At 36.9% G+C, this 70,943-nt stretch overlaps 7 protein-coding genes and 1 pseudogene across 10 annotated transcripts in view; 5 read left to right on the forward strand and 3 right to left on the reverse strand.

The window, feature by feature from the left end:
• LOC116114409 (proteasome subunit beta type-4) overlaps positions 1-2,480 on the forward strand; it is a 3,271-nt gene extending 791 nt beyond the window's left edge. The window contains exons 4-7 of the mRNA XM_031400550.1: positions 1,192-1,321; positions 1,433-1,592; positions 1,694-1,879; positions 2,130-2,480. Of these exons, the coding sequence (XP_031256410.1) occupies positions 1,192-1,321; positions 1,433-1,592; positions 1,694-1,879; positions 2,130-2,243 (590 nt within the window). The 3' untranslated portion in view covers positions 2,244-2,480. The remainder of the gene's footprint in view (positions 1-1,191; positions 1,322-1,432; positions 1,593-1,693; positions 1,880-2,129) is intronic.
• Positions 2,481-28,313: 25,833 nt separating this feature from the next.
• Positions 28,314-31,291, reverse strand: LOC116114392 (elongation factor 1-alpha). Its single transcript, XM_031400533.1, has 3 exons — positions 31,193-31,291; positions 29,886-30,356; positions 28,314-29,536 (listed from the first exon to the last, which is right to left on the reverse strand). Exons 2-3 carry the CDS (start codon positions 30,345-30,347, stop codon positions 28,655-28,657), a joined length of 1,344 nt encoding a protein of 447 aa, XP_031256393.1. The 5' UTR covers positions 30,348-30,356; positions 31,193-31,291; the 3' UTR covers positions 28,314-28,654.
• Positions 31,292-31,430: 139 nt separating this feature from the next.
• On the forward strand, positions 31,431-35,386 carry LOC116114391 (pentatricopeptide repeat-containing protein At2g27800, mitochondrial-like). Of its 4 annotated transcripts, none has more exons than XM_031400531.1 (3): positions 31,431-33,028; positions 33,219-33,394; positions 34,912-35,386. In XM_031400531.1, exons 1-2 carry the CDS (start codon positions 31,677-31,679, stop codon positions 33,220-33,222), a joined length of 1,356 nt encoding a protein of 451 aa, XP_031256391.1. In that variant the 5' UTR covers positions 31,431-31,676; the 3' UTR covers positions 33,223-33,394; positions 34,912-35,386. The 4 variants fall into 4 exon arrangements, with proteins under 4 accessions (XP_031256391.1, XP_031256389.1, XP_031256392.1 ...); XM_031400529.1 differs by having other exon boundaries at positions 33,219-33,382; XM_031400532.1 differs by lacking the exon at positions 33,219-33,394 and having other exon boundaries at positions 31,431-33,042.
• A 6,075-nt stretch (positions 35,387-41,461) lies between these two features.
• LOC116114400 lies at positions 41,462-42,595 on the forward strand (annotated as a pseudogene).
• A 7,127-nt stretch (positions 42,596-49,722) lies between these two features.
• On the forward strand, positions 49,723-52,085 carry LOC116114399 (elongation factor 1-alpha-like). Its single transcript, XM_031400539.1, has 3 exons — positions 49,723-49,844; positions 50,319-50,801; positions 50,919-52,085. Exons 2-3 carry the CDS (start codon positions 50,340-50,342, stop codon positions 51,798-51,800), a joined length of 1,344 nt encoding a protein of 447 aa, XP_031256399.1. The 5' UTR covers positions 49,723-49,844; positions 50,319-50,339; the 3' UTR covers positions 51,801-52,085.
• Positions 52,086-52,623: 538 nt separating this feature from the next.
• On the reverse strand, positions 52,624-56,199 carry LOC116114360 (protein disulfide-isomerase 5-1). Its single transcript, XM_031400499.1, has 5 exons — positions 56,074-56,199; positions 55,553-55,611; positions 55,269-55,444; positions 53,119-53,224; positions 52,624-52,938 (listed from the first exon to the last, which is right to left on the reverse strand). The coding sequence occupies exons 1-4, from the start codon at positions 56,197-56,199 to the stop codon at positions 53,130-53,132; spliced, it is 456 nt and encodes a 151-aa protein (XP_031256359.1). The 3' UTR covers positions 52,624-52,938; positions 53,119-53,129.
• A 4,831-nt stretch (positions 56,200-61,030) lies between these two features.
• On the forward strand, positions 61,031-63,495 carry LOC116114398 (elongation factor 1-alpha-like). Its single transcript, XM_031400538.1, has 3 exons — positions 61,031-61,155; positions 61,719-62,201; positions 62,321-63,495. The coding sequence occupies exons 2-3, from the start codon at positions 61,740-61,742 to the stop codon at positions 63,200-63,202; spliced, it is 1,344 nt and encodes a 447-aa protein (XP_031256398.1). The 5' UTR covers positions 61,031-61,155; positions 61,719-61,739; the 3' UTR covers positions 63,203-63,495.
• Positions 63,496-65,046: 1,551 nt separating this feature from the next.
• Positions 65,047-66,979, reverse strand: LOC116114455 (vicilin-like seed storage protein At2g28490). The gene is made up of 5 exons (XM_031400602.1): positions 66,587-66,979; positions 66,302-66,483; positions 66,114-66,194; positions 65,623-66,018; positions 65,047-65,540 (listed from the first exon to the last, which is right to left on the reverse strand). Exons 1-5 carry the CDS (start codon positions 66,957-66,959, stop codon positions 65,055-65,057), a joined length of 1,518 nt encoding a protein of 505 aa, XP_031256462.1. The 5' UTR covers positions 66,960-66,979; the 3' UTR covers positions 65,047-65,054.
• Positions 66,980-70,943: the final 3,964 nt, after the last annotated feature.

Below are 70,943 nucleotides of genomic sequence, written 5' to 3' on the forward strand. Positions count from 1 at the left end.
TGTCTTTTGCTTTTCGTTTATAATACTGACTCGTAAGCTAGTTAATGCTGCTTTCATTAGTATCAGGTAGCTTTCATTAGTTGCAAAGTTTTTGGTGGAATTTTTTTGCATCGAATATGTTTCTCAAAGAAAGAGTGAATTTATTGAAGATACAAGTTGCTTCGAGTTTTTTTTTTTCTTTTGTTTGATCTCATCTTTTATAGAGCTTAAGATTTGGGATTACGTTGTCACTCCTTTTCAAAATGCTTGAGCAAATTTCTTAAAATTGTGAATATGAAATGTTCTGCTTTGTTGCCTAGGCTTGTGAAGTTTATCATGCTATTGAGTTTTGACCAAAAAAATAAAAGGATTATTCCATAACTTTGTATTATTGGTTAAATAATTTTCATATGATCAATGGTTAGGATGCTTCTTTTATCCATCTATCAAATTTTAATTTCCGTATTATCATTAGAAATGATTCTTGTTATGGGTGGAGCCAAAGAGGGAAACCTTAAAAAAAATGCAGGAAGTAATGTCTAAAATGTTCATGTTATGTTTGAAAGATTTTAAAGTTACCAGGATATCTCAACATTTATCACTTTTCTTCCTTTTATTCCTTTTCCAACAAAAAATTCAAATTCAAGTTTCATTTTTTTGGTCCTTGACTTAGTGCAAACTAGTATACACATTCTTGTTCTCAATCCCTTGGTTTAGTACACAAGCATATTCTATATGCTCTTTGTCATGTCAACGTTTTTTCCACCTCTTCTTCTAGTTTGTGAGACACTATTCCTACTATCATCTTTTCTTTGGTTGCTTGTGTTGTTTCTTTATATTCTTCATTGTTTAGCTTATCTCTGAGCTGTGCCCATATTTTCCTTCTGTGTTTTTTCCACATGCCTTCGGAACTTTTGAATTCCCTTTTTGATATACATCAGTGGTAGCATGTCTGTTTTGTATTGTGCGGAAAGGTTACTGTCTACCCGGATCTCACTTTTGTTCTAATGACAAAGTTGTTGTGATATATATTTTCTTTATTATTTTCTGTTAACTTCCTCAGCATTGTTTCAAATTCAGAGTATTTAGGATTCTTTGTCATATATCATCTGTGTCATTGCTCATTGTGTTGTCATATGTCATCTGTATCATTTCTCATTGCTTTGAGTAGAAAGAATGACTTATGTGCTTGTATAATAATGTAAAATGCAGGTTCCTATGGGTCCACATTGCGATACAAGACTGTGGATCGGTTGAAGCCAGTTGGGAAGCATTCTCTTCTTGGTGCAAGTGGAGAAATAAGTGATTTCCAGGAGATTTTGCGTTATCTTGATGAGCTTATGTAAGTAGTGTTGGCTCATTTAGAGAAATGAAAAACTGGGTGTTATTCTTACTTGTTCTGTTTGAAACTCATAACTATCTGATTTTTGGTTTTTGATGTTTGATTTTGCAGCCTGTATGACAATATGTGGGATGATGGGAACTCTTTGGGGCCTAAAGAAGTGCACAACTATTTAACCAGGGTAATGTATAACAGGCGTAACAAGTTTGACCCTCTGTGGAATTCGCTCGTGCTTGGTGGAGTGAAAAAAGGACAGAAGTATCTTGGGATGGTAACTCATTGTTATATTTGAATGCTAATGATCAACAATAATATTGTGTATTTTTTAATGGTTTGACAATGACACCTTTCTTTATTACCGTGACTTTCTAGGTCTCAATGATTGGGGTCAACTTCGAGGATAACCATGTAGCAACTGGGTTTGGGAATCACCTTGCTAGACCAATTCTTCGCGATGAGTGGCACGAGAACTTGAGCTTTGAAGATGGTGTCAAGTTACTTGAAAAGTGCATGCGTGTGCTCCTCTATCGTGATAGATCTGCTGTCAATAAGTTGCAGGTTTGTTTATTTATTCCCTTCCATTCTCATGTTATAACTAATGGTTTATGCAATGATATTCTTGTAAATCAATCAAGTACTGCTTTTAATGTTTTAATTGAATCATTTTGCAAGATCTCTGGGTGCACTGATAATATGTTTGAAACCACCTCCCTCAACCTTTAGATTTGTTGTTTTACCTTGTAAATTAATTTGGTTAACTGAGCAAAATGTTTCTAGAAATTGACTTGATTTGTTTGAACAATTTCAGATTGCTAAGATCACTGAAGAAGGTGTGACAATATCCCAGCCCTACTCACTGAAGACCTTCTGGGGATTTTCTGCTTTTGAAAATCCAACAGTGGGTGCTGAGGGATCATGGTAACTGACGTGGGATAAGTTTCTTTGAAATTTCTTTCCCTGTATCGCTTATGGAGTTGAACAAAACATTATTAGGAATTATGCATGTTTACTTTTGTTTAAAGTGGTCTTTCTAAGCTGTGATATGTCCTATGACAGACCAAAGCCTCTGATTGTGAAATCCTGGCTTTTCCTGAGAACAAGGGATATTATGATATCTTTTAAAACATTAATGCACACCTCCTCTTTCTTGGCTTTGGCCCCTTTCTGCATACGACAGGCATTGACTATCAATAGGAAGGAAATTGATTTGCTTGGTATTTATTTTGTATGTTTGAATCAATCATGAAATTAGCCACTGCTTTATGAGAAATGGAACTAAGTCATCAAACTCAATGGGTGAAGTGAGTTTTTAGGTTGAGGCAAGAGCCGGGTTCATGAAGTAGAATTGCCTGGCAATCTTCAAAGTACAGTATTTCTTTGGGCAAAAAAAGACGTGTGCATATATTCCCCAAATGACACTTAGTATAGAAAAGGGTTTTTTGTCATTCCCGCTCCATTTAGAAAATGGAGTAGGGCAAATTCTCAAGCCTTCGAGCTAAGCTTCTTTTCCTAAGCATTACTTTGTGGTTATAAATGACTTTTTAACCTTCGTGAAATAGCATCCCAGTATTTTGATCTGTATTAAAATCCTTGTAAGAGTAAGAAGAAAAGCATCAAGTTACAAGTTGCCTCATGCTTCTAATGATGAATAGAAAAGGGTTCTTCGTAAATAACTTTTTAACCTTCTTGAAATAGCACCCCAGTATTTTGATCTGTATTAAAATCCTTGTTAAGAGTAAAGAAGAAAAGCTTCAAGTTGCCTCATGCTTCTAATTATGACTTTAATGATTTGTTTTCCGCCTGTACTAACGGAAATTTAGCAGTGCTAACAGCAAACCCTCCATAGTGTTAGATACTTTTTCTTTACACGAGTTTATGAAAACCTTCGTTTTAAAACCTGACTGTTAAGGGACCCGGTAAGGCCATCGGGTTCCGGATTGACTGGTTTGATTGGTTAAACCGGTGGTTTGATCGGTGATAAAAAAGTTTAAAATATTGCAAACATACCCCTAAAAAATAAAATCAATCCTTACAGGTTTAAAATCTAGTAAATACACCCCTATGATCTGTTTGGGTTTTGACTTTTCTGGTCAAATTCCAGATGATTTCGATGGCCAAAATTCAATTCGACACCACCACCTAAACCAGCGTCCTCCACTTTGCAAAACCCCTTTAACCCTGAAACTTGGTAGCCTTTTGTTTGCAGACTGTGACTCGTGTATATTGCCGTGATTGGGTTGATTTTTCTGATCAAATTCCAGCTGATTTTGACATCCAAAATTCAATCAAACATCACCACCTAAACCACCGGCCTCCATTCTACAAAGCCTCTATAACCTTGGCACTCGGTAGCCTCCTGTTCGTCGGTCGTGACTCGCATATTGGGTTGAATTTTTCAGCCAATTTTCGACTTATCTCGGCATCTAAAATTCATTCTGACACCATCCCTTGAACCACTGGCCTCCACTCTATAAAAGCCCTCTAACCTCAGCACTTGGTAGCCCCTCGTTCGTTGGTCTCAAATTAGGGATTATGTGAATAGTGAAACATGGTAACTCAAACCGAAGAGGCTGTCGGGTCCCGGATGGACATGTCCGACTGGTCAGTCCGATTAGGGTTTTAAAACATTGATGAAAACTTTTAGTAGTAAAGGTTTTCCTCCTTTGATTCAACGGAGACACATATATCTGTCATGTTAAATATTCTCTTCTCAATTTGATGATTTTGAAAAATGGATAGATGGGATGTTTGATCCAAAGAAGATAAAACCCAAATGTTATTTTGCAAATAGTTGGTCAAGAAAATGGGATTCTAGTGGCAAGTTGGTTCCTTTTTCCATCTTCTTAATGCTCTTAGGATATGAGTTTTTATTTAACAAACACAAGACTACACCTGGTAGTTAATAACAAGAGAAACAACAAAGAGTGAAAAAACAATGTCCAGATGTCACCAATTTCAAATGGAGAGGGGATCTAACTTTGTCCAAGAAACTAATAAGAATGGATTTTATATCCAATTACATAATACCTTGAAAATGATATGTGAATATCATTTCTCCTTTTTGTAGAATGAGATTGTTGGAATACATTAGGAGATAGGATAGTTTNTAGCATCCCAGTATTTTGACATGTATTAAAATCCTTGTAAGAGTACGAAGAAAAGCATCAAGTTACAAGTTGCCTCATGCTTCTAATGATGAATAGAAAAGGGTTCTTCGTTAATAACTTTTTAACCTTCTTGAAATAGCATCCCAGTATTTTGATCTGTATTAAAATCCTTGTTAAGAGTAAGAAGAAAAGCATCAAGTTGCCTCATGCTTCTAATTATGACTTTCATGATTTGTTATCCCCCTGTACTAATGGAAATTTAGCAGTGCTAACTGCAAACCCTCCATAGTGTTAGATACTTTTTCTTTACACGAGTTTATGAAAACCTTCGTTTTAAAACCTGACCGTTAAGGGACCCAGTAAGGCCATCGGGTTCCGGATTGATTGGTCTGACCGGTTAAACCGGTGGTTTGATCGGTGATAAAAAATAGTTTAAAAGATTGCAAACATACCCCTAAAAAGTAAAATCAATCCTTACAGGTTTAAAATCTACCAAATACATCCCTATAAGTTTGAAATCTAAATACACCCCTATAGGTTTGAAATCTAGCAAATACACCCCTATTATCTGTTTGGGTTTTGACTTTTCTGGCCAAATTCCATCTGATTACGATGGCCAAAATTCAAATTGACACCACCACCTGAACCACCGTCCTTCACTCTGCAAAACCCTTCTAACCCTGAAACTTGGTGGCCTCTTGTTTGTCGACTGTGACTTGTGTATACTGCCGCGATTTGGTTGATTTTTCTGATCAAATTCCAGCTGATTTCGACATCCAAAATTCAGTCAAACACCACCACCTAAACCACTAGCCTCCATTCTACAAAGCCTTTATAACCTTGGCACTTGGTAGCCTCCCGTTCGCCGGCCGTGACTCGCATATTAGGTTGAATTTTTCGGCCAAATTCTGACTTATCTCGGTGTCTAAAATTCAATCTGACACCACCCCTTGAACCATTGGCCTCCACTCTATAAAAGCACTCTAACCTCAGTACTTGGTAGCGCCTCGTTCGTCGGTATCAAATTAGGGAGTATGTGAATAGTGAAAAATGGTAACTTGAGCCAGAGAGGTTGCTAGGTCTCGGTTGGACCAATCTGGTTAGGATTTTAAAACATTGATGAAAACTTTTAGTATTAGAGGTTTTCCTCCTTTGATTCAACGGACACGCATATACCTGTCATGTTAAATATTCTCTTGTCAATTTGATGATTTTGAAAAATGGATAGATGGGATGTTTGATCCAAAGAAGATAAAACCCACATGTTATTTTGCAAATAGTCAGTCAGGAAAATGGGATTCTAGTGGCAAGTTGGTTCCTTTTTCCATCTTCTTAATACTCTTAGGATATGAGTTTTTATTTTACAAACACAAGACTACACCTGGTAGTTAATAACAAGAGAAACAACAAAGAGTGAACAAAAAATGTCCAGATATCACCAATTTCAAATAGAGAGGGGATCCAACTTTGTCTAAGAAACTAATAAGAATGGATTTTATATCCAATTACATAATACCTTGAAAATGATATGTGAATATCATTTCTCCTTTTTGTAGAATGAGATTGTTGGAATACATTAGGAGATAGGATAGTTTATCTCTTGTAATTTAACCATGTGCTAAACAGCAAACAATATGATGGGTTAGGTCCACAACTTAGGATTAGAACCAGAGAAAACAATGTTTGCAGCTAAAGTATAAATAGAGTTAACCATCTTGAAGATTCGTTCCTTTTCCCATGTTGCCTACAAACTGAAACAAAAGAAGAACAATTTGTTTACAAAACAAGAAACAATAGAAGAATACTCTAACCAAGCTCACCTCAAAAAACTTGGTCTTCTCTGAGAAGCTTGTTTTGGCATGCAGAGCACAAGGTTTTCTATGCTGGAGAAATGGTTCCGTCAGCCAAGCTCCGGTCAAAAAATGAACATGGCTGCATGGGTGACGGTGCCATCTCTCCTGCATAGCAAACATTTTGGTGCTAAGTATCATCATCATCTCTTTCTCTTAAAGCAGATGCTTTATATGCATGCACATGGAATTTGGAAGTAAAATGTTTTCCTTTTGCGCTCAGACTATTAACTTTAATTCACACTGGCTCCACCTTATTAGGCTAAAAAATCATGAAACAATGAAACTCCCCTACAGGCTTGGAATAAAGCAATCAATTAGGCGGTAACTTTTTGTTGCTTTGCATTTTCACATATGTGGCTAGGATTCCCGATTAGGTTGATATATAACAATGTGGAGACATATGTGAGGTCAGCTTTTGTACGTCAGCTAAGCTGGCTATTGTATCATTTACATTTCAATTGTCATGCGACAGTAACTCCACTCCCAAATTAACAAGAATTGAACTGGGCAGTGGTCATTTTGTGAATTTAGATAGAACTTTCTTTGAAAAAAAGGTTTGTCAAGGGAGGGTATGTAACGTCATGGACGGAGAGTTTTACACCCAAAAGATTAATCTATTAGTTGGAGGGACTCTCCTCATTTATAAGCCTAGAACCTCTTCAATACGTTTCCAATGTTAAATTCGTTACACTAAGCCCTTTTATAAATCACATGCCCACCTTTTTTCCATCCAATGTTCACCCACCTTTTTTCCTCCTCAATGTGGGATCTTAACATTCCCACGTCACCCCTTCCCAAGTAGCCATTTCCCAAGTACCCCACATACTCCGAGATCCAATGACCACCTTGGCTTCACTCAGTTCGGCCTACTTTCCCAGGCCGCCCCTTCCCAAGTAGCCAACCTTTTTCCTTCTCAAAGTGGGATCTTTAACTTAATGTCATTTAGATATATTTTGGTCACCTGATGGATCTTCAGTGCATAAATTATGTTTACTGGGGTAGAAGAAAAGCCTTCTGTTTGCTCTGATCTCGCAATTATTTGTCCCCGGCGTCATCAGAATTTGCTCTAATTATACGGTGATGCCATCGGCTTATCTCTTGTTCCGTATATGATTCTGAGAGAAATAGATGCCATCGGCTTATCGTTGTCTCAACACACTTTTCAAAGTTGTACATGTTTTGCTGCATGCGTCAATATATTAGCGCATTATCTCGAATAAAAAACATTGCTTTTTCATCAGTGGCCGGCCCAGCTTTTTTCCTTTTTCTGAAAGTGAAATGGCAACCAAATGAGAAAAAAAAGCAAAAATATTATCAAGATAAACTGTCCTCAAAACTCTCTGTCTTGACATGTCTGATTATTGTACTTATATTATAAACAGAGGTGCCATTTGGATCATGTCTGTGTCTAAATTACATAACAATGCTTAGGATTGTAAACTCAACAAGATTTAAGTCCAGTTTAGTTCATGTTGTAACCATAATTTTCAGATTCTGAAGAGATAATATCTGCAACTATTTAGCACTGTGCCGTAACTAGGGAAACCAAGATAAGATTTCTGGACTTCAGAATTCAGATTTCCTTAGCTAAAACATGGTGGGTTTGACCACTAATTATTACTGAATTTTCTGTCTTGACATAGCCAATTAATTATCAAAACAATGATAATACACCTCTCATTTCTATTACTTTTGCAATATGAAAAAAAAAAGAAAAAAAAAAGAAAAATGAAAAGGTTGTATTATTCAAAACCCCAATTATGAAATCTCTTCTCTCCCTTCACACCTCATAACACATTGTGTTCTTATTCTTATAGAAAGAGGTGCTACACATCTTCTTGATCCGAAATGACTGAAGAGAGGAAATGTTCCTTTTTTAAGGTACTTCTGGGAATAGATCTAATGTAGACGAGCGGAGCTTGTAGCTTATAAGATTAGAGCACTTGGCTACGAACCACCAGAGGTTCAAACCCCTCCTCGGCCACAACCGGCCATAAAGGGTGTACATAAACTTCTACTTCCTTGGAAAAGTATCAAGACCAAGTTCACTTTAATAATAACAATGGTATCACTTTCAAACTGTTAATCAAATCATACTTGAAAGAATTGACATTCTTTACTAAAGTAAAACTCTGCAGCCCAGTATCCAAGCAAGGTTCCAAAAGTGTCCCGGAAGCAATGGTCGATTCTCTTTGTTGGGGAAATGAATGTTCAATAACTTGGATGATTTTGACTTAACTGGCTATATGGGTTCTGTATCACAAGCTTATCCTATGGTCTTGTTCACCGCACATCATCATAACTGGCTCAGAATTCTCATTAGCTATTAATGGGCTGCTTTATGTCTGGTGGATGATTAAGAGAGGTGGGCCTGTTCATAAATGCCGAGGTAAACACCGTGACATGTATTTGCTATGCTCAACTTGATTGCCATAACTAAATATAAGTGAGTTAAAGGACTTTTTCCCACCCAAATAATGATTTGATGACAATTTTTTAACTACAGACTTTTAAAATATCATTTTATTATCTAAATTTATATTCTAGAGACGAACAGAGAGTAAACTCGATCTAAACTGTTGGGATTTTTTAAAAGGGGAGGCCGATAAGTCTTTTAGTGGTGTAAGGTTGAATTTTAGTGGTTGGGATTGATCAGAATTTAACTAGAGATGGACAATTACGTAAACTCTAATAGCTTAATTGTTGACGATTGATGGGATCAACGGGAGTAGTGTTTGAAGGGTTTTGGTGAGTGGTGATTGGGGAAGAGGATGGTGGTGGTGTGAGGTCACAACGATGTTGAAATAAAAAAAAAATATAAATTTAGGTAATAAAATAGTATTTTAAAAGTCTATAAGCATAAATATATTATTAAACTATTATTGGGGCTGTGAAAAAGTCGTTTACTCAATATAAACTTATAAATTTTAATGATTACAAATGAAATATGGAGTTTGAAAACAAAACGGAACAAACTCTTGAAAATGATTGCTGTTGGTGTTTGGACCAATTTACTAATCTATTTACAATACATGTTGTGGGCTCTTTCTTCTATCTATTTTGGTTGAACCCTTCTGTTTCATGGGGAGTCTACTATTTTGGTGGCCTACTGTTGAGCATTGGATTTTGAATTTAAGGATTCACAGTCATTTATAAAAATAACATTTTCCTTTTTTTTTTATAGTAAAAACACTTCCAAAATCAACAAGACTTTTGTCTATAACAACCTCAACTAGTCATAAAAATAGAATCCATATGTATTGATGAAAGTTAGAAGATTTATAGAAAAGAGTTGGAGATTGTGAACTATCTCTTGGTGTTCGACTGTTTCGATAATGACTCTTTGTTGTATTACTCAAGAGGTCTTAAGTTTTAGTTTTTCCTTGATTGCTAATATGGTTATCTATTTGAACTCTTACTTATTCGATAGTTCCATTGTTTTATTAAATTAGTTGATGTTTATGTAATTTGTCCTGGACAGCTTTTTCATTAAAATACAAAAAAATTGGAGAATGTTAGAATTAAAAATAAGTAATTGTAAATAATTGAATAAGGATGTAGACTGCTACCTAAATGATAGGCATATATTGATGGGCAAGGCAACTAGGCAAGCTTGATGATACCAAGAAGGTAAGGCTGAGGCTGAGGTAGCAAAACATCTACATGTGGAGACTATCACACCTCAAAAATATCACACTACTATGTTTCTATATAATTAATTTAAAAAATATATAATACCCTAAAATATTACCATTATAAAACGACAATTATTCATGCCGCTTCAGGGGAAAAATAAAATAAAATAAAATTGGATATCTTACCAAAAAGATTGAGACAACTGTAAGGGAAACATTGTGAAGGTGACCTAACATAATAATTTTCCAGGGTCTTAACCAATCGTCAATTTTTTATTCTCTCAAGGAATTAATGGTAGATTATATCGTTTGATGATAGTGGAAAATACTATTACAGAGGTCAGAGAAGTTATCCTATGGGACGGTTTGGATCAAGGATAAATAAGATAACGGAGGTAATATTTATTTATTTTATAAGATTCTTATGTTTAGTTTATAGGTAATAAAATATTATGATAATCTTTTATTGTAAATAGTAGTTACTATTGATAATGTGGGGGGTAATCTTATTATCTTACTAGAGACTGTTATTAAAATATTATTGAAGTAATATGATTTTTCTTTCCATTTTGTACTTAATTAAAAAACATTTCGAACACAATTGTCCTCAAATGTCTACTAAATAACAATTACGCAGCCCCTCTATATTTGAGAAATTAGCTAAAACACCCTAGCCACAAAAAAGTTTAAAAGTTAACAAAATACCCCCAACCATCCAAGACCATTGTCAGCCATGACTCACCACTATCGGTCGCCGACGTCAGTTGTCGTAATGGTGTAGGACTGGCAGGATTTGGCCGATCATGCCTCGATAAGGCCTTTTCCGACCATGGATTTGGCCAGATCTGGCATTTCTATGGCCATTTCACGGCCAAAGATGTGGTCGTGAAACAACCATAGATTTGGCCGTGAAAATGCAAGATCTTTGGCTGTGACATTTCAAGGCCAAAGATCTGGCATTTTCATTTGCTAGATTTGTGGCCGTTTCACAGCCACATCTTTGGTCGTGAAATGGCTATAGATCTGGCTATGAAAAGGCCATGAATTTGTGATCCATGGCCATTTTCGAATTTGTCGACACACGGCGTGCCATATACGACCAATTGTGCACGATTTTATCGACTGTCAGTGGTGGTGGCTAGCTACCGGTAGTGGCTTGGGGTGGGTGGGGGTGATTTTGTTATAAATTAAAGTTTTATATGATTGGGTGATTTAGCAAAATTTCAAATGTAGAGAGTTAAAAGAAATGATTCAAATAATAATAATAATAAAAAATAGTATTATATTAATATTTAAAAAGGAGGGCAATTTAGTAATCTATATAATATACACATTCATTTATCCTCCTAGCCAAACATATTATTTACCAATTTATTCGAACTAACCAAACACATTTTCTAAACATTTTCAATAATTTTCAAGGTAATCTTTCTTTCCTTTAAGATACTAAACCCCTATAATAAAACATTATAGATCCAAACGCCCCTATATAAAACTGTTGAAATTACCCCATATAAAACTGTTTGGCAGGCAATTAAAGGAATTATCAAAATATCAAAATTGTTGTTTGTATTAAGAATTGGATTTTAGTTTTCAGAAAGCGTTTGTGATATTTTTTGCAATGTTTTAATAACCAACCCAGGGTGAAACACGGCAAACTTGCTGGGTCCCAGGTTGACCGGTTCAACCGGTTTGACTATCCAGTCAAACTGGATGTCAAAAAGTTTAAAATTTAGCAAATACACCCCTAAAAATCTTAAGTCCCTACATGTTTGAAATTTAGCAAACACACCCTAAATACATATTGACGGTCAACTAGTTGGCAGTGGCAATACACCAAATGCAAACCCAATCATCCCTTGAGCCCATTTCCTAGAAAATCTACTCAAGATCTAGCTGAAATCGATCAGATCTCACCAACGCCGATGTCGACATTCCAGGCCAGATCCACCGCTGGCGTCAACAACCCTTCCTATCACCATGAAAATATTCTCCTCAACCTCCTGACCAAAACCCATCACCCCCCCTCGTTTGCCTCGCCAATCATCGACAAAAGCCAGTTGTTGCCATCGCCCTTTTTTTGGATTTCTGGTCGATTCACTCACCAAAAATCACATCTGTTGCCACCATTGCACTCACCAGCCCTTCCTCTTTAAAAACCCCAACATCCTGTCTTTCAATTGTTCGTCGATCATCATCCCAATTTCTAGGGTTTTTGGTAAATAGGAAATTAGTAACCCGACTAGGTGAAAGCCTCGGGTCCCGATTCTACCGGTCCGACTGACTAGGCCGGGTTTTAAAACACTGATTTTATGTTTAATATACAGAGCCAATTTTAGAGTTATATTTTGCTTAGTCTTATGAATAACGATGATCAAGTCATGAGATTTGAACCACCAATGGGTGGTCTGATGGTAAAATAGTAAATAGAGGTTTCATAAACTCCTGATTCAAGTTCCCTCAAGCACTAATAAAGATGGCCATTGGGACTATTACCCGACCAACAGTTCCAAAGCCTTAGGGAATTAGTGCACGCAAGCTGACTCGGACACCCTTGATGATTAAAAAAAAAAAAATTCATGGGATCCGTACAATTTTGATGAGAAGAGCAAAACAATTTTGCATCATATCACATGTGAAACAGAAGCGGCATCACTGAAATTCTGATATATCTTCTCTATACTAACAAACGAAATAAAATTCTTTTCCTTCCACATCCATCAAACTGTAAATTTCACTTATGCCTTGTGTAAAATCAGTTTTTCAGTAATTACAACATAATTGATTGACCAAATTAAATTCATCCATTGATAATCCCAAAGGGAAAGAACAAAAGAAGTGTTCAATTTCTTCCTTTTGTAGCCATACATGAATATGATACAACCTCTGTAAAAAAAAAATAAACAAGTAGAATCTAATTACTGCATTTTTACAGGGGCGTTGTGCACAGAGAAAGGCAAAACGAGGCATCTCTATCGGCTATCATTACTTTTCTACAGTTACAATAAACACAAAACTCTTTCGCTTTAAATGCATTGAGAGTGAAGGAGAAAAGTGTAGACGACAAAACTCTCTATCCAAATTCCAACCTAAAATCATAAACAATATTACAAGTATAACAATACCCATTACTTTAATTTTTCTTCTATTCTTCTTTGATCTTTCTTTTCTCAATCCGAAAAAAATGCAGTCCATGCTGAACCTTCATGGCTCCTATGGCCTTCCACTATGTGTATCTGGGATAACTCAATCTCATCATCGAACTCTCTCCAAAGAGTCTCTCTCTCTCTCTCTCTCTCTCTCTCTCTCTATTTTCCTCTTGCTTTGTGTTGACTGTTGAATATATGCTATGAACTTTAATTTTAAGTTATGATTTATGTGTATCTGGGATCACTCAATCTCATCATCTAATTCTCTCCAAAGAGTCCCTCTCTCTATTTTCCTCTTGCTTTGTGTTGACTGTTGAATATGCTATGAACTTTAATTTTAAGTTATGATTTATGGTGCAGGATGGCTGATCATGATCGCAGAAGGGAGGCTATGAAGAAGCAAAGATCACGAGGTAGACACGCAAATCAAGAGATGGGTATGGAGAGAAACCATGCGAGAGAAGTTGTAGAGATCACAGAAGGTGAGGTTGATGAAGATCTAGCTTGTGTTTTGCAGGATCTGTCCAACATTTGTTCGTCTTGTACAGCAAAAGCTGCATAGATTGTTAAAATCATTAGACATGCTAGCTGCCTTTACCCTTCAAATTTCTTTGATTCTCTTTACCTTTCTTTCAAATGTTTTCTTTTTGATCTTTGGCACTTCTCCCTAATATGGTTTATGTGATATATTGGTTTGATCTTTGGCTTGAGTGTTGGTTTTCTTTTGAGCCATGCATTTACTGTAGTAAGAGTGGTCCACAGAAAGCAAGAAACTGTGTAAGTTTTCGCAGTTTTCAAGAAATTATTGTTCTTTTTATAGACAAAACTAAAGTCCATATGAAGTTAGTCCAATTATTCTTTTTTTCACATTAGAAACTAAACTTTACAGAAGTTAAATGAATTTTTGATTCATTATTGTCACTGAAATTGACAATATCATTCGCCACTAATTCATGAAAATAAACACATATCAGAACCTAATGAAAAGTCTCTACCATTCTGCCTGTATTATTTTGAAAAACGTCTTGGATTAGAGTTGGAAAGCTAGTAAGCCACTTGCAAACGCTATTGAAGTTAACGAGCGCAATAATCTATATGTCCTGCTATAAAACTTTCAGTTTATTTCTTTTATGTTCTTCACACCTTGGAAATGCATTATCTGTCAATTGAGGGAGGAAAGTAATCTCATGACTTCCAACTCATTTGGTAGTTTGTTTCCTATAAATTGATAGAAGCCAAATAGTTTTTTTTTCTTTGATAACCAGGGGTGTCTAGTCAGCTTACGCGCACCTCAACTGATCTCTCGAGACCCTGAAACTACCGACCAGGTAAGAACTCCTGTGACTATCCGCCTACCTTTATTAGCAATCGAGGAAGGATTCAAACTCAAGACCTCTTGAGTAATATATCCAAAAGTCCTTATCAAACTATTTGGCCACCTAGAGATAGTTAGGAAGCCAAATAGTTAATTTTAATAAAGCTCTTTATAGTCATAATTATGGTACCAAATTAATTTTACTATTATGAGGATATTATAACTTAATAGAGGTATAGTTACAAAAATTATTATTTTGATTTAGTTATTCTTAATACAAGTGGTATAGAGGTAAAATATGCTATTGGTACAGAATTTTGCACCAACCAGCGAGATTTGATCAACCTTGCCGGGATCAGAACCGATGTGTGCGTGATTATTGATAATCAGCGATGAATATGAATGAAATGAACTAAAAACAAAGAGATTTTTAAAGTGGTTCGGCCAGGTTAACAGCCTACGTCCACTGTGTGTTTGTATTTGCTGTGAGAGCTTACAATGCAATTCTTATCTGAAATTCGTGACCCCCTCTTTATAGTCTTAAGGGGGTTTATATACAAGATTTGTACAAATGAAGCAAGGGAATTCAATGGATTAGAATTGATTTGAATCATAATTCCAATATCCTCACGATTGAACATTGTAATTGCGCAATGATCACCTTTGATCCAGTCATTCTCGCAATATTTGGGATCTGAAGTAATCTGGGATTGATTGAATGATTCCTTGAATTGTTCGCTACTAGTTTATGTTGGGTCAAGCTATAGCTCGACGAGCTTATGCTGGGTCAAGCAATCGTAGTTGTCGAGCTCATTCTGAATCGAGCTATATCCTCGAGTTGGCCCAAGCTTGGTGGAAAAACCACACACAACATTTGCCCCCTAGTGTTCGATGCTCGTTTTGGGCTTCAAAGACTATTACTCAATTTGATGCCAAGCTCGGTTTCAACAGTGAGTCTCTGAGTGCGTGTCCAAGCGGGCCCCCATGATCGACCTTGTGCGTGGTTGACGTACCTCACACTTGGATCTTTATTCCTCATGATACCTGTTAAAACTCAGAATATGAACAGTCAGGGCATAAAGGTAATTTTTGTGTGGTCGTGCCACATCAAATGCAGCAACCTTTGTTAGTTAAGTTTTGTCGTGCATGGGCGACGACGGCTATTCATGCTAGAAGTCAAGGCAACGTGCGACGACGGTTATCATTATAGCAATTTGACAGTTCATCATTCCTTACGAATAGTCAACACATGGCCACGTCTACGAGCTAAGATTGCTCGATGAATGAACGGTCAGGATTGACTGTAAGTCGATGACCATGATTAAACCCCGCCTCTTCGTCTCTCATGCAAACCACCATAAAAGGTGGTGAAAAGCCTCATAATAGTTACTCTGAAAGTCATTCTGACTCTGGTTCTTCTTTGTCGTTGTTCTTACGTCGTCGTAATGGTCTTTCTCACGAGTTCCCAGCACTTTCCTTATTTCGGTAAGGCTCTTTTCCCTATTTTTTTTTTTCGTCAAAGGGTGGCTACTGCAGTGGCCACATTGGATGTTTTAAGGTTTTAGTAGGGTTTTTGGTTGCGTCTTTGACGGTCTCAGGTTTTAGAGAGGTTTAACGCAGTGATTGTCCGTATCGTGGGTAGGTCGCATATCTTCGTTGTATTGTGCGAGCTATCTCGGGTGCTTGAAATAGAAGTGAGTGTGGAATGGTCGTCGATTTGTTCGAGCTCTAACACATGTTCACTTCTTTTTTCAAGTACCCAGAAGCGAGCTACAGCCATGTCTTCCTTCAGTAGTCATACCATAGACCGAATGTTCGATTCGCCTGTAGCTCGGCAACACTTGGGGATGTGTCTCCCGAGGTCTCTGAAGAATTCGTCGCCGACGCTGCGGGTTTGTCCGATCGTGCTTCGATTCAGTTGGCTCACTCTCTGCCGTCTCCAGCCTATAGGCTACGAAAAGAACCACAATCTCGATCACCCTCGAGGATCTTGAACACATAAGAGCGGTCTATGCACTACAACTTAACTTGATGGTTCCGAGGGGATATTCTCAGAAGAACCCCCCACATGGATAGGTAGCAACCTCTGAGACTCTCCCTAGGTGCAGGGCATCCATTCCTCTGCACTACTTCATCGATAACGTGTTGAGAGTCAATTCAACATTGTTCCTCTTCAACTGACGACCAATTCTTACGTGATCATTATTGTGATGTACATCCCGTGCATGATCGCTGACTTGGGCAAGTCGTCCGTTGAATAGCTTGTTCACTTGTACAAGCTCAAAAAGAGGCAAGACCAAACATACTACCTTTCCAAAGCGAGGAAAGTACATTTCAATGGGTTAGTCGACATCCCGAAGAAAGTTCCACACTAGGATTCACAGTTCTTTTTCTACGAAGCCCAAGAGATCGTTGTCTTCGTTGCAGAAGCGAGTAAGACTTGGGCTTCCCGTGTGCGTGCGAGGATTATTCTCAAGCTGCACGTCCTAACTGGTCATCCTGTTTTGTTTTTGCAGTTAACGTCAAGCAGAATTATCTTCCAGCTGCGAGCTTACAAAGGCTACAACGTTTTAGTGATCTTCTGGACAATCAACGCAAAGCTTCTCACGCTTCCTCACCTGAAAGCGTACGGCTTTTGTCAGGACGAGGCTAGTTTTCTAGCACTTTTGGAGAAAGGTTAAGTTGTTACTTGCTCGCATTTGTTTTCCCGCGCAAATAGATTGCTAATTCGTTTGCCTTTTTCCTTACAGAAATGTGGGCCAAAAAACCAAAAAAAAAAGAAAACGATTGCCTCTACGGTCGCGCACGAAGGCTCTGACTACTTCGGGGACAAAGCAGCCCGCGGACATCGCTAGCGACTAGTTTGGGAGAGGTCCAAGTGCGAAGAAGCCCGCGACTGCCACTAAGGCAATTGGCCGGAAAAGCATTACGGAGCCCCAAAAGGGGCCAACGAAGAAGACATCCAAGCCAACTGGAGGCTCAAAAAAAAAATAAAGCACAAGAGGTCGCCAAGCAAGCCGGCGGCCTTAAAAAATAAGCGGCTAAAAGCTTAGCCAAGAAGAAACCCGCTCATACTAGCGAGGCAAGTGCTGCTAAGACGAGTAAACCTAGCTTGTCCTAGTCAAAAAAATAAGAAAACAGACGAAGCGGCCCAAGCTACGGTTGACAGACTGATCAACCAACTCTCCGACTATATCAGTGTTGGGGCCACAGTGGCTAGGGATTGCATCACCTCGCAAACATTCGCAGCCATTTGGGACTCGACTCACTCCCATATGTTGGCTTTAACTTACAACTACGCGGCAAAGGTACTGGTAGTTCACACCCTCTTTTCTTTTGCATGTTATTCTGGCTTCTTGTTGACTCCTCATCTTCACTTTTTTGGTTGCCATAGCAAGCAGGCTTATGTACGAGGAATGCAATGACACTTTAGAGGCAAACTATCAAAAATGGTAGGTTGTGGAGATAGTGAAAGAAGATGCTCTAGCTAGGGTCGAGCTTGCAAAGAAGGAGAAAAAGGCCAAGCGTGCTAAGCTCAGCAGCTTAGGGGGGAAGTCGCAACCCTTCATGTCAAGGAAAGGGAATTCCTTGACAAGCTAAAAGCGAGCGAGGGTGCTCGAGCTAGGGCGGAAGCTAAGGCAATAGAGGTCGCGGAGACTTTGGCACAACAATGGCGTGCCAACAACAAACTGAACTCTGAGCCATCCTTAGCTCAGAAGGCTACCACGAGCTGGGAGGCCAAGTCCAAACAGTCTTCGCTCGACCTTGGCCAAGAGGTGGCGGGTCAGCAAGAGGCCGAAGTTGAGGCTAGACAGCTCAGGCTTCAGATTGACGAGCTAAACGAGGCCATTACTACTGGGGCCTGGGAAACATCTGTCTTCCTCGTCCGAAAATTGTGGGAAACCCATCCTTCAATCGACTTCTCTTTCCTTCCCCAAGCTTATCAGAAAGAAGTTGAAAGGATGAGGGTTGAAGCTCGGGGGCAGACCTATGTTTACTTGGACAAGTTTGAGGAAGAGGGCGAGGACCAAGGAAAGGTCGAAGGAGGCGAGAAGGAGACCGAGCCCCAGCTCCAAGTCGAGGATCCAACTCCCCTAACCATAATTCCATCAACTGAGGTTCCCGACCTTGGAGAGGAAGTCACTGTTCCTCCTATTGATGAGCCATCTCTTCCTCTCGGTGACGACCTTCCTGGATAGGTCGAGTATGAGGTTCCTGCTCCCCCACCCACCTGAAGAGTTTTTTTTTTTTTTAGTTGCCTTTGTAATTAAACTCAATCAATGAAATAAACTTTTATCGTTTCCATGTCAAGCAATATTTATTATACTTCTACGGAGTCGATTTGTCGTCCTAGTAGGACTTGTAACACTAAAATCTGAATTTGCTTAAAGTTACGTGTAGCTCGCTTCTTAATAAGCTTTTTCGGATTTGTATGAGAAAATCTTAATAGCCGTTCAACTTCGATTTCAGACTTTATCGCCCTTTTCAAGTTTTTTGGGCGCCAACTTAAGGTCAATTTCCTTGAAAAATTAATTTCAAGTTTAACTTCGTTGATTTGGAGATGTTTTACCTTCAAAGAGTTGGATTTTGGCGTGGCTTGTTCGGGATAAGCTGCCTTTCCTGGACTCTTGACTTTGAGTTTTTTTTTTTTTTTTTTAAGAATTTCATCGCTTAGGTCGCGATTTAGTAAAATGCTAACAATCTTAAGATGTTAACAATGAATCATAGAAAATAATGAATAATACGTCGTTTATTGATCAAGTATTTTGGCCGTGAATGACCTTAGAACGAACGTGAATGCAGAACATAAGAATAAGTGAAACCCTAGCTGCTTATTAGTAATACCTTCGCAAGTGCTTGGTGTTCCAAGCTCGCATTATCGCTTAGCCATTGAGGCGTTCTAGGTGAAAAGATCCTGGTGCGAGCTTTTCGGATATCCTAAAGGGACCCTCCCATTTAGGCCCAAGTGCCCCCAAATTCGGGTTTTAAGTACCCTGGACGACCTTTTTAAGGACTAGATCGCCCATTTCAAAGTCTTTGTTTTTTACCTTGGTATTGAAGTATCGCTTAGCTCACTATTGATACGAGGCGAGCCTTAGCTGAGATTTGGCCTGATGTTCTTCGATCAGGTCTAGCCTCAGGCGAAGAAGGTCTTAGTTTGCTTCTTTGTGAAAGACTTCTCTTCGGAACAAACTGAATCCTACTTCAACCGGGACCATCACCTCACATTTATAAGATAAAGAAAATGGGTTTCGCCCATCCAGCTCCTGGCAGTCGTTCTGTAGGACCATAAAGCTTCTAACAGCTTCTTTATGGTGTGCTTGATTACTTTGTTCATAGCCTCTATTTGTCCATTGGCATGAGGCTGATATACGACAGTGAAACTCTTCTTGATGTTGAGCCACTCGCAAAAGGTCTTGAAATCTTCGCTGTAGAATTTCTTCCCATTGTCGGTTATTATTGTGTGGGGAATCCCAAACCTACAAATTATGTTTCTATAGACAAAATCCTTCAGCCTGCTTGATGTTATCGTTGTCAATGGTTCGGCTTCCGCCCATTTGGTGAAATAATCCATGGCAACTACTGCAAATTTAATGCCTCCTTTTCCCTGAGGCAAGGGATCGATAAGGTCGATGCCTTAGATCGTGAATGGCCATGGGTTTGTCAGAGTGGTCAATTCTTGCGATGGAGCTTGCGGAATATTTGCAAATCTCTTGCATCTGTCACATCTGCGGACATAGTCTGTTGCATTATCATAAACCATTGGCCAATAATATCCCTGGTGGAGCACCTTGTAAGCTAGAGATCTGCCCCTGTGTGATTTTCGCAAATTCCCTCGTGTATTTCTCTCAGAACATAATTTGCATTCTCGTGGTCAATACATCGTAGTAGCGGTACATTGAACCCACGCTTGTACAGTTTATCATTGATAAGCATGTATCGAGCTGCCTTTGTGCAGAGTGTTCTGGCTTTGGTTCTATCCTCTGGCAATGTGTCATCCTTCAAGTAGGTGGTGATTGCATCTGTCCAGTTGTACCTTTGACTTGTGGTTAACACTGGTTCTCGCAGAGTGGAGATGCTTGGTTTTAGGAGGAATTTAACTGGGATCGAGTCGGCCTTTTCATTGTTCATTGCAGAGGCCAGGCAAGCCAATGCATCTACCTACGAGTTTTTCTCCCTTGGGATCTGGTGAATGGTAAAGGATCTAAACTGTCCGAGCTTGGTCTCTACTTGCTGGAGGTAGGATGTCATCCTATCTTCCTTTGTCTGGTATTCCCTGGTAATTTGATGGACCACGAGCTATGAGTCATTATAGATCTTAATGGACTCTGCCCCCATTTCCTTGGTGAGACGGATACCTGCGAGTAATGTCTCATATTCAGCTTCGTTATTGGAGGCGTTGAACCCGAATCTTACTACGGCTCTGATTAGGTCTCTTTCTGGACTTTCAAGCAAGAGGTCCGCTCCTGCTCCCTTTTCATTCGAAGAGCCATCTACATACAAAGCCCATAGCCATAAGTCGTCACCCTTTGGTTTCTGTTGCTCGATCTCTCCCAAGGTACCTGCCTCTGGCAGGCTTGATTCGGCCTTTGGTTAATAGGAGAACTCAAATATAAAATCCGCTATGGCCTGGCCTTTGATCGATGTCCTCGGGATATACTTAATGTCGTGCTGACTCATCTCTATCGTCTACTGGATCAGTCTACCCGATGCCTCGTGTGTAATAACTTCTTTCTTAACTAGTATACTCGGAAATTATACTATGAAAAACATACGTACATATAATATGAAAGATAATTGGCCCAAAATTTTTCTTCATTTAACATATAATTATTTACTTATAAAATATTATTTTGTACACAGCAAAATAACATATACAAGAACTTTGATAACGATGGATAGTAATGCCTAGGGGTGCAAAAATTCGGTTAACCGGATCGAAATACTGATATTTTGAACCGAACCAATTTTTCGGTTCAGGAGATAATTCAAACCGAAACCGAACTGAATTATCTCTTAAACCGATTATTAACCGAACCAATAATTTGGTTTGGTTACCGGTTAACCGGTTTATAAACTGGTTTTATAAAACAATCCCCATTCTCCCACTATTTTGAGGGTTCACGATGTCGAACTACCGTCACCAACTTTCTCGCAACGTCAAACCATCCACACTCCACCTTCCACCCATCAACTCATATACAATCATGATATTTGAACTTTGTTGGATAGAGTGACCTTTCTAAAGAGAGAAAAATAAGAAGATTGGTGAATGAAAAAGCTTGCAAAACTTAGAAAGTTAAAAGAGATAAATCAAAGAATTTAACCGTATCAAACGAATGCTATTGAGTGTGGAGGTTGTTGTCGATTGAGATAGGAGAGAAGACTTGGAAAAAGAATAAAGTCGATTGTGATTGGGAAAAAAAATTGTTCGAGCAGCTACGACTAGGGTGGAAAGTTAGATTTAGGAAAAAAATGGATGTTTGTAGTTGTAAGAGAAGAAGCAGTAAAGGGAGGAGAGAAAGTGAGAGATGGTGGGGTATTGAAAACGTAAGGAGCAAGGAGTTATTGTATTTGACTTAAAGATGGTGAGAGCTCCAAGGAATTCAATGCACAGCAGGTGGCGTGCAGCTGCTCTTTGTCAGTTTTTTTAATTTCTTATTTTTGAACTCTCTCTCTCTCGGTGGTTTCAAAATTATGGAGAAACCGATTTTCGATTAACCGGTTCAAAATCACAATTGAACCATTAACTGAACCGGTTTTTCGGTTTTCTTTATTTTAAAAACCGAACCGGTTATTTTGAAAAACCGATTTTTTGGACCGGTTTCTCGGTTCGGTTTGGTTTTTGGTTTTTTTTTTTTTTTGCAGCACTAGTAATGCCATATCTCCCCGCTTCTCGACATCCATCCGACCGCTTCTCACCTATTTCCTGCAAAACAAGAAGAAACAACAGGGTGAGCACTAATTGCTCAGTAAGTAAATCCTCTACTCTTACATCCCCACAACTTACTTGTGAGTTCTTTCCTTACTCTATTTTTTTTCTTCTTCATTCTCACTTGTTCTTTCTCTTTTCTTTCATTGTTTCTACTTCTCACAGTTCTTCCATTCTAACTTTCTTTGTTCTTTCTTTCTAATTCTCTCTATTCTTTTTTATTCTCATTATTCTTTCTTTTTTTCTTATTCTCACTAACCAAGATGGAAATCATGGTAACATGCATGGATAAGATTCACATGCAGTAATGCAAAGAAATGCATTTTCTTTTATTCTTTTCTTTTTCTTATTCTGTTTCTTTTCTTTCTCTATGTTTCTTTCTTTCTGTTTCTTTCTTGCTCTCTCTTTTCTTTTCTTTTCTTTCTTTTCTTTTCTTGCTTGCTCATGCTTTCTCATTCTTATTCTTATTCTTATTCTTTCTTATTCTTAGCCGATCGGACTTAGTTGATGCATGGATTCGGAACCCTGGTCGTGTGAGTGAGTACAGTCCTCATCTACATGCACTCTTGCGGACTGTACAAATTCTTTCTTCTTCTTAGGCCACTCAATTAAGGTGGAGTGCATGTATGAACTTCTTCTTGGTACAACCCTCATCCACATACACTCTTATGGGCCATACAAATTCTTCTTCTTCTTCTTAGGCCGCTAACTTTAAGGCGGCATGTATGTGGGAATTTCTTCTTGTTGTCACCCACGGGTTCCCCATCGCAACAACATATTATTTTCTCTTCTTTAGCACTTTTCTTTCTTTTATTTCCTTAGTGCTTTTCTTTCTTTCTCTTTATTCTTAAAATTCTTTATTCTTTCTTTAAGTCTTTAAAGTCTTATACATGTGCAAAATCCTTTAGAAACTTCCCAAGAAATTTGGCCAGCTCTTCGCCCCGGCGAAGATTTTTCTTTGCCTCGGCGAAAAATTACAGAGTGTACGTCACCACGGCGAGGCTTATTCTTCACCCCGGCGAAGTCTGTAATTCTCTAATTTTGCCACTCCTTCACCAAATTCAGGGCAATCAAGCATTATTTACAATATACAAACTTAACCAAGGACAAACGAACAACATTAAGGGTCAATAAGCATATATAAATGACATACCTCAAAGTGGGCGTTACATCGTGCTTTTGCATTATCTTCTTCAAGGAGTAGTTTGTGAGCACATAGATGAAGTGTGCCTGAAAATAGGGTCGCAGCTTCCTAGCGGCGACAACAAGGGCATAGGCGAGCTTTTCCATCTCTGACTAATGTGACTGCGAAGCACCGACATTTCGCTAAGTCATTGACCTGGTGTAGCTCCATCAAGTCATTGAAGTTGTCGAGGTGGTCTCTAGGGTCCCCTTTCCTATCGAACTTGCTTTCCGACACCCTGAACCCTTATGGGAGCGGGGCCTAACAAACTTCCTCCGTAAGGGAGGAACTTATTACTTCCTCCGCCAGGTTGTTCTGGCAAGCTCTTAGATTGTCAAGCATCCTCTACATGCGATCCAAGTCTTCATTTTGGTTGCCTTGGCTGGCTATGTTAAGTCTTACCTCGAGCAAATGAGTCTGCAAGTCTATTGCTTGCGAAGCTCCTCCGGCGTGCGCATTGATGTGCGAGGTCAAGTCATGATGGTTGGGTTGATATGTGCTATCATGCTCGTCAATGTGTTGCTGGCAACGTCGGTCATTGTAGATTGACACACATGACTCGCTTCACGAGCTTGTGAAGATCGATCTTGCCTTGGGCGTGGGTTAAAACTGGCATACTGACGCTGGGGGTACTGCCGAGCTTCTCGGTGGTGCCCGTCGCCTTCGCTTTCCCTCAGCGGATACTTCCCCAACCGCCTCCCGGGGTTTGTTTGCCCGCGAGACTCACGCTCTTGTGTGGAGTGTTGTTGCGAGATTGGAGGTGTTGATCGCCCCTTGGGGGTGACAAAACAGACTGTCCACCAGCAAGAATTCATACCTGTTGGGATTGCATTGGCGAAACGTAACTGGTCATGGTTCTAGGCAATTGGTTGTTTGTTCCTCAGCTCAGCCACGTTATGTTGCACCGCCTGTGCAACCATTGTCCTGATCATCTCCATCAGCTGGCCGTTCTCGGGGGCTGATGTCCATGCCTCTTGGTTGTTCGCGGTATGCTGAGTTGGCGACACAGGTGGTCGGCGTCCAGTGTTCTCCTATTGCACCTCCTCGTGGGTGGTTTCCACATTCTCGTGATTTCTGGAGGGTAGTTTTCGATCTAGTGTACACCATTTTGGCCCTAGAACAGGTGAATTGCAGTGAACATTTACCGGAATCTTTGAAATTTTGGTGGGCGCTCCTTCTATTGCTAAAATGTTGGTACATAATTTTGTACCAACCAACGAGATCTGATCGACCTTGCTGAGATCAGAACCTATGTGTGCGTGATTAGTGATAATTAGCAATGAATATGAATGAAATGAACTAAAAACAAAGAGATTTTTAAAGTGGTTCGGCTAGGTTAACAGCCTACATCCATTGTATTTTTGTATTTGTTGTGAGAGCTTACAATGCAATTCTTATCTGAAATTCATGACCCCCTCCTCAATGTCTAAGGGGGGTTTATATACAAGATTTGTGCAAAGGAAGCAATGAAATTCAAGGGATTAGAACTGATTTGAATCATAATTCCAATATCCTCGCGACTTGGCGCTGTAATTACGCAATGATTACCGTTGATCCAATCATTCTCGCAATATCTGAGATCTGAAGTAATCTGGAGATTGATTGAATGATTCCTTGAATTGTTCGCGACTAACTTATGCTGGGTTGAACTATAGCTCGACGAGCTTATGCTGGATCGATCAATTGTAGTTGTCAAGCTCATTCTAGATCGAGCTATATCCTCGAGTTGGCGCGAGCTTAGAGGAAAAACCACACACAACAAAATTACTATGAATTTTTTATGTTGATTATATATATCTTCAAATACTAACAGTTATATCTTAGTATGATTTTTTTAATAAGTTTTAAATTTTAAATTTTATTGAGTTTTTATTTTTTAGAACCCATAAATTTCAGAAAAGATCATAGTTAAAATTTGTTTTAGTTATATAAAAACATAATCCAATTAAGTTTCCGCACGAAAGTAAATAATCTTTTAATTAAAAAAAAAAATACTCCATTGAGTTGATATGTTTTTGTCGTGAAACAAATATGGATATAGTGAATTCATTTCAAACTGCAGATGTCTTTGGTCTTTTTTTCCTTTGAAATGGATTAACATCACCCTCTTCATTATGCTTGCTGGTACCATCAGTTGCATTTGCAATTGCATCACCAGAAGTTGTGGCCTCAGTGCTTTTTTTAGTTCCATGAGGTGAACTTCTATGATCCAAGTCATCCAACATTGTTCGGCTTGCAACTGAGCCTTCCATACGTTGATTTTGTGAAGACGTAACCTCTGGTGGAGTGGGAGTGGATGACATCTCTATTGGAAAATTAAAAAATTCCTTTGCATGAAAAAGATGAATATTGGTCAGAAGTCAGAACAGTGGAAACAGCATTCAAAATGCAGCTGCACATTGTATCATAATGAGCAGAATACAACATCATTCAAAACAGCATTCAGCACATTCCAACAGCATTCAAAAGAGTGGAAACAAACAGAAACAGTGGAAACAGCATTCAAAATGCAGCTGTACATTGTATCATAATGTGCGGAATACAACATCATTCAGCACATTCAAAAAACATTCAAAACAGTGGAAACAGCATTCAGTATGACTAAATCACTAGTAATTTATGAGTAGTAAATCATTTTCCTTGGTAAGGCAAACACTATAGGTCAATAATGTCTAGTCCTTAGAAACAATGAAGAAGAGACTCATACTTTTTATGGGAGCTAGCCAGCCTACCATACTCAGTTTCTTTACAGTTTACATCATCTTTCTGGATGAGGCAACTGGCAAGAATTTCCTCAGATTCCTATAGTAGAAATTAATAGAAATCACAAAATCTAAGCATCAAACAAGCTTAAAATCTGCTTCCTATCTGAATAAGAATAATAGAGACCAATCAAGCAATAGCATATTACTAACAGGAAGCCTAACATAACAGAGGCAATCCAGAGGAGAGACTTTTTGCATGGCATTCTTTCTTATTTGTAGAAAGGATACATTAAAGTACAGTACAGAAAATCATTAATCAATTTGGGACCAAACAACCAGCAATTTGTACTGACTGGCGCAACCGATAACAAGAGCTCAAGATTTAATCATTTTTAGTACCTTGGTATGTTGCACACAAGTTCTTTAAAATATATTCCTTATTATCTTAAAACTGGAAGAATCATCCTTTAGTTAATCCAGTGACAACAGAATCTTTAGCTTGCAACAAGTTCCTTAATCAGTAAATCATGTGCATTGTCAGCAATTCAGCATATAATCACATTAGATTAATGACCAGTACCGAGACTTTACCAGTAGGTTCTACAACATCTCTAAGATAACAAAAACGATGCATAATGGCAAGCGCAATAATTCACATAATTTTAATCCAGACTAAACAAAAATATAGATGACAAAAAAGAAATTTACCTTCAGGAAAGAGCCAAGTTAGAGGCCAGCGGCGGAGATTGAAGACTGAAGTTGTTTTGAAGCGTCTTGAACAGCCCAGGTATTGAAGACTGAAGGTGGGGGAGGCGGAGGCAGAGGCGGAGCGGCGGAGAATGGAGATTGAAGTTGTCTTGGACTATTGAAGATTGAAGATGGGGTGGCCGGGTGGCGGGAGCTCGCGAGAAAACAGTGTTTTGTGTATGACGTTGAACCACGTCGTCAGGTCCTAGTTTCCAACTTTGACGTCGCTTTGCACAAATGGAGTGTTTGGCTCAGCTTCTTAACTGATTTATGTTAGAATTTAATGAATCTAGTTGGGATGCAAGTGGCAATTAAACAATAAATCAACATGTGGCATAAAATTTTTTTTTTTTTGGTGTTATTTTTAAAAATAAATTTAAATTACTTTCCCTTATTATTGTTCTCTAAGAAAAATATTTGCAATGAAAATGTAGAAAACACATTCACTCATAATAATAATGAATCAATTTTTTGATAAATGATAAATTTTATATTTAACTTATTAAAAAAATAAAATAGTTTAATTTTTTAATTAGTGCCAAAAATATATTAAAAATCAAATAATAGGAATAAAATATTCACTTTTAAGTTTGAGACATTAATTAATAATGATAAAAGAGGATAATTTAGGGGGGGAAAATCAATTAAGTACATTTTAAACTCATGCAATAATATAAAAGTCAAGAATTCTGAAATTTTCAAATTTTGAGTATGGCAGAATATGTGCAGGACTGGAGTGATAAAAAAGATGGCAAAAAGGCTTTCGAATGTATTAGTCAAAAGGTCATGAGTTTAAGTCTTTTTTCGAGTATTAATAAGGATAGTTATTGAAATTCATATCCGACCGATAGTTTTAGAGTTCCAAAGAATGAATTGAGGTATGCTTAAACTGGTTCGGACACCCCTATTATCCCAAAAAAAAAAAAAAAATGACAATATATTTGTACTAAATAGTAAATACTGGAAATTATGACATAAAGCTGATAAATGGTAAAGGCAAAACAAGCATAAAGTGTTCTTATTCCTACTCTCTGAAGTTTGGCTTAGAAATGAATCAGGTGTCACTCAGTTTTAATCTTTCAATAACATCTGTTTGAGACCGAACGAGTTCGTTGAAAAAGATACTCACGAAAGGGTTACATTCTTTGATATGAATAGAACTTGAAAAAAATAAAAAATAAAAAGCCCAGTAACCAGGACATGTTAAAAATTTATTGATGGAGCTCTAGAAAAGATTTAAGATTAACCTGTGTCTGTGTATTGTTCCCCTATGCTTGGCATATAAAAACACATTCCTCCCCATCAATAACAAAACTAGCTTATAGAAGCACCAAACAAAACTAGATTATAAAGAAACACCAAACAAAACCATAAATAGTCGAAGTATTTGAAAATAAGAACAAGATATTAATTCCGCAGAAACACAAAACTTCTGAGCTGATTCAGTGAACCAAACCACCTCAATCCATGACAATACAAGAATAACATACAAAGTATAAAAACGGAGACTCTGTAGTGTAGATGTGCCACCGCCTGTCAAGCACCCAATTCTGGCAGAGGCTACTCAAAATTGAAGGCAACACACTATAAAGTACAAAACCAACCAAACAACGAATTAAGAAAGTACCAAAAAAAACCAAGTTTTTGTAATTTCTATAATTAAAATTGACTCTATCTGCGGAAGGAGTAACATGGGCCAACCCAGTTCACTTCTTCTTGGCTGCAGACTTGGTGACCTTAGCACCTGATGGGTCCTTCTTCTCAACATTCTTGATGACACCAACAGCCACAGTCTGCCTCATGTCCCTAACAGCAAAACGACCAAGTGGTGGATACTCTGAGAAAGTCTCAACAACCATAGGCTTGGTGGGAATCATCTTAATCATACCAGCATCACCATTCTTCAAGAACTTGGGCTCCTTCTCAAGCTCCTTACCAGATCGTCTGTCAATCTTGGTCAAGATCTCAGAGAACTTGACAGCAATGTGGGAGGTGTGGCAGTCGAGCACTGGAGCATATCCGTTACCAATCTGGCCAGGGTGGTTCATGATGATGACCTGAGAGGTGAAGTTAGCAGCCTCCTTGGCAGGATCATCCTTGGAGTTAGATGCAACAAAACCACGCTTCAGATCCTTCACAGCAACGTTCTTAACGTTGAAACCCACATTGTCACCAGGAAGAGCCTCCTGGAGAGCTTCATGGTGCATCTCAACGGACTTAACTTCAGTGGTCAGTCCAGTGGGGCCAAATGTAACAACCATACCAGGCTTGAGGACACCGGTTTCCACACGACCCACTGGGACAGTTCCAATACCACCAATCTTGTACACATCCTGAAGTGGAAGACGCAGGGGCTTGTCTGAGGGCCTCTTGGGCTCGTTGATTTGATCAAGAGCCTCGAGGAGGGTTGGACCCTTGTACCAGTCGAGGTTGGTAGACCTCTCAATCATGTTATCACCCTCAAAACCAGAGATGGGGACAAAGGGGATCTTGTCAGGGTTGTACCCGACCTTCTTCAGGTAGGAAGAGACTTCCTTCACGATTTCATCGTACCTGGCCTTGGAGTACTTGGGGGTAGTGGCATCCATCTAAAATGAATTGCACAAAATCAACATAAGTTCCAATCCCAGACTAAGATTTAAAAAGCAAAATCAATTAAGCACCATACAGCTTACAACCACAGTAATTAAACTTATGTAAAGCTGACNACGAAGGGGATCTTGTCAGGGTTGTACCCGACCTTCTTCAGGTAGGAAGAGACTTCCTTCACGATTTCATCGTACCTGGCCTTGGAGTACTTGGGGGTAGTGGCATCCATCTAAAATGAATTGCACAAAATCCACATAAGTTCCGATCCCAGACTAAGATTTAAAAAGCAAAATCAATTAAGCACCATACAGCTTACAACCACAGTAATTAAACTTATGTAAACCTAACCTTGTTACAACAGCAAATCATCTGCTTGACACCAAGGGTAAAAGCAAGCAAGGCATGCTCACGAGTCTGTCCGTCCTTGGAAATACCAGCTTCGAAACCACCAGTGGTGGAGTCGATGATAAGAACTGCGCAGTCAGCCTGTGAGGTACCAGTGATCATGTTCTTGATAAAGTCACGATGTCCGGGAGCATCAATGACAGTGCAGTAGTACCTGGTCGTCTCAAACTTCCACAAGGCAATATCAATGGTGATACCACGCTCACGCTCGGCCTTGAGTTTGTCAAGCACCCAGGCATACTTGAATGACCTCTTGTTCATTTCAGCAGCCTCCTTCTCGAACCTCTCAATCACACGCTTGTCAATACCTCCAAGCTTGTAGATCAAGTGACCAGTGGTGGTTGACTTTCCGGAGTCAACATGGCCAATGACCACAATGTTGATGTGAACCTTCTCCTTACCCATGGCAGATTACTAAATTGGAACTGCAGAGTTTTAAGACAGGAAAATACTCATGAGAACCTTCACCAAGGGAAAAATAGAAAAGCAAAAGCATATGCAGGAATATGTGCAACAGTATAATATAAAAAATGAAGAATATTTTTTATTTAAAAATGGAGATGACATTAAAACATAAAACAAATATATATTTTCAAAATGATACCAGTCTAGTGTAAGCTTTTGCACTGTCTCAGATTGATTGAGCTTTAAGACAATTTCTTGCTTTCCTTTATTTAGAAGAAACTTTAAACATAATAAAAAGACGAATTACTAGAATACTAGGCACAACCACAAACACAATGCAGCCCACAACAACTGACTCTAGTTGCATGATTGCATCAACTGAGTAGCATAGACCATAACAGGGGAAAAGATTTACTAAACTAAATTATTTTGAATACATATTTTCAGCAAAATAAGATCGAAACGTCTGCTGAAAACTAAAAACGTATGGATCTAGCATCTAAAATAAGAAAGAATAGAAAAATCTATTATCAGGTCATTTTTCTGTTATAACAGAGCCGCTGAGCTGAACACACGAAGAACATCCCCAGTTTTACAATTTTAGATCAATTTATTTCCTATTTATATAAATCTCCAAACTGGATAACCGAATCTGAAACCAAATTTCAATCCAATACAAAGATAAAATTAATCATGTAACTGCCGATTTTCCAGGTAACCAAACAGATACGAAGTTTCAACATACAAACTCAAGAACAGAAATTACTAATCAACTAGATGCAGAAACTAAAACAAACAAACAATCAAACATATAAGGAAAAGAAGCTCAAAAATAGATCGCTTACCTTCTGAAGGCTAGAGATGGAATGGTAGCTTAACCTAGCCGCAGCAAAATGAGCAGAGAGTGAAGAGACAAAGAGGGTTTGCTGGGGTTTTATAGAAGAGTGTCACGTGAGCAAACTAGGGCTACGTTTGATTCTTCGATCTTTACAATGCCTAATTACATTAATGCCCTTGCTCCTCATTTTGACGATTTCTGAAGTTTCACATTTGGTTTAACTTTCACCCTGGCAAATCCACAATGTCCAGGCAGCTGCCTCTTCATTTCGCGCCATTCATCGTGAAACTACACCGATAAAGGTTTGATTTTTAACTTGCGAGTTCATATCAGTTCCTTAACAAACAGTTTCTTATTCCCTTTTTGATATCTTTCGAGCCCTAGGGCACTGTATAATCAGCAATTTAGATGGACAATTGATGCTAAGTTTTCAAATCTGTGAGTGACCAGCTACAGATTGTGTGTTGTATTAATTGGTTGACAATTTGAAGATGATTGTTGTTGGCAGAGATCGGTTGAGACATATTTGCTTTAATAGGAATTTTAACAAACAGTTATGTTCTATCAATCAATGTCATCAACAATATTTTCATTATTCTAAAATTTTGTCCGGTTATAATGCATTTCCAGCTTTTACCTCACGGATACAATATCATGTTATATCTTGTTTTTGGAATCCCGCGAGCGAAACACTGAAGCCTGTACAACGTTTATGCCGAACCCAGTTTAACCCACATTCTAAAATGTCTTCAAATGCTAGTTTATGTTGTTTTTACTCAACTAAAGGGCCGACCAGGTCCTTGAGAAGAAGGATTAGTAAGAGATCAAAAGCTAACAACAAGCGTACCCTTGATGAAGCTCAATTTCAATCGGCAGTCTCTCAACTCCCTCCGAGGTTTAGTAATGAAGATCTGTGCAACGTTATAACTCTTCAAGAGGATCCTTTAGTGTGTTTGGAGCTATTCAATTGGGCATCGCAGCAGCCCAGGTTTAGGCATGATGTGTTCACTTATCACATCACGATAAAGAAGCTTGGTGCAGCAAAAATGTACCAAGAAATGGATGATGTAGTTAATCAGGTGCTTGCGGTTCCTTATGTTGGTTCTGAAGCTCTTTACAATACAATAGTTTATTTTTTCACAGAAGCTAGGAAGTTGACTAGAGCTGTAAATATATTTAAGCATATGAGGAATAGCAGGAACTTGGAATGCAGGCCTTCAATAAGGACCTACAATAGTCTATTCACAGCATTTTTGAGTAGTGGAAAAAATTCCTATATAAATCATATGTATATGGAGACGATTAGGTGTTTGTTCAAGCAAATGGTCAACGATGGGATTGAACCTGATATTTTTTCATTGAATTCTATGATAAAAGGGTATGTGCTTTCAAATCATGTTAATGATGCTCTTAGGATATTTCATCAGATCAATGTGGTTTATAACTGTGAGCCCAACTCATTTTCCTATGATTATTTGATCTATGGGCTATGTGCCCAAAGTCGAACAAAGAATGCTAAGGAGTTGTGTGATGAGATGAAGAAAAAGGGGTTTGTTCCAAGCGGTAGATCATATAACTCACTTGTGAATGCATTGGCTCTTAACGGGGAGGTTGAGGAGGCAGTGAATTATCTGTGGGAGATGATTGAGAAGCAGAGGTCTGTTGATTTCATTACATATAGGACAGTCTTAGATGAGATCTGCAGAAGAGGAAGGGATGGAGAAGCCATAAAACTGCTGAAGGAGTTGCAAGACAAAGACCTTGTGGATGGGCATACTTACACAAAGCTTCAATGTGTGCTTGGAGATGACTTCGCAGATTCAAACAGCAGAAACCACTTCAAGTAATGTGTATACAGTACTTGTATTTCTAAATATTATACGGTTTTATATTACTGAGACTAGAAGTTTCCATCTCTTTGATGGTATTTTGAAAAAGTACAATCATATGCATGCCCAAATTGATAGTATAATTATATTGGAATATCTTATCAAAAAATAAATTATAACATTATACTTTGATTCTTCTTGCAGATAAGCATAGTTCTGAAGTTTTTTATTTTTTGAATGGCTGTGGTTAAGTCAAAGCAATCAGTTTACTTCTTTTGAGTTTTATGATCATGAAATCTGTGGATAGTGAAGGAAATCTTTCAGTAAATGTGAAGAGGACTGAGACTACCCAGTTCTTTATTATAAAGGTACAAGATGTGGTACTTAATATATATGAATCACAATGCTTTATTCGTTCATGATAATATATTTGGATTTTCTTGACTGTATATGCACTTTCAGTATCAGGAGAACTCAAGAATTATTAGGGATTCGTGGAGTTTTTTTACTTTTTATTTTTTTTATTTTTCAGAATTTTTAATGCAATTTATTGTTAGTTAAAAGAAATTGGATGAAATTTATTACCATGTAAATGTCTTTGTTCATCCAAAAGACTCAAAACTCTTTCAAGAACTCTCTCTTGTCTGTTGAAAAACAACATCCAGCAAAGCAGATGACTAGAGTAGAGCAGATACAGTCTAAGATGAACTGAAAGGGAAAATAGTCATTTATAACTCAGAGTGACATTTTCACTGAGGGTGGAAAAGAGCCAATGAAAAAATAGATTGAGAATTATAATCCTTAGATAAATTGCAATATGACCCTTTGATCTTCCATTATGTTTCAGATAATGTGTTGCTCAAATGATAACTGATCTCAAAAAAGTAGCATTAATGTCAATACCCAATCATGTTAGAAGGACTTCAGTGGTGGAAGGCTGTAGGAAGGAATCACTAATGCTTCATAACAATTTTATATTGGCTAGTTGGACATTTTTTTCTATGTAAAGGTGGCGACCATGTTATATACTTTTAATTATTAGCCTTCATCTGACATAATGGCAACTTAAAAGATTCAACTAGTGTTCATACATTATCAACTAAACATATATGCTACTAGATTATCTATTGTGCACACTGGTTTCTCTTTGTTCCGATCAAGTTCTAAGATGGCTTCATAAATGCTTCATCATGTAATAGATTTGTTTGCTTTGTTTGTGATGAAACCCTTAGTGACTGGTCTACAATAAGAAAAGTAGGAAGGGGCAGTAGTGGATTATCTGTGATAAAAAGGCAACTAAAGTGTGAAGAGAAGAAAAAGTGAACTGGACAGGTGGCGAAAGGAGAAGGGTGGATGGTTGAATTCTGTTAGGAGAAGGGAGTGAATAAAAGGAGCAGCAGAAGATTGAGAGAGGGGTATCTGAAAAGTGAATATAGTGAAGGGGAGGTAGCTGGCCCTCGAAGTCCAGCATGGAGGTAGCTGACCCTCGAAGTCCAGCATATTAGTATTCCGTTGCTATTTTGATTAATTTCTTGTTATTCTTGTGTTGTGATATAATTGGCTTGAATGAATGTAATGTTCAACATCTCAATACAGTTATGTAGACTTGTGAACCTTGATGTTTCCTTGAATTGTTTGAATATACTCGTGTTTATCATTTTTGGTGTGGTTGGGTAAAAGAATGTAGGTGGGTTCGCATCAGTTTGAAAGTGAAATTAATGTTTACGGATTTCTTTTGATTGGATGCCACATAAAGAATAGACCTCTTCAATTTCGTTGGGGTTGGTATTGAGCTAATATAATTTGTTCTTTCTATGATGCTGCATTGCAGTTTATTTTACTATCTTGTTTTCTCCTCGAATTGCTGTTACCTAATTGTGAGATTTGCTCCATACAGATGACACAACAGCCAGTTTCAAGGGAGGTTATGTCGCTCCAAGTTAAAATTGTTTATGCTATTAAAATCCCACCAAGTAGCAAGCAGCCAAGCAGAATGCTGATGGATGGCTATATGTTTCACTCTGCACCCATAAATGAAGTGGGAAAGTCGCTCCACCTTAATATAATATGTTTTGCTTTTGAAACTCCACTATGGAAGGGAGCAAGTGCCACCAAGAACAGTATAACATAGCAGTGGATGAGTTGTGGATTTTAAAATTCTTTTCTGGGGGGCCATGAATCCATATTTCTGGCCCAAACAAAACTGTCTCAGTGAGTTTTTGTCTACAGTTGCCTGAAAGTCTGAAGATGCGTTTAGCATATGATCTGAGAATAAACTTGAACAAGACATAGGATGCCCTGTCTCCTTCAGTGACATGATTATTGTAATATATGTATTAATATAATATTAAACAGTAAATCAAAGTAAAAGAACTTGCATTTTATCTTAGAAAAACACTTTGCTTACTCACGATTTGTACTAACTCTCTTACTACCTTTGTTAAAATTTTATATGGTACCCGTACTATGCGTATAGTACCAGTACTATGCGTTATATTTACAAAGGATAGTAAGATGGTTAGTAAGATGGTGAGTAAGTATAGTATGGTTCTTTATCTTATATTTTGTCGGGCACCATTTAAGGTTGCAAAGCATACCTAAAAGTTTTGGTTGCTTACGTTTTAAGTTTGGGATATACAACTTCAGAATGTTTCCTCATTCTTCTTAAAATAATAATATTTCTCATTTTTTTTGTTATTCTATTTGGATTAAAAAATATAATATATGTTTGTTTATTTGTTGGGACCATTATTTTAAAAATCAATTCAAATCAAATAAGATTTTTCTTTTGAAAATAAAAAATGGGTGAAACTTGTTTTCTATTATCTTATTCTAATATTTTTCAACTAAAAACAATTACATTTCATAATAAAAGTTCGTAAATTAATAAAAATACTTTCACTCATTCAAAACATTGTCGGCCACCAGCAATCATCGCTGGCTGTCGACCATTGCCTCGACTACCGTTGTCGTCAGCGCCAGAACGACAAACAATTGGCTAGATTTGGTATGTCGTGTGTCGACCTCGATATTTTCGGCCAGATCTACGACTAGAGATATGATCGTAGATTTAACCGTTTCCGACTAGATCCATGGTGGATTTGGCCAGAAAATGCTAGATTGGTATACGACCGATGTCATTTCGATGACTGTCGACTACTATCCAACGATGATGGCCATCTATCGACAGTGGTGGTGGTGTTTTTGTTAATCTATAAACTTTTATTGTACGGGGTGTTTAGCTAAATTAACAAATACAGTGGGTTAAAAATAATATAAATATTTTCAAAAAATGTATCAAACAACTATTATAATTTTCAGATATTATATCAAACACGTTTTTATAATCTTATCATATTTGATTTAATCTTATCCTATCGAAATGGTTTTTCAAAATAATATTTTCAAATAACCCACCAAACACAAACATCTATTATTCCGATTTTTGTGAAGATATTTTAGGTGAATTTTATTTCTAAAACTGACAAATTGGAAACCTGAGCCGGCAACACCATGTTACCAGCAAGAGAAATCATCTATTATTCCGATTTTTGGCTGAATGCTGAGACAATTAAACAATGAGTGCCCAGATCCTTATCATCTATTATTGCTATATTATCCTATTGAATCATATAATATTACTACTGATTTATATGATACCATCTGTATATGCCATTACTAATTTTTACTATTTACATGAGGGAGGGAATCTGAATGTCGTTTAATTGGGACGGACAGGTGAGTATAAGACTATGACAATTTAAGGCAATTACAAAACATATGTCAGCCATCTGACACAAATACAATCATCATGTGAAATTGTAAGGCATTTACCTGAACTACCAAATTGTCATAAATATATATTACTACCTTTCAAAGTAGATATTTGTTGATACGTGATTTTGACATGAACAACTTGTATGTGCAAAATGCTAAACTGTTCTTATAAATTATACGTGAATAATTGGGATAATCGAATGCAAAGATCAAATAATAAATGAGAGAGAGTTTTTAAAGTGGTTCGGATGTTTTAAACGAATTCTACATCCACTGTTTCTTTTACATATGAAAGATTACAAGAGGTCGCATATAGCAAACAACGAGCAGAGGTATAATAACTTAATATTCAGATAGAATAGCAAGCCAGTCTCTTTCTCGTAGGGCGTCTTTGCTCTGAAAATAAAGATTACAATCAGAATGAGGGTTCATAATCAAAATCCCGAAAATGAGAATGGGAGTCCTCTGTTTATAGTTGAGGAATTCAAGATAATGATCACAAATCTACAAATGGGTAGGTGTCGTGCAAGTTCTTCCTTGCTTCTCATTGGCTGGTAACTTAGGAAATATCCTCAAATTATCTAAGGCTTGGACAAGTGCGCGGCTCTCAATCACTCATAGACAAAACATTAATCTGTCAAGTTGGTGATAGTCATACTCTTTCTATCATGGAACGACGTAACAACTCCTAAATGGTGTAAAGTCTTCCTAAACTCTGATTGGTATTTGCTAACGTAGGCTAACAACAACCCTGATTTTTTAGGCATAACAAAATTGAATACGATTTCCTCAAATATATCCCACTTAGGTAAGCGCCAAACGTGGTTTAAGTTTGTTTAACTTTAAAGATAAATTTGTAATTGTATAAAATATTCAATAATACTTTACGTACTAACGGATTTTACTAACCAGTGTACTAACCTAAAGTACGTGTACCATATGCATAGTACGGGTACCATATGTAATTTTAACAAAGGTTAATAAGATGGTTAGTACAATTCGCGAGTACGCATAGCATTACCCTAAAATATTTTATAACTGAGATTTGATTACATAAATTTGTATAAAAGGAAATTCATGTTTGTGTTTAAATAAAGGGTAATGCTATGCGTACTAACGGATTTTACTAACCAGTGTACTAACTTAAAGTATAATACAGTATTATATGTATAGTATGAGTACTATATGTGATTTTAATAAAAGTTAGTACATTGGTTAGTAAAATGCGTTAGTACACAAAGTGTTATTGTTAAATAAATTTGTAATTGTATAAAATATTTTATAACGGGAATTGCTACCTTACGCCCATTCAATTCGATTCCTAAACTTTTGCTCATTAATTAAAGCTTGCCATGTGGCAATATTATTTCATCAAAGAAAGGTAATTGCGGGTTATTACTTAAAAGTTAATTCGAAATATTTAATAAATAAGAATGAGTTATAATTCATTAATTCTATGTTAAAGTTTTCTAATTGGGTGTTAATAGTTTCAAATCTCTTACTATGGATATAATTCAACTTTGGATAATTTTAACGTAAATTAGGCAATGTCAAATTCTAAAAATGACCCGAGACAACAGGTTTCTAAATATTTAAAATAAAAAAATATGTTAATTTATTTAAATTCTTAGAAATAGAAAAATATAATTTTTAATTTAATTGGGTAAAATTTAAATATTAAGAATATTAAGTTTGATGTTAATAATTTCAAGTATAATGGTATTAATATCAAAATCGTATTAATTTTTTTTAATGTTTATAGTTTCATTTATAATATTGTGAGTTTCCAATATATTATTTTAAGTTTCAAATATTATTCAACTATTTATAGGTTTTAAGTGTGTTGCTGTAACCCGTAAAACTCGTTATTGTAAGTTTCAATAGCTGTATTATGAGTTTCATATATATTATCCAAGGTTTCAAAGTACTAGGTATAGATATTAAATAAATATTAATGTTATGCCTAAAAACTTACGCTTATATCAGTCCAATAAATATCTTTTTGTACTAGCTGTCAAGCCCATATATGCCTCAAAGATATTCATATTAACCCTATCTTATTTCAAGAGATGAATTGACGAGAGTCTTCTATGTGTCAAGACAACTTGCAAAACACTCATTACATTGAGTTCAAATGTGTATAAATTGACATTTTTCTTCTCGAAAAGGGGAGGTTGGGTATATGAGAGCTAGACATAGATAAGAGCTCAATTCTTTTTCTCTGTAAACACTGTAATTCTTCATCTTTATATACCTTATGAGCAATATCATAAAAATAGTCAGAGATCAATAAAATAACAGTGGATGTAAGAGTCATTTGTTTAAGCATTCGAACCATTATAAAAACCTCTCTTGTTAGCTTATTATTTATGTTTTCTGCAACATATATAATCTCAGCTCTATATTCAAATCTCATGGATCTATCACATGTAATTTCTAAGACTCTTTAAGCAGTTTGCACGTGCGAGTCGTTGGCGTCCAAAATCATGTGTCAACAATTAATATTTAATATTTACAAGTTTTATTTATACGTTTCAATCCCTTATTTAATGTTTTAAATCTATTGTTATTGCATTTCGGATCTTATTGGTTTCAAATACAATGTTATTTGTATCATGTTTTACCTATCATATTTAAATTAAATTGTTTCAACTTTCAAATATATTTTCTAAATACACTCATACTCTTTTTTTTTTTTTTTTTTTTTCCATCAATCTTCATTGCTTCTAGAGCTAATAACTATCAACTCTCGAACATAGAAGACTCAATATAAGCACATTTAATAATAGTAATATTTGATTTATTTAGTAATTCTTTTATATATATATATATATATATATATAGCTTCACTTAAAATCATAAGTAACAATTTGAAAATCAATTAACTTGGTCCAATCCGGGATTCTATAATTTTCAAGTTAACTATTTATGGCTTATTAATAACAATTAGTTTTAAACAAATTTATTGCATTTTATAACTTCACCTCTAAAATTGTCATGCTCTTTAAATCATATGAGTTATGTAAGTGTAGTAAATTCGATTACATTATTATAAATATGATAACCATAATTAACATATTTTAATTCATAAAATAGTTTTATAATAAATTATTATCCTTAATTTAATTAAATAATATTTAGGCGGTAAATGAATTTCTCACAAATTAAATGGCTTTAATTTTTTTCATACTACATTATGTAGTATGACTTAACAAACAACATCAAAGGGTTTATCTGATGGTTAAAAAAGTTTGCTTTATTCATTGACTTTTTTTGTTCAAATTACCTTAGAACATTGGGTTTGTAAGGTGTTTGGGTGTGTAGGTATCAATAGACTTCGAAGATTAGTTAAAATTTGACAAATAGTTGGGTTATCCGATCATATTATATATATATATATATATAATATATATATACATCTTTTCTATTCTAGACATGATCAAATTAAAATCCAAAAAATTCTCGTAACTATTGATCAGTACTTACTACTAGTGAAAAGTCACTTTGCCCTAAAAACCGTTTGGATTTCAATAGCGATAGTTTGTTACAACTTTCAAGGGGGTTTTTTGGAATCGGAGGAGCTACCAAAGCCGTAGGGTTAAATGAAATTAACCCGAAAATGAGGACATCCATCCGCATGCAGCCTGATATTTTCACGTGGGATCTTGTTTATGTTATCCAACGGTGGAGAGTAAACCCTAAACGCATACGGACACGGCCAATCTCTTTATAAAACCACAACCTTCCCTCATTTCGAACACACTCTCTTTGCTTCTTCAAGGTCAGGGCGGCGAGAGAGATCCATTACCATTTCGTTTATCTTTCTGAAAGGTTCAGATCTCTCTCTTTTTTTAGCTTGATTAAAGTGTATATCTTTGTATGTGCCTTGTATAATTTATTAGATGATTTTTGAAGTTTGTGAGTGTGCCTTTAGTTTTGGTTCAAATGTTTATTGTTTGAAAGTGAGTTAATATCTTAGAATTTAGATCTATAATGTTCACTCTAGATGAGTCGATGATTATTGATGTTTTTATTTGTGTCATAGTGGATTGCTGTTAATTTGATTTTCTTGATTAAACATAACCGCTCATATCTGTATGTGTATCTATCTATTCATGTAGTTTGAATAGTTTTTAAAACTGAAGGCACATAGAAGGGTGAATTCGGTAACGAGATTTTGATATACGTCCTTTTTATAGGATGATAAGGCATAGTCTAATAAGCGTTCATACATGTTGGTCTTGATCTAGTGGTACCGATTGTTTCATCGCGTGGTCAACTTTTAGTATGATTTGGATTTCTTTATTAGTAATTGGTTTGTTTGAGGGTTTGCTTTCTGAATTCTGAACTTGTGTTTGTTCTGTTGTATCAGTTTTGTGTATCAATCTTTAATATGGGTAAGGGAAGGTTCACATCAACATTGTGGTCATGGCCATGTCGACTCCGGAAAGTCAACCACCACGGTCACTTGATCTACAAGCTTGGAGGTATTGACAAGCGTGTGATTGAGGTTCGAGAAGGAGGTGCTGAAATGAACAAGAGGTCATTAAGTATGCCTGGGTGCTGACAAACTCAAGGCCGAGCTGGAGCGTGGTATCACCATTGATATTGCCTTGTGGAGTTTGAGACGACCAGGTACTACGCACTGTCATTGATGCTCCCGGACATCGTGACTTATCAAGAAAATGATCACTGGTACCTCACAGGCTGACTGGCTGTTCTATCATCGAACACCACTGGTGGTTTTGAAGCTGGTTTTCCAAGGACGGACAGACTCGTGAGCATGCCTTGCTGCTTTACCCTTGGTGTCAAGCAGATGATTTGCTGTTGTAACAAGGTTAGGTTTACACAAGTTATTACGTGTGTTGTAAGCTGTATGGTGCTTAATGATTTGCTTTTTAAATCTAGTCTGGGATCGGAACTTATGTTGATTTTGTGCAATTCATTTTAGATGGATGCCACTACCCAAGTACTCCAGGCCAGGTACGATGAAATCGTGAAGGAAGTCTCTTCTACCTGAAGAGGTCGGGTACAACCTGACAAGATCCCCTTCGTCCCATCTCTGGTTTTGAGGGTGACAACATGATTGAGAGGGCTACCCACTCGACTGGTACAAGGGTCCAACCCTCTAGAGGCTCTTGATCAATCAATGAGCCCAGAGGCTCAGACAAGCCCCTGCGTCTTCACTCAGGATGTGTACAGATTGGTGGTATTGGAAATGTCCCAGTGGGTCGTGTGGAAACCGGTGTCCTCAAGCCTGGTATGGTTGTTACATTTGGCCCCACTGGACTGACACTGAAGTTAAGTCCGTTGAGATGCACCATGAAGCTCTCCCGGAGGCTCTTCCTGGTGACAATGGGGTTTCAACGTTAAGAAGTTGCTGTCAAGGATCTGAAGCGTGGTTTGTTGCATCTAACTCCAAGGATGATCCTGCCAAGGAGGCTGCTAACTTCACCTCCCAGGTCATCATCATGAACCACCCTGGCCAGATTGGTAATGGATATGTCAGTGCCTGACTGCCACACCTCCCACATTGCTGTCAAGTTCTCTGAGTCTTGACCAAGATTGACAGACGATCTGGTAAGGAGCTTGAGAAGGAGCCCAAGTTCTTGAAGAATGGTGATGCTGGTATGATTAAGATGATTCCCACCAAGCCTATGGTTGTTGAGACTTTCTCAGAGTACCCACACTTGGTCGTTTGCTGTTAGGGACATGAGGCAGAAGTGGCCGTTGGTGTCATCAAGAGTTGGAAGAAGGATCCATCAGGTGCCAAGGTCACCAAGTCTGCAGCAAAGAAGAAGTGAGATGTTTGGAGTCTACCGTAGCTAGGCTTGTATTCTGAATTTTGTTAATTTGGGTCTGTTTTTGTTTAATTTTGTTGTTTTGTGGACAGCGTTATATGCATGCTTCCATTACATAACGGTAGAGTTGAGCATTTGGTCTATCTGGGTGCTCAATTTTGCTGTGTGGAAGTCGGGATTTCTGTTCTTTATTGGGTTTCTAGATAGCTTTAAAATTAGGTGTGAAGTTGAATGTCCAAACTCAATGGTTTTAATTTATTACCTAATTTTTCATTTGAGATTGAGTTTAGTTCTGTTAAAATTTTAAAGTCTTTCTACGTAATGCTAGGAAAATTATCTTCTTAGTTCTTAGTACAGACGTTGAAATGGTAATTAGATGCATTTAAACCATGGCCAAGAAAACACCTGTTTCAATAATGATTGTGTTATGTTTTCTGGTTAAGAAAAGTCCAAGCATAGTGTAAGAGAATCTTCTCAGGATATTCAGCTTATGTGTAAAGGTTTATGAACCTTTTCCAGATTTTTTTTTTCAAATTGCTTTCACGAGTTCTGGATTTTGGTTCGAGCTTGAGGCTTCGTGGGTACAAAAGTGATTTAAAGGGAATTCTATATGATGGGTGGGTCATTTAATTTCCCTGTATACAAAGTATATTCTCCCTGACATTATCACCATTACATTTAAAAACCTTACAGGTGGAGGCCAAATGGCTTGACGTCATCAAAACATATAAAAAACAATACTGGAACCACGCCGTCAGAATGGCAAAACACCTGTAATTAAATGATATTTCATTTCATATAATCAAAATTTTAAGTACCAGCTACTTGAAATTTTAAAGAAAATCAACACAAATTCCCAGAAAGGGTACTTGACTACCGATATAAATTGTCCTTCACTACAAGATTGGTCCTTTGTCTCTGTTAACATCATCTATCAATAAATGCTTGTCATAAGGTGTAACAAAAAAACATCTTGATGAGACGGCTGCTGTAACCCACGACTTCATGACCCAGCTAAGATGTGGAAATAAGACCATGTGTCGTGCTGGAAGAGCTAGTATCTGGTCTCATTACGAAGTACCACAACTGCAACAAAAAGAAAACATCTAATTATCAAACAGCATATAATTAAAATTCATTTCGGTCATAGAAATCATGTCCTAGAGTAAGGTCCATATACTAGAAAGAATTTAGATTTCTTCAGAAAGATTTTCTCATATGCTGCAAAATGGTAATGCACATTAAGAGATGTTGTTGTAGCCTTACAAACATCACAATCCTTATCACTATCAACCTTGCTTTCCTTGCGCCTTTTCTGCTTCTTCCAGAACAAATGTTTTCAGTGATTCAACATCTCTTCGACCTGACCATTAGTAGTAAAAAAAAAGAAGATTATTCAGCCAATGATTTCACAAATTTATCTATACAAAAGCATTGGCACACAGCAGTTCGATATACAAATACTTCGGCAGTAACCCCTAAATAAGAGATGGGTATAACATCTATTCCTATTCTAAAAAACACAAGGAGAACCAGAAAATTTCCACATAAGTTTTCTGCACATGAATACCAGACACAGAATTCAAATATAGTATCTAATGAACATCTTCATGTTGACATCGCAGCCAGAGAAAGTAGATGACAAAATCGTTTAGACGGATATGAATGCTGAAATTGATTATCGGATTAGTGTTATGAATTGCCAGATGAGATTATCAAATGGTCTTAACCACCTTCAAAGCACTTTGTATCGATATAAATGCAGTACAGTGCATCTACCTGGTGATTTTAATTAACAGTGCAACAGAAGCAGCACCCAAACATGAGCAATGATAAAACTCTGATTGTCTGCTCACTGAAATTAAAGAGCATGCAATAACATGACCTTTGTTCATTCATAGAGTTGGAAACGTCCATTTATATTCTAATCTTTTTTCAACTGGACAAAGACTATCTCTGTTTACTTGACCATTTAACTTACTAGTTCTGGAACATTATACATTTTACAAAACCAAAATGCATCCAATAGATATCAACTTCATGCTCTTATGTACTCCTCTCTCTCTCTCTCCTCTCCCTATATTGAATTAATTGGTCTCCAATTCATTGATGTTTTAATTATATTAAATGAGTAATTTTATGATAAGATTAAATAAATAGACTAGCTTTTTTCTTTCCCTTCACAGATGTATTGACAGTTCTATATGGAGGCTAAACCACAACACAAAACTTGATGGATAAAGTAGCATGAGAAAATAAAAAACATCTACTTTTAACTGTGGCCTCAACATGGCAGTGAAATAATCATTTTTTCAAGAATGCATATGAGACAAGAAATACCAGCAAAGTCAAGTATCTCAATCTTCATTATTCAAGATGCCGTTGCACTTCCATTGAAAAAAAAAAAAAGACAGAGATGGAGAGAGAGAGATGGTTCTTTGTGCAAGTTGACTCTATCTGGTAATTTAATTAGAAAGAATATATAGCTAAGCCGAACTAAGCAAGATCATACCGACAACGACTGAACTAATGGGGCTTCAAATTTCAGTCATAGCTCAACTGTGAGAACAACTTGCAAAGCTGGACTTGTAGCACTTGGGTTCATTGATCAAAATATTTTACTGTGCAGAGTCTTTTAATTAGCTAATTTACCAGTAATAGCTTTTATTTTTATTTTTTACAAAAGATATAGTTGTCTCCATCAGGAACTAAAAAGGATGCAGGTGACAGAACTGTTAGCAAACAGCAGTTGTGTCCTTTAAGTGCCCAAGTTAGTGCATCTTTCTATTGTGTGCTTTTAGAAACTGAACTGGCACATAAGCACTCAGAAAGCTTTTGCAAATAAGATTTGGGCCATCAAAATGCTTTCACAAAGAAGGGCAACAATGTCCACGTAATCACCCATGTAAAGTTTCTTTTGCTATACCAACTTAAGTCATCCAATTTTAGAAAGGATTCTCTGGATGCATATAACTATTACTGATACCTCAAAGCATCTTACCTTCCAGCCCCTGAAGACTCTTTATTCTCACTTTTGGAGTCAGATTACTTAATCTTCTAATACCCTAATTTTCCATCTAAATCGATACTAAAACCACAAATTTTTTATTAAATACTAATGCAACCTCCCTGTGAGAGAAAAAAAAGGTGTAGATAAGTTGTAGAACCAGATAACAGTAATAGAAACAAGGCTACCAATAGCAAATAAAGATTTAACTAATGATCATCCAAAATTGAAGGCTTGTTGAGAGTATGTTCAGAGTGAATGGTAATAAGTATTACAGATCACATTAAATAACCAACCAAACAAACCATCTAGCAAAGGAATGAAGCTTAAACTTTACCCGGTATTTTGCAACTTCTTCACCGTCATAAAACCCCTTGAACGTAGGAAGGAATGAAGTCAGCTGGAGCATACAGATTTGCTTGCACCACAGTCACTCCAACCCTATTCATCATCTCCTTCCATTGCCTTCCAGGTCCTCCCATAACGTTCCCAAGTTCTTACTGAAATCCATTGTCAGTTGTTAGTACACAAAAAACATAACGAACACATCTAAAATCAAACCTAGCCTAATCAGAGCACAGATGACAAAGTTCAGAAAATTACCAATGCTTACACAAGGAACACAAAATTTTACGAACCATGCGGTGTCTTTTCTTCACCTGCGCATAGAGCAAATGAAAAAATGCAAACAACCTTCTCACCTGCAGTACTACACAATGTTATTATTACCACCGCATTAAGATCCCTTCTCAATTCCCTTCCCTCTTTGTTAAACCTCTATCAACATCACCTTTATTTTCTACAATGATTTTGATTACGCAATCATCATTCAATTCGGTATCCATAATGAACTCAAAATCATGAAGAACCAACAAAACAAAAACAAATTTGAATATAGCTACTCTCATAAAATCTACAATCAAATATCACCCGTTTCCGAATATCCTAAATATCTCTGTATACTGAAACGTTTAAAGCCGGCACACATTTTCCCATCTAAATCTAATGAAAAAAAAAAAAGCATAATGATTATATATAACACAAATGAAAGAAACTAATAAGTCAGAAATTAAGCAAAAGATGGTGATATGGATTACGCATGCTGTTACTTGTAGAGAGAAGTGTCAGGAGTTAAGGTTATGACTTCGGATTTGTATGATTTAGGGTTAAAGTAAGCGAAAGAAGAAGAATAAATGCAGTAAGAATAAAAGATGGACTGTTTTGGTTTCTCATATTTGATGGTTGAGGCTTCTGCTTCAGTTGAGTTGTAGGATGTATCGTCTTCTTTCTTCCAATAGAGACCTCGATCTTGAGCCCTGCTATGACTATGACGATGAGCGATTTTAGATTAAACCCGGTTTGAGAATTGCAGACCCGACCAACCGCCCACCCTATTTGGCAGTGAGAACCTTTATCATCACCATTTTTTTTTTTTTTTTTCTCTCTAACAGATACAAAACTTATATAACGACTTGATATTTAGGAGATTTGTCTGTGCTTATGAAGAAATTTTAAGCAATACATATTGGTTAAATACTTTAAGTGATTGAAAGTAGTTGACGTGTTTAGTAAATATAGCTTATAATATATTTATTATAAATACTAAAAAGAGTACTACATAACAAGGGTATACTAAAGAATTTTAAATTTAAATAAGGATAATGTGATAATATATTTAGTCAAATTAGTTTATAAGCAGAGAGTATTATAAGCCAAAAAAAAAAAAAAATCTCCCCAACTTATGTTTTTAGCATAAGTTTAACTTATAAATTCAAAAAAGTTATAAACAAATAGGTCAGCTTAATTTTAGAGTTAAGCTAGTTTGATCAGCTTATAAGTTTAGACAAACACTCCTTTAATGATAGAATTCTATTATAGTTCATCATAGGATGTGTTTTGTAACTCAATTGTCGTGATTGTTTGATCCTAAGGTCGAAGAAAGAATGTGTGGAGTTGTATGTTGAGATCTCAATATATAATTAAACTATCTTTGGGTGACTAAGTGATTCGACAAGGGCTCTTGAGTATACTCAAAGATCCTGAGTTCGAGTTCCTCCCCGTGTTAATAGGGGTAGGATAGCCACTGGAACTCTTATCGGCTAATAGTTCTAGAGTCCGTAAGATTAATTGAGGTACAATAACTGACCCAGATATCTCAATCAAAAAAAAATAAAAATAAAATAATAATTAAAAAAAACTCTCAATGCAGTAAATTATCAGCAGCATATAAATGGTTGGAGGAGTTGCAAGACAAACACTTCCAATGCGTTCGAAGATGACTTGGAGATTCAAACACAAACCAGTTTAGGTAACAATCAATACATTTATTGTATTTTCAATATTTTACGGTTTTATACTGTGATCACACCTTTCCAAAATATCGCACAAGTAGCAAGCAGCCAAGCAGAGAGCCGATGCAGGCAGAATGAAGCGGGGGAGTTTGCTTTTTGAGTGTAACCATTAATCATATCCAACATAATACAAAAAATATCTTGAGTGATTGAGCGGTTCGTTAAAGGTTCTAAATAATTATTTAAGAGATTTAAATTTAAATCTCTCTTCGAATACTAATAGAAATAACCATTGAAATTCTTATTTGATTAATAGTTTAAGGTCTGGAGAAAGAAACTCATGAGCATCGAAAAAAAAAAAAAATATATATATATATATATATATAAAATAGCAGAGGAGGAGTAAGCTGCAAGTTGGGGATTTGTCTACAGCATGTACCATGCTGATGCGTCCGTCTACCACACGATCATATATGAAGAAACTTGAACAAGACAAAAGATGCCCGGTCTCCTTTCAGTGACATATGTATTAATATAATATTAAACAGTTAATCAAAGTTTTTCTTTAACATTTTTTTTTTTTCTTTTTTCTCACATTTTGTGGGCGCCATTTAAGGTTGCAAAGAATTCCTTAAAGTCTTGGTTGCTTACCTTTCAAGTTTGGGATATTCCTAGATTCTCCTGAAAATAGTGGTTACCAGCAAATCCATTATTCCCATTTTTGGCTGACTGCTCACACTTTTTCACTCAAAAATTTCAAAATACCACTTTTCCACTTAAAGTTTATATTCTGTAAATATTTAAAATATATTTCACTTTCTCAGCTAATATTCAGCGAGTTACCAGGAGCTAAAATAAAAAAAGTTTTGTACAGTAAAAGCCGATTGATCGAATGATAGTGATCGATTGAATATTTATCATCGGAATTAACCGAAAATCAGCTAAAAATAGAAAATGTTAGCTTTGCGATGACCGACAATTAGTAAAAAATCAGGTACCGAAGTGAGAAGGGTTTAGAAGAGAGGAGACCAGAAGTTCAAATGGTGATGACAGAGAGAATTTTCGTCGTAGGAATCGGCTTTGGGTAGTAATGAAATATTAAATTTGGATGAAAAAGTGGTATTTTAAAACTTTTTTGGTAGAAAAGTGTCATTAAGGCAAACCTTGGGTGGGAAAAGGTCGTTTACTCTTCCATTTGACATAAAACTTAATATAGTATATAAGAATAATACTACACCAACAACCATTTCTCATAAACTTTCTCTCATAAACTTTCTTTAATAATCTTGACGTGACAGCTTGTAATTAGTCATTTTATAATAGGTCCCACATGGGTCCTGTATGAGTCTCATTAATTAATTACAAGCTGCCACGTCAGGATTGTGAGAGAAAGTTTGTGAGAGATGATTATTGGTGTAGTATTACTCATTAAATATGTCCCCTATACTATTTTTCTGCAAAAGAAGTTTTGAAATGTTATTTATGATATATCTTAAAAATTTTACTTCATCATTTCTATTTATTAAAATCATATTTTCATAAGTTTACTATTAAATAAATCTTTTCCCAGTCCATGATTTCATGAGCTTTTTAACTTTATGAATTGATCTCTCTTTAAAAGATAAAAAAAAAAAAAAAAAGGGATAATTTAGTAAATACGTCAAGTATGAATATTCTAAGGGCTGCCATACTATGTGCGCAGCACCTCTTTTAAAGTCAAAAAGCATAACATGAGTCACATGACATCCATCCGACATGGCAGCCAGATATTTTGAACCGTTGGATCCTGTCTCCATAATCCAACGGTGGAGGCTAAAACCCTAAACGCCTTACAGCACTCTGGTCAATCTCTTTATAAAAACCACACTCTTCTTTCCTTACACCCTTCTTGCACACTCTCTCCGATTCGTCAAGTTCTAGACTGCGAGAGATTCCTAGCAACTTCCATTCTCAGGTTCAGATCTCTCTCCTTATTTTATACTAGTTTTGATATTTTTAAATGATCAAATATGGAAATGTTCTGAGTTAATATCGTAGAATTTAAATTTTGTAAGTTGAATTTTCATTATAAATTAGTCGATATGATTTATGTGTTTCTGATTTTTTGTTTATTTGTTAGATGGGTGGTTAATTTTGTGTTCTTTGTGATTTAACTATCACATGCTAAATGTATATCAAGTATGCTTATTTTATACTCATTTCATTTTTTCTAATCAAATGCTGAATTTTTATTTGGTGCTGAGATTTTGATATATTGTCTGATAAGATATTTTCCTGAACATTTGGTCTTTAACTAGTGGATTCACTTATCGGTAAATTTTTAGATTGATTTGGATTATTTATTTATTACTTGGTTATTTTTCTGTTTATTCCTTATTAGGAACCACATATTGATGGCTTTCTTTTTGTTTTTGTTCATTTCTTCCAGCTTTTGTTATAAATCTTGAAAATGGGTAAGGAGAAGGTTCACATCAACATTGTGGTTATTGGCCATGTCGACTCCGGAAAGTCAACCACCACTGGACACTTGATCTACAAGCTTGGAGGTATTGACAAGCGTGTGATCGAGAGGTTTGAGAAAGAGGCTGCTGAAATGAACAAGAGGTCATTCAAGTATGCCTGGGTGCTTGACAAACTCAAGGCTGAGCGTGAACGTGGTATCACCATTGATATTGCCTTGTGGAAGTTTGAGACGACCAAGTACTACTGCACTGTCATTGATGCTCCTGGACATCGTGACTTTATCAAGAACATGATCACCGGTACCTCACAGGCTGACTGTGCCGTCCTTATCATTGACTCCACCACTGGTGGTTTTGAAGCTGGTATTTCCAAGGACGGTCAAACTCGTGAGCATGCCCTTCTTGCTTTTACCCTTGGTGTCAAGCAGATGATCTGCTGCTGTAACAAGGTTAGCTAAACATGAGTTTAATCACTGCGGTTGTAAGCTGTATACTTCTTAGTTTATTTTGCTTTTAATCGTAGTCCGGGATTGGAACTTATGTTGATTTTGTGCAATTCATTTTAGATGGATGCCACAACCCCAAAATACTCCAAGGCAAGGTATGATGAAATCGTGAAGGAAGTCTCTTCCTACCTGAAGAAGGTTGGGTACAACCCTGACAAGATCCCCTTTGTCCCCATCTCTGGTTTTGAGGGTGATAACATGATTGAGAGGTCTACCAACCTTGACTGGTACAAGGGGCCAACCCTCCTTGAGGCTCTTGATCAAATCAATGAGCCCAAGAGGCCCACAGACAAACCCCTCCGTCTGCCACTTCAGGACGTGTACAAGATTGGTGGTATTGGAACTGTCCCAGTGGGTCGTATCGAAACTGGGGTCCTCAAGCCTGGTATGGTTGTTACATTTGGCCCCACTGGACTGACCACTGAAGTTAAGTCTGTTGAGATGCACCATGAAGCTCTCCAGGAGGCTCTTCCTGGTGACAATGTGGGTTTCAACGTTAAGAATGTTGCTGTCAAGGATCTCAAGCGTGGTTTTGTTGCATCTAACTCCAAGGATGATCCTGCCAAGGAGGCTGCTAACTTCACCTCTCAGGTCATCATCATGAACCACCCTGGCCAGATTGGTAACGGTTATGCTCCAGTGCTTGACTGCCACACCTCCCACATTGCTGTCAAGTTCTCTGAGATCTTGACCAAGATTGACAGACGATCTGGTAAGGAGCTTGAGAAGGAGCCCAAGTTCTTGAAGAATGGTGATGCTGGTATGATTAAGATGATTCCCACCAAGCCTATGGTTGTTGAGACTTTCTCAGAGTACCCACCACTTGGTCGTTTTGCTGTTAGGGACATGAGGCAGACTGTGGCCGTTGGTGTCATCAAGAATGTTGAGAAGAAGGATCCATCAGGTGCCAAGGTCACCAAGTCTGCAGCAAAGAAGAAGTGAGATGTTTTGGAGGTCTACCGTAGCTAGGCTTGTATTCTGAATTTTGTTAATTTGGGTCTGTTTTTGTTTAATTTTGTTGTTTTGTGGACAGCGTTTATATGCATGCTTCCATTACATAACCGGTAGAGTTGAGCATTTGGCTATTATCTGGGTGCTCAATTTTGCTGTGATGGAAGTCGGGATTTTCTGTTTCTTTATTGGGTTTCTAAGATAGCTTTAAAATTAGGTGTGAAGTTGAATGTCCAAACTCAATGGTTTTAATTTATTACCTAATTTTTCATTTTAGATTGAGTTTAGTTCTGTTAAAATTTTAAAGTTCTTTCTACGTAATGCTAGGAAAATTATCTTCTTAGTTCTTAGTACAGACGTTGAAATGGGTAATTACTAATTAGATGCATTTAAACCATGGCCAAGATAACACCTTGTTTGCAATAATGATTGTGTTATGTTTTTCTGGTTAAGAAAAGTCCAAGCAATAGTTAAGAGAATCTTTCTCAGGATATTTCAGCTTATGTGTAAAGGTTTATTAACCTTTTCCATTTTTTTTTTTAAAATTGCTTTCGCGAGTTCTGGATTTTGGTTCGAGCTTTGAGGCTTCGTCTGGGTACAAAATGTGATTTAAAGGGAATTCTATATGATGGGCTGTGGTCATTTAATTTCCCTGTATACAAGTATATATTCTCCCCTGACATTATCACCATTACATTTAAAAACCTTTACAGGTGGAGGCCAACATGTGCTTGAGCGTCATCAAAACATTAATAAAAACAATACTGGAACCACGCCGTCAGAATGGCCAAAACACCTGTAATTAAATGATATTTCATTTCATATAATCAAAATTTTTAAGTCACAGCTACTTGAAATTTTAAAGAAAATCAACACAAAAATTCCCAGAAAGGGGTACTTGACTACCAGATATAAATTGTCCTTCACTACAAGATTGGTCCTTTTGTCTCTGTTAACATCCATTCTATTCAATAAATGCTTGTCATAAGGTGTAAACAAAAAACATCTATGATGAGACGTGCTGCTGTAACCCACGACTTCATGACCCAGCTAAGATGTGGAAAATAAGACCATGTGTCGTGCTGGAAAGAGCTACTCAGTATCCTGGTCTCATTACGAAGAACCACAACTGCAACAAAATGAAAACATCTAATTATCAAACAGCATATAATTAAAATTCATTTCGGTCATAGAAATCAATGTCCTAGAGTAAGGTCCATAATACTATAAAGAATTTTAGATTTCTTCAGAAAGATTTTCTCATTATGCTGCAAAATGGTAATGCACATTAAGAGATGTTGTTGTATGCCTTACAAATCATCACAATTCCTTATCACTATCAACCTCTGCTTTCATTGCAGCCTTTTCTGCTTCTTCCAGAACAAATGTTTTCAGTGATTCAACATCTCTTCGACCTGACCATTAGTAGTAAAAAAAAAAGAAAGATTATTCAGCCAATGATATTCCACAAATTTATCTATACAAAAGCATTGGCACACAGCAGTTCAATATACAAATACTTCGGCAGCAATCCCCAAATATAAGAGATGGGTATAACATCTATTCCTATTTTAAATAACACAAGGAGAACCAGAAATATTTCCACATAAAGTTTCTGCACATGAATACCAGACACACAATTCAAATATAGTCATCTAATGAACATCTTCATGTTGACATTGCAGCCAGAGAAAGTATAGCTGACAAAATCGTTTAGACGGATATGAATGCTGAAATTGATTATCAAGATTAGCTGCTTATGAATTGCCAGATGAGATTATCAAATGGTCTTAACCACCTTCAAAGCACTTTGTATCGATATAAATGCAGTACAGTGCATCTACATGGTGATTTTAATTAACAGCTGCAACAGAACAGCACCCAAACATGAGCAATGATAAAGCTCTGATTGTCTGCTCACTGAAATTAAAGAGCATGCAATAACATGACCTTTGTTCATTCATTAGAGTTGGAAATTGTTACATTCAATATTCTACTCTTTCTTCAACTATGGACAAAGACTATCTCTGTTTACTTGACCATTTAACTTACTAGTTCTGGAACATTATACATTTTACAAAACCAAAATGCATCCAATAGATATCATACTTCATGCTCCATTATGTTACTTTCCTCTCTCTCTCTCTCCTCTCCCTATATTGAATTAATTGGTCTCCAATTCATTGATGTTTTAATTATATTATAATGAGTAATTTTATTGATAAGATTAAATAAATAGACTAGCTTTTTTCTTTTCCCTTCACAGATGTATTGACATGTTCTCATATGGAGGCTAAACCACAACACAAAACTTGATGGATAAAGTAGCATGAGAAAATAAAAAACATCTACTTTTAACTGTGGCACTCAACATGGCAGTGAAATAATCATTTTTTCAAGAATGCACTATGAGACAAGAAATACCAGCAAAGTCAAGTATCTCAATCTATTCATATATTCAAGATGCCGTTGCACTTCCATTAAAAAAAAAAAAAAGACAGAGATGGAGAGAGAGAGAGATGGTTCTTTGTGCAAGTTGACTCTATCTGGTAATTTAATTAGAAAGACTATTATAGCTAAGCCGAACTAAGCAAGATCATACCGGAACGACTGAACTAATGGGGCTTCAAAATTTCAGTCATAGCTCAACTGTGAGAACAACTTGCAAAGCCTTGGACTTGTAGCACTTGGGTTCATTGATCAAATAATTTTACTGTGCAAGAGTCTTTTAATTAGCTAATTTACCAGTAATAGTCTTTTTATTTTTATTTTTTTATCAAAAGTATATAGTTGTCTCCATCATGGAACTAAAAAGGATGCAGGTGACAGAACTGTTCAGAAACAGCAGTTGTGTCCCTTCTAAGTGCCCAAGTTAGTGCATCTTTCTATTGTGTGCTTTTATGAAACTGAACTGGCACATAAGCACTCAGAAAGCTTTTGCAAATAAGATTTGGGCATCAAAATGCTTTCACAAAGAAGGGCAACAATGTCCACGTAATCCACCCATGTAAAGTTTCTTTTGCTATACCAAACTTAAGTCATCCAATTTTAAGAAAGGATTCTCTGGATTGCATTATAACTATTACTGATACCTCAAAGCATCTTATCCTTCCAGCCCCTGAAGACTCTTTATTCTCACTTTCTGGAGTCAGATTACTTAATCTTCTTAATACCCTAATTTTCCATCTAAATCAGATACTAAAACCACAAATTTTTTATTTAAATACTAATGCAACACTCCTGTGAGAGAAAAAAAAAGGTGTATATAAGTTGTAGAACCAGATAACGGTAATAGAAACAAGGCTACCAATAGCAAATAAAGATTTAACTAATGATCATCCAAAATTGAAGGCTGAGTTTGAGAGTATGTATCAGAGTGAATGGTAATAAGTATTACAGATCACATTAAATAACCAACCAAACAAACCATCTAGCAAAGGAATGAAGCTTAAACTTTACCTTGGTATTTTGCAACTTCTTCACCGTCATAAAACACCTTGAACGTAGGATAGGAATGAATGTCAGCTTTGGAGCATACAGATTTGCTTGCACCACAGTCAACTTCTCCAACCTCTATTTCATCATCTCCTTCCATTGCCTTCCCCAGGTCCTCCCATAACGTTCCCAAGTTCTTACTGAATTCCATTGTCATAGTTGTTAGTACACAAATAACATTAACAAACACATCTAAAATCAAACCTAGCCTAATCAGAGCACAGATTGACAAAGTTCAGACAATTTACCAATGCTTACACCAAGGAACACAAAATTTTACGAACCATGCGGTGTCTTTTTCCTTCACCTGCGCATAAAGAGCAAAATGAAAAAATGCAAACAACCTTCTCACTGCAGTACTACACAGTATGTTATTATTACCACCGCATTAAAGATCCCTTCTCAATTCTCTTCCCTCTTTGTTAAACCTCTATCAACATCACCTTTATTTTCTACACTGATTTTGATTACGCAATCATCATTCAATTCTGGTATCCATAATGAACTCAAAATCATGAAGAACCAACAAAAACAAAAACAAATTTGAATATAGCTACTCTCATAAAATCTACAATCAAATATCACCCGTTTTCCGAATATCCTAAATATCTCTGTATACTGAAACGTTTAAAGCCCGGCACAATTTTTCCCATCTAAATCTAATGAAAAAAAAAAAAGCATAAATGATTATATATAAAACAAAATGAAAGAAACTAATAAGTCAGAATATTAAGCAAAAGATGGTGATATGGATCTAGCATGCTGTTACCTTGTCAGAGAAAGTGTCAGGAGTTAAGGTTATGACTTCGGATTTTGTATGATTTAGGGTTAAAGTAAGCGAAAGAAGAAGAATAAATGCAGTAAGAATAAAAGATGGACTGTTTTGGTTTCTCATNCCTCTCTCTCTCTCTCCTCTCCCTATATTGAATTAATTGGTCTCCAATTCATTTATGTTTTAATTATATTATAATGAGTAATTTTATTGATAAGATTAAATAAATAGACTAGCTTTTTTCTTTTCCCTTCACAGATGTATTGACATGTTCTCATATGGAGGCTAAACCACAATACAAAACTTGATGGAATAAAGTAGCATGAGAAAATAAAAAACATCTACTTTTAACTGTGGCACTCAACATGGCAGTGAAATAATCATTTCCTCACGAATGCACTATGAGACAAGAAACACCAGCAAAGTCAAGTATCTCAATCTATTCATATATTCAAGATGCCGTTGCACTTCCATTGAAAAAAAAAAAAAGACAGAGATGGAGAGAGAGAGAGATGGTTCTTTGTGCAAGTTGAATCTATCTGGTAATTTAATTAGAAAGAATATTATAGCTAAGCCGAACTAAGCAAGATCATACCGGAACGACTGAACTAATGGGGCTTCAAAATTTCAGTCATAGCTCAACTGTGAGAACAACTTGCAAAGCCTTGGACTTGTAGCACTTGGGTTCATTGATCAAATAATTTTGCTGTGCAAGAGTCTTTTAATTAGCTAATTTACCAGTAATAGTCTTTTTATTTTTATTTTTTTATCAAAAGTATATAGTTGTCCCCATCATGGAACTAAAAAGGATGCAGGTGACAGAACTGTTCAGAAACAGCAGTTGTGTCCCTTCTAAGTGCCCAAGTTAGTGCATCTTTCTATTGTGTGCTTTTATGAAACTGATCTGGCACATAAGCACTCAGAAAGCTTTTGCAAATAAGATTTGGGCATCAAAATGCTTTCACAAAGAAGGGCAACAATGTCCACGTAATCCACCCATGTAAAGTTTCTTTTGCTATACCAAACTTAAGTCATCCAATTTTAAGAAAGGATTCTCTGGATTGCATTATAACTATTACTGATACCTCAAAGCATCTTATCCTTCCAGCCCCTGAAGACTCTTTATTCTCACTTTCTGGAGTCAGATTACTTAATCTTCTTAATACCCTAATTTTCCATCTAAATCAGATACTAAAACCACAAATTTTTTATTTAAATACTAATGCAACACTCCTGTGAGAGAAAAAAAAAGGTGTANGGGACGGACAGGTGAGTATAAGACTATGACAATTTAAGGCAATTACAAAACATATGTCAGCCATCTGACACAAATACAATCATCATGTGAAATTGTAAGGCATTTACCTAAACTACCAAATTGTCATAAATATTCATTGAATTTGTTTCAAAGTAGATATTTATTGATGGTGATTTTGACACCAATTACTCGTATGTGCAAAGTGTTAAGCCGTTCTTATAAATTACACGTGAATGATTGGAATAATCGAATGTAAAGACCAAATAATAAATGAGAGATGGTTTCTTAAAGTGGTTCGGATGTTTAAAACGAATTCTACGTCTACTGTTTCTTTTATATATGAGAGATTACAAGAGGTCGCGTATAGCGAACAACGAGCAGAGGTATAATAACTTAATATTCATAGAGAATATCAAGCCAATATCTTTCTCGTAGGTCGTCTTGATTCTGAAAATAAAGATTACAATCAGAATTAGGGTTCAGGATCAGAATTCCGAAAATGAGAAGGGGAGTCATCTATTTATAGTAGAGGAATTCAAGATAATGATTACAAATCTGCAAATAGGTAGGTGTCGTGCAAGTCTTTCCTTGTCTCCCATTGGCTGATAACTTAGGAAATATTCTCAAATTACCTAGGGCTTGGACAAGTGCGTGGCCCTCAATCACTCATAGACAAAACCTGAATATGTTAAGTTGGTGATAGTCATACTCTTTCTGTCATGGAGCGACGTAGCAACTCCTAAATGGCGTGAAGTTTTCATGAACTCTGATTGGTGCTTGCTAACGTAAGCTAACGATAACCCTGATTTTTGAGGCTTAACAATTTTGAATATGATTTCCTCAAATATATCCCACTTAGGTAAGCACCAAACGTGGTTTAAGTTTGTTTAACTTTAAAGAAAAATTCGTAATTGTATAAAATATTTTATAACTGGGATTTGATTACATAAATTTGTATAAAAGGAAATTCATGTTTGTGTTTATATAAATTTGTAATTGTATAAAATATTTTATAACGGGAATTGCTACCTTACGCCAATTCAATTCGATTCCTAAACTTTTGCTCATTAATTAAAGCTNATATTTTGTGGGCACCATTTAAGGTTGCGAAGAATACCTTAAAGTTTGGTTGCTTACCCTTCAAGTTTGGGATATTCCCCATTTAAGGTTGCGAAGAATACCTTAAAGTTTGGTTGCTTACCCTTCAAGTTTGGGATATTCCTAGATTCTCCTGAAAATAGTAGTTACCAGCAAATCCATTATTCCCATTTTTCGCTGACTACTCAGACGATTAAACAATGAGCATTTAATATCTTTGATTATTCCATTTGGAGTAAACAACTTTTTCCCACCCGAGGTTTGCTATAATGACACTTTCTCACTCAAAAGTTTCAAAATACCATTTGTCCACTCAAAGTTTATATTCTGTAAATACTTAGAATATACTTCACTTTCTCAGCCAATGTTCGGCGAGTTATCAGGAGTCAAAGTAAAAAGGGTTTTGTATATTTGAGGCCAATGAATCGAATGGTAGTGATCCATTGAATATTCGTCACTGAAATCAACAGAAAATCAGCTAAAAATAAAAAACATTAACTTTGCGATGATCAAAAATTGATGAGAAATCAGGTGTTAGAGTGAGAGAAGTTTTATAGAGAGGAGATCGGAGGTTCAAATGGTGGTGACGGAGAGAATTTTCATTGTAAGAATCGACTTTGGGTAGTAATGAAATATTAACTTTGGATAGAAAAGTAGTATTTTAAAACTTTTTGGGTAGGAAAGTGTTATTAAGTCGTTTACTATTCCATTTGACATAAAACTTAACAGAGTACATAAGAATAATATTGCACTAACAACCTTTTCTCACAAACTTTCTCTCACAATCTTGACGTGACAGCTCGTAATTAGTCAGTTTATAATGGGTCCCACATGGGTCATGTATGAGTTTCACTAATTAATTATAAACTGCCACGTCAGGGTTGTGAGAAAAAATTTGTAAGAGAGGATTATTAATGTAGTATTACTCATTAAATATTTCCCCTCGACTATTTTTCTGAAAAGAAGTTTTGAAATGTTATTTATGATATATCTTAAAAATTTTACTTCATCATTTCTATTTATTAAAATCATATTTTCATAAGTTTACTATTANTTGTAATTGTATAAAATATTTTATAACGGGAATTGCTACCTTACGCCAATTCAATTCGATTCCTAAACTTTTGCTCATTAATTAAAGCTTGCCATGTGGCAATATTATTTCATCAAAGAAAGGTAATTGCGGGTTATTACTTAAAAGTTAATTCGAAATATTTAATAAATAAGAATGAGTTATAATTCATTAATTCTATGTTAAAGTTTTCTAATTGGGTGTTAATAGTTTCAAATCTCTCATTATGGATATAATTCAACTTTGGATAATTTTAACGTAAATTAAGCAATGTCAAATTCTAAAAATGACCCGAGACTACAGGTTTCTATATATTTAAAATAAAAAATATGTTAATTTATTTAAATTCTTAGAAATAGAAAAATATAATTTTTAATTTAAGAATATTAAGTTTGATGTTAACAATTTCAAGTATACTGGTATTAATATCAAAATCGTATTAATTGTTTTTTTAATATTTATAGTTTCATTTATAATATTGTGAGTTTAAAATATATTATTTTAAGTTTCAAATATTATTCAACTATTTATAGGTTTTAAGTGTGTTGCCGTAACCCGTAAAACTCGGTATTATGAGTTTCATGTATATTATCCAAGGTTTCAAGTACTAGGTATAGATATTAAATAAATATTAAAATTTTCAAGCGTGACATTATAAGTTTCACTTAAAATCATAAGTAACAATTTGAAAATCAATTAACTTGGTCCAATTTGGGATTCTATAATTTTCAAGTTAACTATTTATGGCTTATTAATAATAATTAGTTTAAACAAATTTATTGCATTTTATAACTTCACCTCTAAAATTGTCATGCTCTTTAAATCATATGAGTTATGTAAGTGTAGTAAATTCGATTATATTATTATAAATATGATAACCATAGTTAACATATTTTAATTCATAAAATAGTTTTATAATAAATTATTATCCTTAATTTATTTAAATAATATTTAGGCGGTAGATGAATTTCTCACAAATTAAATGGCTTCAATTTTGTTCATACTACATTATGTAGTATGACTCAACAAACAACATCAAGGGGTTTGTCTGATGGTTAAGAAAGTTTGTTTTATTCATTGACTTTTTTGGTTCAAATTACCTTAGAACATTGGGTTTGTAAGGTATTTAATGAACCCCGAAAATTAGTCAAATTTTGACAAACTGGCTCGGACATCCCGATCATTTTATATATATATATATATCATTCTTCTTATCTAGACATGATCAAATTAAAATCCAAAAAATTCTCTTAACTATTGATCAGTACTTACTACTAGTGAAAAGTCACTTTTGCCCTAAAAACCGTTTGGATTTCAATAGCTATAGTTTGTTTCAACTTTCAAGGGGGGCATGTGGGAGTTTTTGAAATTGGAGGACCTACGGAGGCCGTAGGGGTTAAATGACCCGAAAATGAAGACATCCATCCGAAAATGAAGACATCCATCCGACATGCAGCCTGATATTTTTCACCGTTGGATCTTGTTTATGTTATCCAACGGTGGAGAGTAAAACCCTAAACGCCATACGGACACTGGCCAATCTCTTTATAAAACCACAACCTTCCCTCATTTCGAACACACTCTCTTTCTGCTTCTTCAAGGTCAGGGCGGCGAGAGAGATCCATTACAATTTCGTTTATCTTTCTGAAAGGTTCAGATCTCTCTCCTTCTTTAGCTTGATTTAAAGTGTATATCTTTGTATGTGCCTTGTATAATTTATCAGATGATTTTTGAAGTTTGTGAGTGTGCTTTTAGTTTTGGATTCAAATGTTTATTGTTTGAAAGTGAGTTAATATCTTAGAATTTAGATCTTATAATGTTCACTCTAGATGAGTCGATGATTATTGCATGTTTTTTATTTGTGTCATTAGTTGGATATGTTGTTAATTTGATTTTCTTGATTTAAACATAACCCGCTCATATCTGTATGTGTATCTATCTTATTCATGTTAAGTTTGAATAGTTTTTAAAACTGAAGGCTCACCATAGAAAGGGTGAATTCGGTAATGAGATTTTGATATACTGTCCTTTTTATAGGATGATAAGGCATAGTCTAATAAGCTGTCATACATTGTTGGTCTTGATCTAGTGGGTACCGATTGTTTCATCGCGTGGTCAACTTTTAGTATGATTTGGATTTCTTTATTAGTAATTGGTTTGTTTGAGGGTTTGCTTTCTGAATTCTGAACTTGTGTTTTTGTTCTGTTGTATCAGTTTTTGTTATCAATCTTTAATATGGGTAAGGAGAAGGTTCACATCAACATTGTGGTCATTGGCCATGTCGACTCCGGAAAGTCAACCACCACCGGTCACTTGATCTACAAGCTTGGAGGTATTGACAAGCGTGTGATTGAGAGGTTTGAGAAGGAGGCTGCTGAAATGAACAAGAGGTCATTCAAGTATGCCTGGGTGCTTGACAAACTCAAGGCCGAGCGTGAGCGTGGTATCACCATTGATATTGCCTTGTGGAAGTTTGAGACGACCAGGTACTACTGCACTGTCATTGATGCTCCCGGACATCGTGACTTTATCAAGAACATGATCACTGGTACCTCACAGGCTGACTGCGCTGTTCTTATCATCGACTCCACCACTGGTGGTTTTGAAGCTGGTATTTCCAAGGACGGACAGACTCGTGAGCATGCCTTGCTTGCTTTTACCCTTGGTGTCAAGCAGATGATTTGCTGTTGTAACAAGGTTAGCTTTACATAAGTTTAATTACTGTGGTTGTAAGCTGTATGGTGCTTAATTGATTTTGCTTTTTAAATCTTAGTCTGGGATTGGAACTTATGTTGATTTTGTGCAATTCATTTTAGATGGATGCCACTACCCCCAAGTACTCCAAGGCCAGGTACGATGAAATCGTGAAGGAAGTCTCTTCCTACCTGAAGAAGGTCGGGTACAACCCTGACAAGATCCCCTTTGTCCCCATCTCTGGTTTTGAGGGTGACAACATGATTGAGAGGTCTACCAACCTCGACTGGTACAAGGGTCCAACCCTCCTTGAGGCTCTTGATCAAATCAATGAGCCCAAGAGGCCCTCAGACAAGCCCCTGCGTCTTCCACTTCAGGATGTGTACAAGATTGGTGGTATTGGAACTGTACCAGTGGGTCGTGTGGAAACCGGTGTCCTCAAGCCTGGTATGGTTGTTACATTTGGCCCCACTGGACTGACCACTGAAGTTAAGTCCGTTGAGATGCACCATGAAGCTCTCCAGGAGGCTCTTCCTGGTGACAATGTGGGTTTCAACGTTAAGAATGTTGCTGTCAAGGATCTCAAGCGTGGTTTTGTTGCTTCTAACTCCAAGGATGATCCTGCCAAGGGGGCTGCTAACTTCACCTCTCAGGTCATCATCATGAACCACCCTGGCCAGATTGGTAATGGATATGCCCCAGTGCTCGACTGCCACACCTCCCACATTGCTGTTAAGTTCTCTGAGATCTTGACCAAGATTGACAGACGATCTGGCAAGGAGCTTGAGAAGGAGCCCAAGTTCTTGAAGAATGGTGATGCTGGGTTCGTTAAGATGGTTCCAACCAAGCCCATGGTTGTCGAGACATTCTCTGAGTACCCTCCCCTTGGTCGTTTTGCTGTTAGGGACATGCGTCAGACAGTGGCTGTTGGTGTCATCAAGAGTGTCGACAAGAAGGACCCATCAGGTGCCAAGGTCACCAAATCTGCAGCTAAGAAGAAGTGAGGTGTTTTGGAGGTCTATGGTAGCTAGGCGTATTTTCTGTTCTGTTTAATGTTGTTTTTGTGGACAGTTTTTATATCCATATCCATTACAGTACCGCTAAAGTTGAGCAGTTGGATATCATCTGGTGCTCAACTGGTTGTGATGGAAGTCGGGATTTGCTTTTCTTGATTTGGTTTTATAGGCTTTAAAATGAGTTCTTGTGTTACTGAACCAAATCCCAAAATGTTAAAACATCATGGTTTCAATTTGATAGCTAATGCTGCATTGCTAAATTGAGTTATTTAGTTTTGTTAGAGGTAAGAGCCCGAGTCCTGAAATTTTGTATTAATTCAATGCCCCGGTACGGTCTCTTTTGGTAAGGTACTTGTTCTACTCGGAAATTGATCTCTTCAAAATTGATCTTAGTAAAAGATGCAGTAGCCTTTTGCAACAGCTTGCTCTTTGTGAGCTCTTTCGAGTGAACTGTGGTTCTCTTATTTTTGCTACTACGACCGCTTGAATGGGCATAGTCATGAAACCTCGGTCCTACTGTATAATATATGTCCACTCGGAGCTCCCAAACATAACCATCTGTAAGCATTTCCTGATGATTGGTTGCGACGCTTGGGCATCATCGGTCATTGATCGTACACAATTTCTTCTTGAATAAAGTAGTGCTAGAACCTCGGCTACATCGCAAGTAAGACTGCAATCTCGGCTACAATGACAAATACGGCTAAGACGTGAAATAGATGCAGAAGGAAAAACCACCGTTAATTGGTTTGATAGTAAACAAACGAAAAGAAATTATATAAACTCTTGATTTTGAGTTTTCACGGGTCTTAATAGGTGGTCATTTAGGAGCTTATTTGGCCATTAATTTCAGACTTTAAAAGATTAGTAGAAATATGTGTAAACTATAACCATTTTAGTCATTAACATCCAAACATTCGTGGTTTCGCAAAAAGTAGCACAACTGTCAACACAATACAAAAAAAATCTAATTATTAAACAAAATATAATAAAATAATTTTCGGGTCATGAAAATCATTTTCCTAGAGCAATGTCAATAATAATGGGGAGAATATGGCAAAAAGAGTTTGCAAAACAAAAGGGTTCAGATTGCTTCACAGTGATTTTCGCATGTACTTCCATTATGCTACTAGTGGAAATGCACATTAAGAGATGTTGCTTATACGTGACAAATCATCATTACTGTACTTTTTATCACTATCAAGTACCAACCTCTGGCTTTCATTGCAGCCTTTCCGCTTCTTCCAAAACAATTATTTTTACTGATTCAATATCCCTTTGGACCTAACCATCTGTAGATTATGAAGATAATTCAGCGATCGACATTCCACAGTATGCTTTCCGACGCAGCTGTTCAATTAATGTACAATTTTTTTTTATGTCAACTTAACTAATCTTTTAGGACTTTAAAACTATTCCCGTGGCCCTAAAACTATCGTTCATATAAAATTTCTAATGATTATTCCTATTAAGAACCAAAAAAAGACTTGAATTTATGACCTCTTAAATAATACATTCAACATTCAAGATTCCTAGTCCCACCTCTTTGGATGTCACCCAAAGGTGGTTAATGTACAATTAGTGTTGCAATAGATTTTAATTTGACCATTCATTCATACCATTAGACACTGAAAACTGAAAATGCTAACTGCGAACAGGAGTACTGCAGTTTATTCACAATTCAAAACTCATGATTTATAAACAAACCATGAAACCGAAATTAAACAACAAATAAAAAAAAAAAAAAAAGAAAAAAAAGACAAGAACTAGACACTACAAAAGATCTTCTACAAAACAAACTTTCTAGCCGATCATCATCTTATTCACCTCCAGAGCTTCCTTAATCAAACCCCATGATCATGTCATTACCGAAGTTCCTGACCATATTCGGCAACTTCCCAAACTTGGCCGCTATCTTCTTTTCATACTTGTCCGTCTTATCTGGTGGTGCCGCTGCTGCAGTAGGCAATATAACAGCTTCACTTTGTGCATCGGTGAAGTTTCTAATCCGGTCCTCGCTCACTCCGAAAGAAGCCGCGAGCTCAGGGTTAGGCAGAGTCCGAAGAAGTGAGCTCGCACCTACCAGGAACTGTGGCCTGTTCTTCCGTGCTGAGGTTGTGAATCCAAAAAACTCAAACGGCCCTGTTCTTGATGCGATTTGGCAGAATGCAAAGTACCTCGGCACCCAAAACACATCGCCTTCTTTCACTTTTGCGTCCAAAGCTGAGCTTCCGTTTGGATACACTATTTGAATTCTTCCTGATCCTCTTAGTACAACCCCATATTCAGTAGCAGTTGGATTCACATGTGGTGCCATCATCGATCCCTGCAATAGAAAGAATCAATTGAAGTGTAACATTCAGGACAATGTGAGTATTCATTTATATACTATCTGAATTTCTCATTACCGCTGTAAGATTAACCAGATAAACACCAATGCCGGAATGTTTAAGAGGTTTATAATCAGACCCATCAAGAGCAACACTCCATCCATAGTTGTTCTTGAAGTCAGGGCGTCTTTTGTAGATGTTGTATGCGTCTGGGGATCTACGGGTTGCTCTGGTATCCTTCCTATCTTCGGCTCCGAATACCGAGTTCAAGAGTTTCCTCCACGACCAAGTTTTTTGTTCTTGTTCTTGTGGCTCTTGTTGGAACTCCACCATTCTCTTTAGGTGTTGTAGTCTCTCTTGCTCTTTCAGTTGCAAGAATTTTGACCACATGCTTGGCGCATGAGAATCAGATATGTACACAATTGGACCATCTTGTTGCCTGTTTAAGATATCCTCCACTTCGTCGCTGCTGACCTGTGATGAAATTCAGTATGTTTAATTTCTCGTAACAATAGAAGTCGCCATAGATAAGTGAAATAGTTGCTAATAAAGCAAGTAAATTAGCTTACATTAAAAGCATTTGAAAGTGTTTCGTGGCCGAATCCAGCTAGAATAGACGTGGGATATGATCCTCCACCGATGAAGAAAGACTGCGGATTACAGAAAAAAGTATCAGAACTTCTGAATGAGCAAATTAATTCGGACAAATTATACTGTTATGTGATTATTGAACTTATACTAAGTAAATTTCAAGTACCTGGAAAGCTCTCAATCCCAAACTCTCAGATGGGTCAATGCTGCAAATGATATGAAGCTTCTGTCCTTCCCCCGTGTTCACCAAATAGAATGCTGAACCGGCCGGAATACGGAACACGTCACCAACCTTCAATGTCTTTTCCACCAGGTCATCTTTGTAGATGCATCCAACTCTGGCTTCCCCTGCAACCAATTTCACATGTATATCACATCAGCTGCCATCATTTAGTACTTTTTTAGCCTTTTCTTAGCTGAAAAGGAAGGTAAAATAGAGAATGTTGCATACCTCTGCGAACGAAGAGGATCAAATTTGAGTCAATATACTGAGGAATGAAGAGACTCTTGGGCTCCATAGAAACGAACCCAATATGCATCGGCCTGTCCACAATTCTTCCTCCAACACTAGTTATGACACGCACATCACCAGCCTCAGTCTTCACTACACGCTTTGCGTCTTGCAACAAGAACCTTTCCTCTCCACGACCTGATCTTTCATCTTCTTCTTCTTCACCACCCCTCTCCTCTCTCTCCCTCTCTCTCTCCCATTCTCTTTCCGGCTTCCAATCTTCATCCTCATCTTCATCTCTATACCCCATTGTCATGGTCAGCGCATGACTGAAAACCAGCACTAACAGCAAAAAAGTGACCAGATTTCTCATAGCTTAGCAGTTTGATTTTGATGATGATGAGATTGTGTTTAGTGTGCTGGAAATGCAAAAGTGGTAGGTGTTTATAAAGAAAGAAGGAGAAGAGTAGACAGAGATACGTGTCTTTCATGCAGAGTTTGTGGGATTGGTGGCAGATTTTTGTTTAGACACAGTTGAGTTCTGGTGAGAAATATTCGATCAGTTTGTGACAAAGTCTTGCTGGAAGACTCATCGTTTTCTCTTCTTTGGAATTTTGTATCTAGTTTTAGTTATTACGTTCATAATCTGCCTAAGTCCTAAAATCCTTTTAACAGAACGGATAATATTTAATAATATTTGTTCTTACTTTACTTACATTATCTGAAAATATCGGTAATGTTTTTTTTTTTTTATTCAGTGAGGGTGTCCAAACTAATTTGTACGCATAAAAAATAAAAAATAAAATAAAATAAAATAATGTTAATGTTAATACACACTCATGTGATTACTCGGATGATCTTCATACGGACGCCAATCATCACATTATAAATTCCGTAAATCTTAATTTGCCTTACAACAACACTATGGACACCGTAAAAATTACACCGAAATTGTGTATTGGCCTACGTGTATTAGTCGTGTGAATTTTTTTTCAATTCTTTTCTAGTGAACGGCCGTTCACTCACATGGACCCCCGTCCATATTATATGGACGGGGGTCCATATACTAGGGACGGACGTCCCCATTTAAAGGACGCCTGTCCCTGAATAAAATACAATAAAATTTTTTTTATAAATATTAGGGACGGCCGTTCATCCGTTATGGACGGCCGTCCCTTCATTTTGGACGGGCGTCCGCTTAACCAAAATATGAAAATAAAAAAAGAAAAACTTTAGGGACGGCCGTCCCAACGTACGTTTTAAAAAAAAAAAAATTTCTTAAAATAACTCTTCTTCTTCGTCCATAGCTTTTGGTTTTTGATTCTGCACTGCATTTTATCGCTAACCCAGTAAGCTTTTCTTGTTTTGTCACCTTTTTCTTTGTTTACTTTCATCTTTTTGAGCTTCTACATTGTCTGGTTTCTTGTGACAGAAGAGGAGAACTTTAGTTGACATGGAGGGAAACAATGGAGTGCTAATGAAGGAAAATAAAGAACACCCCACAAATCTTTTGGAGAGGTTTTCACCTGACAGAGAAAATCCAAAGCAAAGCCAACAGTCAAATTCAGAATCTCTTCATGAACCAGACCTCAATCTTCAACTCTTTTTGGGAATTAACTTCGAGGGTGAGAACTCGCTAACAAGGTCGTCTTCAGTGGCTGGATTCATGACTCAGAGAAAGGACTCTGGGGAAGGTGAGAGAAGAGTTTTTTCATTGGAGAGGTCTTGTTCTCTGCCGGCTGAGAGAGAGCAACAGTAGAGGCTTATAAATATGAGGGAGTTGCAGGCAACGAGGAGAATTCAGGCGAAGAACAGGCTTCTGGAGAGGCAGAGGATAAGCAGGGAAAATAAAGAGAAAGAAAAGTCTAAAGCTTCCCTGCAGGAGCCAATGCTCCTTTTGCCTCCAGCTGAAATGGCTACTTGGGCCGCGACTTCGCCGGCAAAGGGCCCCCCTCTATATCAAGCTGAAAGTTTTGTGAAGCCAAAAACGGAGCCGTTTCACTTGAGTCAAAACGGGGTTGTTTTGTTTAAAGCCATTACCAAGTTTCAGCCATCAGATCAAGACAGATCCAAGGGCTGAGAACTGCTGATGACTTAGTATATAAAGAAGCCCAACAGTGACACTTAAAGGAACGCGTATTTTTGTTAATCAGAGCATTAGGGTTACAAAAGGGGGAATACACTCGGGCTAGGTTTTTCCTTCTGTTGAATCTTTCTGGGTTAGTCTGCTTTGAGTGAGAGAGGGTTGAGTTTCCTTCTAGAGGCTGGTTTGTCCTCTGTTTCTTGCAGATTGTAGAGAGGTTCTGGAGTGATTAGGCCGTAGTGGGTGGTAGTTTGTTTGAGGCAGACTTGTAACTGTGTTCTTCTTGTATTCTTTAACTGTCTCATTAGTGCAGTGGGCTTCCAGAGTTTCGGAGCTCAACGTGGATGTAGTCTATCCAAGATTGGATAGACGAACCACGGTAAAATTGTGCCTTGTGTATTTGTGTGTGATTTTCTTGATCTTTAATCGTGTGTGTTGTTTGTGTTGCGGATTTGTTTACTAGGCTTAGGTTATAACAGTGGTATCAGAGCTAGAAAGTTCTAAGGGGATTTAGGGTTAGAAATCGTTTGGACTTTCGTACAAATTCTAAAATTAGGGTTTGTCAGATTTGGGGGTTTTTTCGATTTCAAGATCCTGGATCGTTAGGACTTCAGATCTTGCTAAGTCTTGGGGGTTAAATTCGTGAGATTGAGTTACAGGCACAAGGAATCGACGAACTTTGTACAAATCCTAAAATTAGGGTTTGTCAGATTTGGGGGTTTTCGGATTAAAGGCTTATAGTGCCTTAGGGTTTTCGAAATTAGTCTTGAATCAGGTCGTATTGATTGGTCTGGGTCACAAACACGAGTCAAGGGAAAAAGGTCTAGGTCTTGTCTAAGGGTGTTTAGGCTGGAACACCAGTAACTGCCTTAAAAACTGCTTGGCAGTAATTGGCGAATTCTGGTATAACAACGCCACGTACCCTTTGACGGTTTTAGCCGTGTTAGTCTTGTCACTTTAGTCCTGGTTGTGTTCTTGCATTTGTGTGATACTGTTTAAGGGTGTTTAGGCTGGAACACCAGTAACTGCCTTAAAAACTGCCTGGCAGTAATTGGCGAATTCTGGTATAACAACGCCACGTACCCTTGACTGTTCTGTCTTGCCACTAAAATTTAATGAGTACTACTCGTATGGAGATCTCCCAATATGATGGGAAGATCGACTTTAATACATGGAAAAAAAAGATGAAAGCCCTTCTTTCGCATAATAAAGTTGGGCTTGCTTTAGAAAGAGATGCCTCTAAGTGGTCTGAAGAGAAACTGAAAAAAAAGGCTGAAGTGGATGAGGAGGCCTACAATCTTATCATAATGAATCTGTCCGATGCAGTCCTGCGAAAGGTTGATGGCATGGAAACACCGCTCACACTTTGGGGTAAACTCGAATCCCTTTATTCCTTACAGTCTGCACCTAACTTAGCATTTCTGAAAGGAGCCCTATTTTCGTATAAGATGGATGTTACTAAGTCTGTAGAAGAAAACCTTGATGAGTTTCTTAAGATGACATTAGTATTGAAAGGCACAGATCAGGAGTTGGGAGACTCCAGTCTGGCAATGATATTGTTAAATTCACTACCTGATGAGTACTTGGTGGTTAAGAATGCTCTACAATACACTGGGACAGTTCCCAGTGTTGACCTGATCATAGCAGGTCTTAAATCTAGGGAGTTGGAGTTGAAGATACAGAAAAGGAATGGAAATAATCTGTTTGTCAAAGGTAGATCAAATCCAGGACAATCAGGAAAGGATAGCAATAAGATCTTTCAACAACACATAAACCCTAGGGCTAAGAAAAAGGGGAAGAATAACAAGTCTAAGGGAGAAACTAGGAAGTGCTTCCACTGTAATAAACCTGGCCACCTTAAGAAGAACTGCTATGATTGGATAAAGAAACAAAAATAGCAAAATACAGAGAGTAACCTAGCTAGCACTAGCACTGGCATTGAAGTTTCAGAAGCCCTCACTATCTCAAACTATGCTAGCAGTAAGGAATGGGTCCTAGATTCAGGGTGCACGTTTCATATGAGTCCCAACATCCAGTGGTTCCAGAACTTTAAGAAGGGAGAGTTAGAAACTGTCTTCATGGGCAATAATCACTCTTGTAAGGTTCAAGGCATAGGAAACATAACCATTAGGTTGAACAATGGCAAAATCATAATGCTAACCAAAGTGAGGTATATACCTGACCTAAAAAGAAACCTGGTCTCCTTGGGAACTTTGGATGAAGCTGGATGTAGTTATAAGGCAGAAAAAGGATCCATAGTGGTGTACAAGAATA

This window comes from Pistacia vera, unplaced genomic scaffold, assembly GCF_008641045.1.
Source record: "Pistacia vera cultivar Batoury unplaced genomic scaffold, PisVer_v2 Contig71, whole genome shotgun sequence".
NCBI lineage: Eukaryota > Viridiplantae > Streptophyta > Magnoliopsida > Sapindales > Anacardiaceae > Pistacia > Pistacia vera.

Excerpts from the sequence above, each read along its gene's own strand:
- LOC116114392 (XM_031400533.1), bottom strand. The coding sequence starts at position 30,347 with ATGGGTAAGGAGAAGGTTCACATCAACATTGTGGTCATTGGCCATGTT. Across the intron at positions 29,537-29,885 it reads TGATTTGCTGTTGTAACAAG|ATGGATGCCACTACCCCCAA; the intron begins GTTAGGTTTACA and ends AATTCATTTTAG.
- LOC116114360 (XM_031400499.1), bottom strand. The coding sequence starts at position 56,199 with ATGAGAAACCAAAACAGTCCATCTTTTATTCTTACTGCATTTATTCTT. Across the intron at positions 55,612-56,073 it reads CTGACACTTTCTCTGACAAG|GTGAAGGAAAAAGACACCGC; the intron begins GTAACAGCATGC and ends CTTTATGCGCAG. Across the intron at positions 53,225-55,268 it reads AGAAGTTGCAAAATACCAAG|GTCGAAGAGATGTTGAATCA; the intron begins GTAAAGTTTAAG and ends ACTAATGGTCAG.
- LOC116114455 (XM_031400602.1), bottom strand. The coding sequence starts at position 66,959 with ATGAGAAATCTGGTCACTTTTTTGCTGTTAGTGCTGGTTTTCAGTCAT. Across the intron at positions 66,195-66,301 it reads TGGGATTGAGAGCTTTCCAG|TCTTTCTTCATCGGTGGAGG; the intron begins GTACTTGAAATT and ends TGTAATCCGCAG. Across the intron at positions 66,019-66,113 it reads CACTTTCAAATGCTTTTAAT|GTCAGCAGCGACGAAGTGGA; the intron begins GTAAGCTAATTT and ends ATTTCATCACAG.
- LOC116114398 (XM_031400538.1), top strand. The coding sequence starts at position 61,740 with ATGGGTAAGGAGAAGGTTCACATCAACATTGTGGTCATTGGCCATGTC. Across the intron at positions 62,202-62,320 it reads TGATTTGCTGTTGTAACAAG|ATGGATGCCACTACCCCCAA; the intron begins GTTAGCTTTACA and ends AATTCATTTTAG.
- LOC116114399 (XM_031400539.1), top strand. The coding sequence starts at position 50,340 with ATGGGTAAGGAGAAGGTTCACATCAACATTGTGGTTATTGGCCATGTC. Across the intron at positions 50,802-50,918 it reads TGATCTGCTGCTGTAACAAG|ATGGATGCCACAACCCCAAA; the intron begins GTTAGCTAAACA and ends AATTCATTTTAG.
- LOC116114391 (XM_031400532.1), top strand. The coding sequence starts at position 31,677 with ATGATTGTTGTTGGCAGAGATCGGTTGAGACATATTTGCTTTAATAGG.